The sequence below is a fragment of the Telopea speciosissima genome, chromosome 1, assembly GCF_018873765.1.
Source record: "Telopea speciosissima isolate NSW1024214 ecotype Mountain lineage chromosome 1, Tspe_v1, whole genome shotgun sequence".
Taxonomy (NCBI): domain Eukaryota; kingdom Viridiplantae; phylum Streptophyta; class Magnoliopsida; order Proteales; family Proteaceae; genus Telopea; species Telopea speciosissima.
This window is the reverse complement of record NC_057916.1, coordinates 63889013-63961101: the sequence shown is the minus strand read 5'-3', so window position 1 is coordinate 63961101 and position 72089 is coordinate 63889013. Positions and strand designations below refer to the sequence as shown.

Below are 72089 nucleotides of genomic sequence, written 5' to 3'. Positions count from 1 at the left end.
TATTGGACAGTAGAAGATCCTATAAGGCAGGCTAGGGGTGTCAATGGGCCGGTTCGGGCTTTTCGGTTTCGGTGTGACTTTTATAGAAACCGAAACCAAACCATTAAAAAATGTTCGGTTTCGGTGCGGTTTGGTTTCGTGGCGGTTTCGATTTATGATAACGGGTTGATATCGGTTTGGATTCGGTTTGGTATCGGTTTTATATAACTAGTAAGGTCCGGTTAGTGCTAATTTTTCCTCTCTTTCTCTTTTAAGTACATAAAATATTTCAAATACACTGCATCTGTGTATCCTATGTCCTATGGCCTATGGATACAATTGGTTGGGTTATCACTAACAAAGGATATGAGATAAAGTGAGAAACTATCACAACACATTTAGGGGGCAATGGGGCATTAGGCATTTATTGATTTACTTATTTATCGGGTTAGGTCGGTTCGGTTTGGGTTCGGACCTAACGGTTTGGGCTATCGGTGTACCGTCGGGCTAGCCCAAACCAAACCAAACCGTTTGCCTCTCTGGATCCACAAACCGAACCCGAACCATTAAAAGTTCGGTCCGATGTGGTCCGGGCTCGTTCGGGCCGGTTTCATCGGTTCGGGTTGGGTATTGACACCCCTACAGCAGGCAAAGAAATCCCTGAGTCGCAACATAGTACACATTGATTGATGATTCTAGTCAATCCGATCCCACCACGTATGAATTGAACCAGGGAAGCATCTCTTTCATAAGGGAGAAAAATATTGCAATCGCAGAGAAGTGAAGTCGGCTCAGGTTCTCGTACGCCTCTGAGCCGACCTATGTAGAAAGTGGATTTCTTCAAGTCGGCTCAGGGGCATACAAGATGGTGAACCAGCCTCTAGAGAGGACCCTTTAGGTAGTGTTTGGTTGAAGGTGTCGAACGAGTCGGATTCTTAAATTAGATCAGCTTCTTAAGAATCTGGTTCATGTGGATTTGGATTCGGATAAAAAAGCCTGTTTGGTTACCCTGGGTCTGTCAGGTGGAATCCAGTTGAAAAACTGTTTGGTTGCCTTGGGTCTGTCAGGTGGAATCCTTCTGAATTCATATGTAAGACTGTTTGATTACCTTGAGTCTGTCAGTTGGATTCTTCCTGAATCCATTTGAAAAATTGTTTGGTTACCCATGAATCCATTAGTTGGATTCTACCCTGCGTTGCTACTGTCTACACTGCTGTCAGTTGAAGATAATATCTTGTGTTAAGTGTTGCTTTCTTTCTAATCTTTCTTGCCCTGCGTGCTTCTCATGCAGCAGATGTATAAGTTCTCTTGCCTTAAATGTACAAATTTTTGTTATTGTCTCAACTGTACAAAAACCTGGTGTAACCCCTGTTGTCTATGTTATTAAGAATGCTCCTACACTCATTCCTATTTTACTTCTTGAAGTTAGAATTTTATTCAATGGGAGTACAGGAAGTGCTCTAGTAAATTAAATCCAAGGTGTAATTATTTAAATAAATTGTTACTTGTAGTAATAAACTATAAAATGTTTCTACTGAAATATCTTTTTTCCTTTTTTCTAGAGGAAAAAATTGAGATGTTATGCACCTCATGCTTTCAAAAAACACAAAGTAGGGAGAGGGGTAGAGATGACCCTTCTCTATATAAATAAATGTTGGGCATGTACCTATAAAATAGAGAGTAGAAATGACCCTTCTCTATATAATCTCTTCTTATTGTCCATTAAACTTGCATTATTAGGTTATGGTCCAGATTTAATAAAACATCAAATGGACCTAATACATTACTTGTTTCCCCTTTTGATCCAAGAGAGAACATCAAACCAATCAATATGCTCTTCACTGCATTAGCTGCTCCTTGTGCCATTTTGTTTTTCTTTCTATTCTTAGGAGTTTTCCAAGATTATGTATATTAAAATTTAACTTTTGTACTTCATATGGTTAGATTTATCGTAATTGATTTCATCATATTTTGTAATTTCTGTTTTGGTACTAGATGGATATTGACCCCGAGAACAAAGAGATGATATTAATCTGGGTACTTACTGCTGTTGTCATAGCAGTAGAAAAGTATAACAAATTATTTCTCACAAAATAAACTTATTGGCTTGAGAGTAGTCGTGGATGGATTGAGACAGAGAGAATAATTGATGCTTCCGACAAGACTTGTAGAGAATTAATAAGAATTAGTAGAAAGGCTTTTTATACCTTATGTCAAAGGCTACAAGATGGTGGCCTTCTGTTTCATATCATCTCAGTTCGAGTCGAAGAACAACTGGTCATATTTTATACACAATTGCCCATAATGGTAAGAACCGAGTTATGAAGCATGATTTTGGACACTCTGGTGAGACAGTAAGTTGAAACTTTAATACCTGCAATTCTTAATCTATACCCAGTGTTACTGACGCCTCCAAGTACCACAACCCATGAAAAAATATTGAACAATCGAAGAAGCTTCTACCCCTACTTCAAGAACTGCATTGGAGCCATAGATGGGTCATATGTCCCAGCTTGGGTTCCAGTTGTTGATCATTGCAGGTTTCGAGATAGAAAAGAAAATATATCTCAAAATATTCTAACTGCATGCGATCATGATAGAAGGTTTACATACATACTATTTGGTTGGGAAGGATCGACAACAGATTCTAGAATATTAGATGAAGCCATTCATAGACATGGTGAAACCAAGTTAGTGGTACCTATAGGTAAATTTTATCTAGTTGATGCTGGGTTTGCCAACAAAACAGGGCTCTTGAGATCGTATCATAATGTTAGGTGCCATTTGAAGGAGTGGAAGAATTCAAACTTGTCACCAATAAATAAACATGAATTGTTTAATCTGCGACATGCTAGGCTGCGAAACATTATTGAACGGGCATTTTCTAATTTGAAGTCAAGATTCAAGATATTGAAGGTTCAAACGGAATACCCATACAAGACTTAACAAAAAATTGTGCAAGCATGTGTTCTCATACATAACCATATCTTTACACAACACAGTGCTGATGAAGAAGAGGAGTGGTTAGCTGCAACTGAGACAGCTGCAGGGCCTAGTTCTAGTGTTCAACCCAACCAACATATTTGACACATCTGCTGAAGATGAAGTTGAGGATGATCACAGTGGTGACGAAGATGATGGTGAGACAGTTGTGCTGATCAATTCAGAGAAGAAATAGCTGACAACATGTGGGCTGACTGGATGACAGGCGATACGGATGATGAAGAAACTTCTGCTTCTGTTGATGATTAGTTTGACTGATATTGTAATGTATTGGATTATAAACTCAAGACATGTTTTTGTGTTGTACTGGTGTTTAAACTGCTGACATGTTTCTTTTATATTTGATTTATGAACTTATGTCATGTTTGTGTTAAGTTTTATGTTTATTATGTTTCATGATCTCAATGTTGAATGGATGATTGGATCTCAATAAGGAATGATTGTATTAACATAGTATGTCATGCAATTCTTATTTTTGTGTTTGAAGATTTTTTATTTTTGTATATTAATTTCATTACTAGTCATACTAAGAGTTGAGTTATTGCATTGAGAGTGTGAACAACAGGGCATAAAAAATGGCTACACAAGAGGGAACCCAGTATAGATCACAACCCATTGCAAATTGACTACTTGATGTATCTCATTATATGTTGAAATTATGTGTTGTACAACATAAAAGTGGAAAAGGTGGAGACAATGGGTTAAGAAAAAAGATATGACTCGACATATCTAAAAAGTTAAATGAGAAATATGAGATGACATATGATTGGGAACACTGCTGAAACTATGTCAAGATTTAGAAGACAAGATTTAAAGCTCTTAGTGATCTACAAAAAAATAGTGGCATGAGTTGGAATGCTCAAGAGAATAGGTTTGATGCAAACTAACATGTTTGGAATGAATTCAAGGTAATATTGGTGATCATTTTAAAGTTTATAAACTTATGTATATGGTAAGCTATAATAATAATATATTTGAATGTTTGACAGAAGAAGGAGCAACGATATTGGAAAGAGCATAGAGTTCTACCAATTAATGTAGAAGTAACTATTTGGCTGGGCAATGAAGTAGCCACAGGGTTGGAATCCTCACACCCTGCTGATGCAGCCCATGATGAAAATCTTGAGTTGCCTTTCCAAGAAATGGCATTTGATAATATTAACCTAGAGACTAAAGACATGGATCTTGAAGAAGGAGAAGGTAATTCCACTCTCAATCAGAGTACTAGCCGTTCAGAGAAAAAGACTTCTACATCTGGCCAAAGATAAAAAATCAAAGAAAAAGAAAACAGGTGTTGATAAGGTTGTCAGTCCATTAAAAGTGATAGTTAAGGCAATATATGTTATATCAAACAGGGAGAGTGATTTAGCAACCAAGTTACATGCAGTAATTGATGCCATTCTAGGGATTGACTTTCAGAAACAAATTGTTATAAAAGAATTTTTGCTAGACAAGAAGGATAAGGCTAATCTATTCTTGATTGCCCCTTTTGAAAAGAGGCTTCAAATGATTGAGTATTATCTTCGACTGCTGGAGGAAAACACTTTTATTTGATGCTTTAAGTGAAAGAGTAGTTTATGAAATGACTGTGTGTTTTTAAAATATTAAGTTTGACATTGACGTTTTAGCTGATTATCATTATATTTCTTTAGTAGTTTGCTTTAGATTGGGATCTTGGAACAATATTACTCTTACTACTGTTTGCTTCACCTTCAGAATAGCTCTATGTATTTATTTCATCTCTGTTTCTATCGTTGTTTTATGCTTGACATAGAGATGATAATTTTGATTATTTCCTTGGTGTTTCATTCACCTTTTTTTTTAATGGAATATTATTGGTTTAATGAATCTGGAATATATTTACCTGTAGATTTTATTCCTTGATGGTTAGTCACTTGCAGCTCACCTGATCTGCAATTTTTTGGTCTAATTTAAATCTGACAAATGCTCTATTTTTGTGCAGTTTTTGGCAGTATCAAGATTTTCTTCTGTTGAGGATCTGACCATCAGATCCTCCCAATATATTGAGGCATTATTGCCCTCCCTAATAAGGTCCTTCGACCTTTATTTGAGGCTGATCCAAGACTCTGATTATCTAGAGGTTTGAAAAATCTCCTCAAATATTAGATATGACTTCAGATTCTAGTTTTTTAGTTCTCACCTCTTAATTTGCCATTGGATCATTGTTTGTGGGATTTTCATATACTATTGGTTTGTAAATGACAGTAAGGTTGCTTGCTAATTTGGTGGATGTACTGTGAGTTGCATGGAGAGATGTTGGTATACTGTTGGTTCTCCCTTATTCTGTCCACGGTATCTACTCTCTACGTATGAAGATTTTCTGGTTCTCTCTTAATGTGGATGTTGTACTTTGTTTATATTATGTTGGATACTGGTTCTATTTTGTCTATTAGTGAGAGAATAGAGGTAAAGGTGTTGCATTGCTTGGAAACGTGGCTGTTTGCAATAATTTTTTCCTCGTTTATTTTGTGGAATTCAGCAACTGTGCTAATCTGGGTATGATTTGACCACTAAGCAATGCATGCAGTCATTGTATTCTTTGTTTTCTTTTTATCCTCCTCGTGAAGGTCGTTTGTATAACTGCATTTTTAGCACTTTCATAGGGTAAAAAGTAAGTCACCACTTACCACATCTGATGCTCTAATGGCGACCTTCAGCATGAAGTTCTTGCTTACCTTTATCGATTCTCTTGAGATTGAGATTCTACCCACCCTTTTGATATTTGCCGACCTATGCCTGGAATTCTTCGCTATCCTTCTCTTTGTGCTTACGAATTTGGACTAGAAGGCGTGTGAATCGGACAGATGCTCGGATGACGACTTCAAACTCCATGAGGAGGTAGAAAACCGTATTGCATAAACTTGGGAAACAAACTTTGTGGGTTTTGTCATTTAGGGGTTGTAAAAGCAAAGGACAGATGTAAAAAATGCAAAATTTTATTCTCTACTGAATACTGAGTTGAAAGCTGTAAAAATCAGATGTTAGCAACTACAATGTACCGTCTATGAATAGTTCCTCATACTTACCTTTTTTTGATAGGGATGATTTCAATTCTAGAAGACCGTGTTATGATCCCCGCATTTTATTTTTCTAATGACTACCATTTGCTATTTACTTATGTTCTTCAATTTTCAATGTACCTAGATAGACATTATTGGTAGATGCAAAATTTATCAAATTCGATATAATATATTTACATCAACTACGACAAATAATCTGAGAAGAAAATTCTTCAAATGCCCTGTTCACGTCTTTTTTATGTGGGTGGACCACTTAAGAATGTGTGACTGTGGATGACCTCTTTTCCAAGGATGCTCCAATTTAAGCAGAAGATCCTCCCCGAGCCCCAGCACCTCCGATAGGCACGATGGTTCTCCCAGTGGTCCTTCAAAGTCAAACACATTAAAGGTAAAGAAAATATTCTAGCTGATTTTCTATCAAGAACCAAGACCCTGCTTCATCATCATCTGTCCCCATTTTATGTATGCCCCTCTATCCTGGTGCATCTTCCTCTTCCTCCAGACTACCCATAGACCCTTTAACTTCCTTATTCCCAGCCCTTCCTCCACCACTTCTATATGATATTTCTCTTTGTACTTTGAAGAGTAATAGTATTCAGACTTACCAGTCTACTCTTGCAGCCATAATCCACAAAAATAGCCTCCAGTTTGACTGGGTTGTTTGTCATCCAGACTACCCGTTCCTTATCTCTTTTGGTATCGTGCAAGTTCCGTAGGTACACAAGAGGACTAGACATAGGGCGAGATTTTTGGTGTTGCCCCAATTCCACCGCAGTATGGCTATCATACCTTTATTGTTTTAAAATTATTATTATTGTAATAATTCATTTTTGTTCTTTTTTAATCAATTTTTTTTTTCATTTACTAGCAGGAAAAATATACTGGTTGTGGATTCTTTAAATTTATAGATGATGGAGAAACATTGTCATCAAACAACCAATCGGGGAATACTGACAAACATGAACTAACCATCTTATCAATTTCAAGTCAATCCAAAGAAAATCTGGAGAGAATCCTAACTAGTAAAATCAAAGATTCAAAACTACAAACAAGATTATGTGAGCAGCATACAAAGACGTTGGAGGAGATCCTTGATGCTGTAAAAACATTAGATCTTAACAAGTGACGTATTATGAGAAGATGAAAATAGAAGATGAATATGTATTTTTTTCCATATATATGTACTTAAATTTAATACAATGTATTCCATATTTGGATGTGACCTATTGCTATGCGTTTTGTGGTGTTGAAGTACCATATCACCGCTTACTACAAATTTTTATATTAGTCTGGGTACATGAAAAATTGGAAAAGACCATTTATTACAGTATCATATCACCACTTATAATTTTAATCCATTTTTTATCTTATTTTTAATAAAGTATAATTAAATGTATGCATATGTTGTATACCACAAAAAAAAAAATTACAGTTATTTAAAAATAACATATTTCAACTGGCAGCAGTATAGACAGTGGCAACACAGCAAGTTTACAGATGGTTAACAGGTACAACAACTGATGGGGGTGGGGGTGGGGGTGGGGGCACATTTTAAATTGGTAAAAAACCACATTAATCATGACTACTCAATTTCAAATATGCATGAATCAAGCACCTCAAAATCATCACAAAAGGTGGAGATTAGGACTCTCATTAGGTAGATAAAGATATTGTTTGGGTCCTGTACCTAAACAGGATAGTAGCAGGGACATTGCACCCAATGCTATGAAGTTGAAGAAACAAAATAATTTGTACAGAAGCCACAAAGACCATATATTCATTGCTGGTTTTGGTTCAACCCTCAACTTGGTTTATGCTCCAGCAAAACAAAACAAAGACAATTCTGTATTGTTTGTTCTTCAAGTAAAGACAATTCTTTCATCACACCAAACAAAACAAAGACAATTCTGTCATATCCCAACAATATATGTATTCTCTAAAATCCAAAAAATTTCCCCAAAACCAGATTTCAAGCCCTGCACTCATACAAATATGCTTTCCCCAATATTCAAGTTCTTGAACAAGCAACTTTGAAAGTTGTAAACACAACACCAGAGTTCTTTTTCAATTTGAAATCCTCCACAGTAAGTGGTATAGTAAACCCACATACTCAACATGCAACAAATGTCATATACAACAGATTTTATGCACAAGCACCATATAATGTAACAATATAGATACATCAGAAGATATTTTGGAAGGCTTAAATCGAATAAATTTTTTAGGGTAATGAAGTGAACAATCCTGGGAACTGGAAAGGCTTCGGGGCACAACAAAATTGTGATTGGATTATGAATTATCTGAATGGGTCAACTACTAATGGTTGCAATCAAAACCCCTAATTTGTCTGGGGAATCTTATCAGGAACCAAGCCTGCTTCTAATGATTATGAAAAGAAGCCAGATAAGTTGGGAAAAGAAGCCAGATTTCTGCCCAAACTGATTCGAAAAAAATTTAAAAAGTAGAAATTTCGTTAACAGCAGAAGTAATTTACAAGAATTTCATAGTAAAACACATAGTATAAGACTATAAGATCATGATTTCAACAGATATATGAACCAATCAAGCCAAAATTATAAGTCATTATAGAAAAACCCACTTACAGCATGACAATGGTGAGGATATCTTGTAAATGTTACTGTTAACATAGTCCAAAATCAGATGCTCTCCACCGGGTGAAACCAAATTAGCAATCTTATTAGAATCAGCCATCTCAGCCACAATCACAGATGAAGAAGACGAAGAAGAAGAAAAAAATACCTTGAAAGGTTTGCGTCTGAGAGGAACACGAGAGCTTGAGCCGGAGAAGCAGATTTTACCACCGTATGGAGGAACTCCGAAACTTGAGCTTGATTCTAAGAAAGATGACTCGTGTCACCACCGGAGAAGGAGCTTCTTTCAATGAAGTCACAGAGCAGTTGGAAAGGTGCGCCAAGAGCTTCTTCGGGTTTGCGTGAGAGAGGAACGAAAGAGAGTTAGGGTTAGGCTCGATTTTTATAATCCACAAGAATACACCTCTTAAATACCTAGGTCATGAAACCTGGACTCATTTTAGAATTCACCTCTAAGGGTGAATTCTTGTGGATTCTAAAATTACGCATAAAATTGGATTCTAGTGGATTCTTGGATTCCAATATGGAACCGTGTTCCGAGAAACCAAACACGCTTTAAAATATAGAACCCGGATTCCGTCGAACTCGACTCCTTAGAATCTGGATTCCGTCGAATCCGACTCCTTAGAATCCTTCAACCAAACACAACATTGTCTTATACCAGTATATATTTGTTGGGATATCCACGCATAAGGCAAAAAAAATAGTCTCACATTGGATATGAATGGGGATGTGGGTAGGTTAATAGGTACTTGGGCACCATCTCCTTAACGGCTAGCTTTTGAGGATAAGACCCAAGACCCTAACAAATGGTATCAGAGCTTGGTGGATATTTTTTTTGATTGAATAATGGTATCGAGTTTGAACAGAATGATTAATTTGAATGGAAAGAATTACCACATTTAGAAGGGTAAAATGAAAGACCTTTTATATGTGAAGTGTTGGCATCTACAAGTGTTTGGAAATACAAAGCCCGATAATATGACCGATGTCGCCTGGACATTTGAGCATAAAGTAGTGTGTGGGTTCATTCGACAATTTGTGGATGATAATGTTTTGAATCACATCAGTAAAAAAACACATGTCAGAAACCTTTGGAGCAAGCTTGAATCGTTGTATGCAAAAAAAATCGCCAACAACAAAATGTATTTAATAAAGCAGTTGATGGGTTTGAAATATAGGGATGGTCAATCTTTGTCTGATCACTTGAATGAGTTTCAAGGAGTGATAGATCAGTTTTCGGCCATGAACATTAATTTGAAGATAAGGTACAAGGACTTTGGTTGCTTGGTACCCTATCGGACTCTTGAGAGACTTTTCGGTTGTCGTTGAGTAACTCAGCTCCTGATGGTATTGTCACCATGGATTTTGCTAAGAGTGGTATTTTGAATGAGGAGATGAGAAAGAAATCTCAGGGTTTATCTTCAAACTTAGAAGTATCGATTACCAAACGCAAAGAAAGAAGTCAAAGTAGAGGCCCGAGAGATAGAAACAAGAGCCAAAGCAAGTCAAAGTCGTCCTACATTAAAATGTTGAGTGTCATGTGGTAAGATGGGACACATTAAGAAAAATTGTTTTCAGCTGAAAAGAGAGAAGAAAAATAGTAATGACAACAATTAGATGAAGGATCAGACAAATGATGATCGAGTTGCCACCGCCTCTGAGGAACTTGTCATTGTGTGTTATGATGATAATGTGAATTTTATATGCAATGAAACAAGTTGGGTTACTGATAGTGGAGCTTCCCTTCATATCACTTCAAAAAAAGAATTCTTCACCTCCTATGCACCAGGAGATTTTGGTACATTGAAGATGGGGAATGACGGTTTGACCAAAGTTGTAGGTGTGGGAGATGTATGCTTGGAGACCAACAATGACACACAACTGGTTCTTAGAGATGTTAGAGATGTACTAGATATTTGTTTGAATTTGATCTCGACTGGAAAAACTTGATGATGAAGGGTTTTGTAATACCTTTGGCAGTGGACAAAAACGAAAACAGAGAAAAAAAATCCAAAATTTTTGCAGGTTGAGGTGTTCTGCCCAGTTACGATCAAATCGACGATCTGAGGTCCTCCGTGGTCCGATTGAGCAGAAATTTGGACAGCAAGTTCGTGATTTCAGGCTCTTCATTCTGAACTATTAAGACCGTTGTTTGAGCTCTCCATGTTTGTAGATCTGGATCTGTTTCAGACCACATTTTTTGGTGAGATCTTCAGCATCTCTCTCTTGTTGTAGTAGATTTTGCTACTTTATCTTCACTTCTTCTTGTGGTTTCTATTGATGTTGGATGTGAGGTTGTTTCCCCTTTCAAAGTGTTGAGAATAGGTTTTGTACCTTAGTAGATTTAGGTTTTGTACCTAAAATTTTATAGTGAAGATTTGGATGGACTCCGAGATAGGTCTCGTGGTTTTTATCCTTCGTATTGGAGGAGTTTCTCACATAAAAATCTTGTGTGTAATTGTGGTTGTTGTGATTCTTTATATTTGTTATTTGGAATATTGTCACTGTTTGTGTTCGATCGATTCCTCACAGGTTCAATCAGAGAGGGAAGTGGGTTTCTTCCCAACAGAGTGGTATCAGAGCTGGAGCGTGAAAATTTCCATTTGGCCAAGGATTCTCGGGTTTGATCTCAGACTCCACGTCAGCTCCTGTGTGGAGGGGGAGATCGGGATCTCAGGCTCTACATTTGCCTTCTGCGTGGAGGGGGAGATTGTTGAGATATCCACGCATAAGGCAAAAAAAAAATAGTCCAACATCGGATATGAATAGGGATGTGGGTGGATTAATACGTATTTGGACACCCTCTTCTTAACGGTTAGATTTTGAGGATGAGACCTAAGTCCCTAACAATATTATAGGAGAGGGTAGTGGTGGTGGTGGTGATGATGGTGTAGTGGAGGCCGTGAAAGTGGCGGTGGTGGTAGCGATGGTGGCAATGGAGAGTGGAAATTCATATAAGTTGGAAGAATTTTTCTTTTTTATACATAGTTGTACACCCTAAAAGCCCAAAGTCTAGTGACTATTCTAAAAGAAACAATGGTAACAACACCCCACTCAACATCTAAATTTAAAGCACAAATGGATTGTGATTTAAGAGTTATGGAGGGAGAAGGGGGGGTGGGGGGGAAGACAAAGGACAAACATTAAAAAATGAGAAAAAGATTGTCACACTACCAGTGTACAGTTTCATTTTCACATGATTTTTTCTTTTTAATTTTTTCTCTCACTTACTCTGAAAATATGAGTCTCGTATGGATGATACCATTTTCAGAACACCCATTGGTGTGGCGTGCAAATTCCTCGCCACACTGGCAGCATGGAGAACCCTCTGCCTTAAAAAATAGATGTTTCATGGGGTTGAAGGGATTTCTAAATTGTTTAAAGAGGCTCTAATTGCAGACAATGATTAGTTGAGTAGACACTATATGAAAGTTATCACATCCAGGGCTCGGTCTGGCCCAGCCCGGCCCAGCCCAGCCCAGCCTGTCCCATATAGGGAAGACTTGGGCCCATTTAGTGGTCCAAAGAATGGGCCAAGCCAGGCTTGGGCTGGCTCTAGGCACTTATCTAGGAGTTTAGCTTGGCCCAGGCCCGGTAAACTGCCATCCCTATATTGAAGTGTTTTTCTGAAATATAAGAAACTTCTTCCATAGGAACTTAAAAGGGGCTTGGTGATGGGAAATAGTGAAAAAGTAAGTTCAGCTACTCAGCTTGATTTCTTTGTACATGGCATATAGATTTTACAACCATGCAACTTATTATATCAAATGACATTCTGATGAAAGAAGTTGTTCATGGTTTATTATAATATTTAGGGCAAGAGATCGCTGTTTGATCATGTATCCCTGCACCAGTGCGGGAGTCAATGAGAGCACGCATAAGGGGGCATCAACATAAATGAAAATTTTTCTTTCAAGAGGGGTTGGGCGGTAATTTTACATGCTCCTGTGTCTTGACATAAGAGCCACACTACCAAACAGCATTCATTTTGCCTAATATTTATTAATTACACTGATTTCTTTCCTCCCCACCCTGCCCCCCCCCCCTCCCCAAGTCACGTTTTATCTGATGCTCCTTCCATTCTATGGAATTTTAACTTCCTTACCCAGTCCCACCACGAGGTTTGGGGTTATAATGTTCGCAGCCTTACTCCTGCTTTCTTTAGCAAAGGCTGTTTCCAAGACTTCAAACCCACGACCAGTGCCAAGAAAATGTCCCTTCTATTGAAGACACTTTTTAACACCAGATTATAAATGAATTCCGGCTCAGATATGTTTTGGTAAGCCTCATCATCATTTGATTTCTGATCGAAGCTTACAAAATTGCTTCAAACCAAATCAAAACATAATAAGAGAAATGATCATTTAGATGCTTATAATTCCCTAATCCAACTACCACAATCAATTTGGAAACTTCCAGCAAATCTTTTTGAGGTTTCAAACTTTTACTCAAGTACACTAATTAGCTATCATATGTTGGAGATGCAACCTTAAAAATCAAGTATAATAGTATAAAAATGGAGGGAGATTCAATTATGACCATTCATCAAGCAGGACCTAATTGAAGAGTTCACTGAGCTTGTAGTACAGTGGTACAATTCCAAGTTTCCTGACTTCTTTAAACATTGAGGAGGAGGGAAGGAGGGGTACTTTCCTTCTTTTCCATTGCATCTAGGGCACAAACAGGCTTCAGCAATGTCATTGAAGGATGGATCAATCGTGACAGACACATGTATAGCAAGCAAACGCATCAGCATAAAGGGGACCATTTCATTCCACCAAGCCAAACAGCACAGTAAATACACACAATAAGAAATTAACAATGAGGGAAGAACAATGTGTGAGTTGCAGAAAATCATCAAAATTCAAACATTCAAATCAGATATCAACACATTTCTCTAAAGAATGTTGCAGATCCTCTGATTTCTCCTGTGTTTCTTGGCCTTTGGCGGCTGGAGAACAACCTTGATTGCAGCATCAAAGACAGCCTTCACATTCTGCATTTCAAACCAGAAGTTTCATGGTCCGATTTCCTCACTTAAATCCTTCAGAACTGAGTAATTCCACATTAAAGCAGGGAATATAGCAACCAAAGATACCCATCAGGTAGACTCTGAAGAAATTACACAATAAGCATAATCCAAGGGATGGGAAAGCCCATTTGATTGGTTCTGCCTAAGTGATAACCTGCTACTGATTCATTTTGATTGGAATCCATAACTATCTCATTTACAAACCCTTCAACAGCCCACATTGTTTCTAACTCTCAAAAAATTGTGACTGTAAGAATCATTGGATCAGATCAGGAATGCACCATTGCAAATGGCTTCTAAGTCAGCTCCCATCAAATGGCGATCCAAATCCCTTGCCATGCACTAGATGTTAATATGCAAGTGTATACAAGTTTTCCTGAGGTCTACCTAATGGGTACCTTCATTTCCCTGAGAAATAAATGTAACCTGCTGTGTCTTGGAGCTGCACTCCACATATGCCAACGCCCCTATTTGCTTCTTCAGCTCTTCACCCTGAAAAATCAGAAGATGAAGCATTGCTCAAATCTCATAAGGTGGAATGTGGATGATGCATTCAATTATGTCTCAATGCACCAAGCACAAATTACAGTTTGAAAAGTTTAAAAGAATCCAACAGTCTTTATATTGATTCTTGGGCAAGTCCACCTATGAAACCCACATTGTGGAGAGAAAAAGGGAAAAAAATTGTACTGCTCTATAACTCAAGGATTTTCCAGGATGAAGATGTAAGATATCATTCAAAATTCTTTGTGGATGATTTTGTTTAATTTGAATGCGTTTTAGTGCTTGACGGCCAAAATGCAGTGGCAAAATTTTAGCATGCATCAAAAGAAGATTCGATTGCAAGATGCAGCCCAATCCATTAAAAAGACATTGCTATAAGTGAATACCTACTTTTGGTAATCCCTCAAAAACCTAATTAAACTTGAACATCAATCAATTCCATCATTTGAACACCTTTAAATTGGGACATTGACTGAGGCTAACGCATAGAAGTTTATTCCAAAGTACACTTAGGAAGCTATTTCTATATGCATAACCAGGCTAAGTTAAGGCAAAATAAATAAATTCACTTCCTCTTCTCCATCTTTCAAGATTGATGTGGACCAAACCATAAACATTTAGACAAATACTATGCTGTTCTCAGGACTAAGGTGATCTCAGGTGTCTCCACTGGATTCTGAATTCTTGAGATGGGCACAGTTTTGAACTAAAAAATGGAACTGGTTACGAACAGTCCTCGTGACCGGCTTCACATGGCTCGGTCGTTTATATGCCACTTTATATGTTTCAAAATCCAGAGGTAGGCAACTTAAGTCAATCATTCATATGCTTGACCAACAAAATTCGTTCATATGCCACTTTAGATGTTTCAAAATCCAGAAGTAGGCAACTTAAGTCAATCTAAATGCATGTTTGTTTCCATCTGAGTCAAAACATGACGCTGGAATTGGAAGACATAAAGACATACCTGTGCGGTTGAAATAGTAGATGCTCCAGGATGGTCGATGTAGAATTGCTTATCTTCTCTCAAATCTGTTAGACCAAAGAGCGCAAACCATGACAATGAAAACCAAAAGCAAAGAAAAAGCTCATTCCACTCTTAACCTCTTATCAAAGTTTCATTAAACACCAAACAACTCCATCTTTTTAGTATTCCCAGAAAAAAAAAATTAAACAAAGAGATAAGTTGTTCATTCTCTACTTCAACATATGGTTAATATAAATAAGAAAGACTGAACACAGATCTTGTTCTGTATTACTGGAAACTAAACAAGAATTACAGAGAATCTAGAGTTAATATGACCGCAAATGCATTTCCCATTTCCCTGTAGCACATCAATAATATTTTCCAAACTATCACCCAAAAAAGAAGGATTATTTAATCAAAAGATAAGGGGAGACTTGAGGCATTGTCTATTTACAAAAATGATGAAATCCAGCACACATAAGGTATACATCACCTAGTTTGGTGCCCACAAGCACAATGGGCACTGATGGGGCATAATGTCTCAGCTCTGGGACCCACTTCTCACACAGAACATAAGACAGGAAGCCAAAAGGGACAGGGGAAATTATTAGAACAAATGAGCTGCCATTCATCAAAATAAATTTAAACATCAAAGTAGAAATGCTTTCCGGAAAAATAAAAATAAAAATGAGAGGGAAAAAAGCTTTTACTTTTTTGATTATGTTCTCAAAGCTAGGCCTGCTGATGAGAGAAAAAGCAAGGATGAAAACATCGGCTCCTCTATAGCTGAGAGGCCTCAATCTGTTGTAGTCTTCTTGCCCTGCAAATACACTTAAATATTTAAAACTTGGGGAGCACAAGAAAACGTGAGATTGTGGTGCTCCACTAGTCCACTTTCTAATGCTCATGGACATAGTAGAAATTACTTTTATAATAACATGAAATGGTAACATTTATCATAAAATACCATGAATAATCCCATAGCCCTATAATGTTTTAACCAGTTCAGGGTTTTACAACCATCTGAATCCAAAGAAAAACAAGAAGCTCTCGAACAGTCTTCCCTTCCAAAAAAGGAGAAAAGAATCCCAAGAGCAGAAAAAAAAAAATTCCAAAATGTTAACATAGAAAACTCCAAAGAAAGTCACTTTAAAACAAGGAAAGCTGACTCAAAATCATGAAAGTGCAGAATATAGAAATGCAATTTAGAATATCAAAAAATAAATAAATTTCCCAAAGTTAGGATCAACCATTTTCTTCCCCAAGAGAATTAGCTGGCTTTTGCTCCTTGGAAGAATTTTCTTTTTTTTTTTTTTTTTTTGGGGGGGAGGGGGGAGGTATGGGGTGGGGTGGGGAGAGGAAGGGGAAGGGGTTAGTGGTTGGTGTTCGAAAATTTGTTGAGTGGTAAGTTGTTAGAATGAAGAGGGATTTGTTTCCCAATTTACTGATAGAAGAAATCCCCACACGTAGCGATGCTTTTGTCTCTCTCTCTCTTTCCTCCCTCCCAAGTAAAAAAATCAAACCCTTTGGCCTTAATGAAGCAAATAACCCAACAGCAAGCCTCCAAATCGTTTCATAAAGGAACGATAGAAAAAAAAAACCTTGCAGATTCCATTCGAAATTTTGAAAGAAAACCAGCAAAAAATTCTACAAACTACCTTGTTTATTGAAAGAGGAAATGAAATTTCAGGTCAATTATTTCAGACGAGCCAGGAAGACACCCAAGATGATGAAAATGGGAAAATAAACTGCAATTGAAGGAACATTCAAATTTTGAAGGAGTAGAAAAATCTAGTGAGAAATTACCTGCAGTATCCCAGAGACCCAAATTCACAGATTGACCATCAACCGTTACATTTGCACTGAAATTATCAAAAACAGTTGGCACATAATCCTGCACAGAAAACAAAAATCAAATAAAACCCATAAGAAATCAAAAGCGCTTAACAAAAAATACAGACAAAAGAGCACACACAGCCGGAGAGGTGAGCGAGAGAGTACAGTTGGGAAGGTGTTGCTAGTGTAAGAGATTAGAAGACAAGTCTTCCCAACAGCACCATCTCCAACCGTAACACACTTGATGAACCTTGATGTGCTCATCTCATCATCCCAGGAAGCTCTGGAAGCCTAAATCATAATACAAGAAACTCAAATCGACCCAATTTCAGTAGCTTCACTACTGCCCTGCTTCGTTAGTTCTCAAGAGCGTGTACAAAACCCAGTTGGAGTCTCACTTAATAGCTTCTCGTACAAGGCATGGGCAAAGAGCAGAGAAAAAGGCGAGAGATTTTGGGGTTTGAGGGCGTTGGAGCGTTTTAAAGAAAGGAAGGTTTTGTGACAACTTTTTTTTTCTGAGCTGTCAGAGGTGTCCGCAAAGGGTGATTCCCAGAGACGTTGGAATGATTGCGTGTTCCCTTCTATCTATCTCCATTTTTTATTTCTCCTTTTCAAAAGGCCAAAGAAAATGGAGAGAAGGGTATTTTTAATCATTAAAAACTATGAATTGATTAATAGAAACCAAGGTGATCTGTTAACGGGAGGAAAGAGGAGTAAAATCCTCTCAAATTCCCCCATAGTGCATTTTGGGGTTGGAGATGTTGACACCCGGTAAGCTAGACATCCAATGGTTTGAACTGCATCGTTCTATTTTTTATTTTTTCTTTTAAATTTGATATCATTGGATGTCTTGCTAGGTGTCAACATCTTCTTTCCAAACTACACCACATTACATTTTTAAAGAGTTGAAGAAGATTTGTCCAGAGAAAGGCTATCCCATTAGTTTCCTCTATGGAAATGGTCTAAATAAGTTGTTTCTCCCATGAGTACTCGTGACTGATAATTGGGGTTTAAGTAGATGCTTAAAAATAAATTTGATTTTTTTTTTGATAGAAATGAGTAAATTGGATTGAGTTAAGAAGACTTTAGGGATCTAGATCATCTCCAGGCAGTAAGGAACGCCCAAGGTGCTACTAGTCGTTGGATTGTGTCACGCACATCCTTAGGCGTGCATCGAGATGTGTGCAACATAGCTCAACCGTTGGATGCCACATGACAACATCCTAGGCACATGCCTCCCTGGAGACGACCTACATTCAAACTTTAGAGAGAAGCTTTTCAAATTTCAATCTGACAACCCTATAACTTATTACCTTGATCTAAAAAAAGCTATGAAAATGTGGATCGGGGTAATTGTCCATGTCAATTTCGATCTGAATCTGTTGGAATCGGTCGAATCAATTATGATCCGGTCCAAATTGATTGATTTGATTGATCCAATTTCATCTTTTTGAAACATTGCCCGGATAGCTATTATGTCTTTATTATGTTCACCCCTTTTGTATTGAAAAGTACTTAGTTACTTAGGCAGACAAAGGTATTAAGGGTATTTATGTAAATAGATAAATAAGTTGCCCTACAAAACACCCATGGATACTTTGTTATCTATGGTCATGGATGACGCAGTGGTTGTTTAAATCATCATTTATAATTAATAAAACTCTCAATCCCCAAAGTGCAAGAACTCAGCTACAGCTACTCATTAGGTAGTCCACTTCATGCAAGGTCATCAATATAGTTGCAAATTTTTATTATTGGGAAAAATGTTGCCGTGCGACATATAAACTCACCGTTATACGCAACGGTTAAATCTCAACCGTTGAGATTTAATCATATAGTTGCAAATTTTTATTATTGGAAAAAAATGTTGCAGTGCGACCTATAAACTCACCGTTATATGCAACGGATAAATCTCAACCGTTGAGATTTAATCGTGAATCTTAATCGTTGAGAAAATTGAAATGTAGACCGGCTAAATTCAGTTCCCTTTACTGGATAGTAAAACAACAATTTGAAAAAAAATACCATTTACTGGAGAGAATCGACACTTTGAAAGAAAAAAAATTTGGAATCGAAGAACAAAGGTTGTGATATCTGGTTTTGGTCGTATAACAATGTTATTTTTTCGACGATCCTTCTTCCGTCTCTCACCGATAAAATCTCTGTATATGAAGGTTAGATGACATTCACCTTTCTTGGCGATCTTTCTTCATCTATTGAAGTGTTTGTTCATATATCCAATGTTTTTAGGTTTTGTTCTCCGTTTATGTCTCTCACTTTCTCATATCTTTTATGATTTATAAATCTCAAGTTGAACAATTCGATATGTTTAGGTGTTGATCAATTTATGAAATTTTCTATTGATATAAGAGGGAAGAGTAGTCTGGCATAGGGATTAATCAGCATTTCTTAACGATTTTGGCCTTTTCATTTTGCCGAAACCCTAGATTTGCATTCCCCCAAACCCTAAGCGCACATGCTTTGCCTGATCACTGCGATACTGTTCTTGATCTGATCTGATTGACACAGATGGATTTGGGTGGTGGTGGCTCCTTGATTTCCTACTGGTAGAACCACATCTAATACTTAATGTTAGCTCTACATCAGTCTCCTCTCTAGGTAGAATCTTGGATCATGTGAGTTGTTATGCTCATCTTATCTTTAGAAGGCCTTATGAAGCTAAGTGTTGCCTGGCCTTCAATAGCACTGGCAACATCAGTTGAGAAGTTTTCTTCAGCAGGTCTTTCAAGATCAAAGCCCCTAGGAATTCTTTGAGCATTGCCAGAAAAGCTACCACTAGGTTCTTGTGAACTTGGATCATCTCTCACACAATGTTGTCAGTTACAAAAGGTAAATGGTTATTTTGTGAGCTAGTCTAGTCCTTGGGCTTCAAAACCCAAATTGGTTATCCATCTCTGTGAAGTCAGGACCACCTTGGGTGGCTTGGTGATGCTGATTGACCAGTTGATGGAGCTTTGGCTCCTTATTTCTATGCTCAGTTATCAGCATCTTATGAACTTTGTATAGCCAATGGAGTTTCCTTACTTGCATTGTCAAGTTACTTAATTAGTAAAGTCATAAGGTGGCCACTGAAGAAGAGGAAATCACAGAACATGTAGATCATCAAGGGTCAAGAGATAGACCCATTGAGCTTCTTCCTTAAAAGTCCAGCCAAGGTAAATTAGAATTTCTATAGAAGAAAGAAAGGATGAAACCAAGACTGTTGGCTCACTAATTTAACAGCTGTTTTTGAGTTGCTAAGGACCTATTGGAATGTATCAGCTAGCCAATTAAGAAATACAAAAGAAAGAAAGGATGAAACCAAAAATGCTGGCTCACTAATTTAACAGTTGTTTTTTAGTTGCTAAGAAGGACCTATTGGAATGTATCAACTGGCCAATTAAGGAAATATAGTCTCACAAAAGATACAATTGTAAATCTATTTGGTTCATATAGGATATTTGAATTCTGTTATTGTATGGATTTCTTTGAATTAGGTTCATTAGTTTATTTAATGTTTTATTGGGTTTATTTAATGAGATTGTTTTAAGTTCCTATTGCATCTTCCTCCCTTACACAGTTCCCATCATCCATGGCCAATCCCCAAACGACCCAGAGCAATAAACACTATCAGTTTTTTCCTCATCAGTTCCCATGGATAATTCCACCCATTAAGGCATCATCCAAAGCAGGGGATGGTGACAGCTTATCGGATAATTTAGAAATATATACACCAATCAATTGGCAGAAAAATAACCATTCTTTAAACAGCTTGTGATTTTGATTAAAAAGTGAGTTGGGAAAGCATGGTACATAAATTGGAAAGCAAGTTCAAAACCTAGTTTCTAGAGTACTTCTCTTTATTGGAAAACAGATTCCCAGAAATCTAAAACAATCTGAAATCAACTGGTTGAACCCGGTTACAAGTAAAATTTTTGTTTTTGCCAATCCCCCCCCCCCCCAAAAAAAAGGTTTGAATTGTTTTCAAAAATGGATGAAACATCAAAATATTTCTCAGGGCTTTGGGTTTTCCAATCAAGTCTAGGTATTTTGAAAATTAAGGTTTAGTCTGCATTTTTCTCAAGATCAATCAACCCCTTTGCCTCAGTTGGTTTCTAGGTAAAACCATGTATAACTGAATTTTCCAAGTAAAATTTTATTTTTTATGCTGATTTACCTTCAAATTTTTTGTATTATGTGGTTTTTTACCTTGAAATAAATAGAGCATTAATGCCCATCAAGGCCAACTTTGATGTGGTTCATCATCGAAGTGCATGACCAGGTCTATCCATAGTCAAACTAAAAGAGTGACAACAATACATGGAAGCATTTTTAGTTTTGATTTTCATCTTAGTTTCAGAATATATTAGCCAGTTATAGACTTATAGTAAGTTAAGTGAGGGAACTATTTGGTATATTGATGATATCCATAGTATTTTGTCTAAAAAAACAAATAAGTATAATTCACATATTGCATGGAAATAAATTGTCACTATGAGTCACATCTGGTTTTTGCATTTATTTCTTGTATAATATTAATGGTATTGACAAGCTGGAAGTTTTATGGTAAGATTATGGCTTACAAATTCTAATTATGGGAGTAATGCATCTTATTTCTATTCTGCTTCTACTTAAGAGTTTTTTGTTTGGTAATGCTTAAGAAGTTGCTTTTGGAAAACTTCTTCATATGGACTGAGCTATGCTAACATTTCCTAGGTGGTATATTTGCTGATAGGAAGTTGTTTTGATGGAATAAATGTTAATTTTTCAGTAAAATGGTTGTTCTATGTCTCTTTTACATAGAGTGATGAATTTTATTTAAACTCATATCTCTGCATATGTAATGTCTCAATTTATGCTCAGCAAGGAATTAGAACTTTTATCCATTTTGTCGGTCTTTTGGAAATATTGGGAAGAAAACACAGAACAGGTAAAAAGGCTTTTCTATCTGCAACAGCTTGTGATTTTGATTAAAATTAAATATTTAAGCTCCTTGACTTTTCTTGAAATAATTCTACCTTTTTGTTTTAAAAAATTCACCAGATGACTTCTATTAAGAGTATGATTACCATTGCTAGTTGTGAATTATGTAGTCTGAGGTGTAAGAAAGATGTTTGTAAGTCAGAAAAAAAATAGAGGTAGAGAATGTCCATTCTTCTTGTGGGTAGATCAATTTAAATTATGTGAATGTGAAAATGGACAATGTAAGGTTAGAACTTAAAAAATCGAAAGAAGCAAAGGTCGGACGTTCTGGTGTTGCCCCAAATCAACTACGGTATAAATACTATACCAACTTATACATTTTTATGTTATTTATAACAAATAAAATTAGATTTAAGTTCTTTTGTTTTTTTCTAATATTTTTTAAATTGAATTACAGACTGTTGATAATGGGTGTGGAATGTTCGCTAGGATGGAAGATGAAACCTCCACCTCTGAAGCTCCTTCTACCCAACATAAATGTGGTTCAGTTGATTGCGCGGAGACCTCCATGTCTGAAGGTCCTTCGACTTCAAACGTGTTTATGAAACGATATTTTAAACCAGCGATTAAAAGCTCAAAAAATTAAACTAGAATATTAAAAGAAGTCTTTGATGCCTTCAGTGAGATTAACCTAAATAAAAAGAAAATTGAGTTAAACCACCTCCTTGATGAAGGTATTATATATTTATATTGCGTATATAAATAAGTACTCATATGTGATTCATGTTCTAATGGTACCATAGTTGGGTATGTACAAGCAGAGATAAGAGGTAAAATGGATGAGGAGAACGGTAGGAGGAAAGCATACATGGGTAGTAGAGAAGATTGGGAGATGTTGCTGCTATATTTGTCGAGAAGACGGAAATGGTGGCTTGGATTTGAGAAATAATGTTGTTATTTAGTTGTTGAGTCAAGTATTAACATTTTAATGGGTTGGGAACACAAAATGTTATATTATTACTAATTGTGTAATTCCCACGGACCTCCCCCGGCACTTGAATTTGGACTCCCGCACCCCCTGCTGTTAACGGTGTCAAACCTCTAACACCACTCTGTTATTATAATGATATTAAATGGTAACATAAGCAACTTAATAGACGAAACTACCCTTAAACAAAGTGTTTTAATAGATCACCAAAGCAGAAACCTGCAACTGTTCACGGTGACGACGGACGAGCTCATTCACCATCACCAAGCAGAAACCTACAACTGTGCACGCACAGAAACTTGCAACTGTGCATGCCGACGATGGACGAGCTCATTCACTAGATAAAGAATTTGTAAAAAAGAATAGAAATCAAAGCCCACCATATTCTCCGGTGAGTGAAATTAAACTTGTAACTGGACTGGATTCTTCTATTTGGGTCTCAGTGTTCGAAGAAAACTATTCTTTTTAACATGTAAAGCATTGTGTCCTTCCATTTGGGACTAGTTGATGGAAACAGAAGTTATAATTTAAATTCAAACCGGTAAAGTTCTTCGCATTGACTTACCAAGACCTGGAACAATTACGAGAACTCGAGCCAGAGGAAGGACATGCAGAGGAGAATGGATTGGTTGAAGAGCTGAAAGAATGTGAGCTTACGACGATGGAGGATAGTGAAGAAGGTGTGAAGCAAGTGGAGGAAGCATGAGAGGTAGAAGACGTAAGACCAGAAGAAGACACGGCCGCTAGGGCGAGTCCCAAGGGGAAGCAGAGGAGCCACTGGAAAGGGGTTTTAGAACTTCACCAGAACCAACGGGTGTTGCGTATCTCGGAGGCGATGGAGAGAAGGATCCTGACGAAGATGACAACGGAGAGAAGGGACATGGCGAGGGATTGCAGGGATGGGGCCAAGAGGCACCGGACGGTGGCTGCGGCGGAAGAGAGCCAAGAAGAGATGGAGGAAGATGGAGAGGGTGATGTAGGCGGCTATGGAGGAGAATAGGAAGGACCATGTGGAACCCCACAATTGGGAGTGACTCCATCGAAACCCCACGATCGACGGGTGGTTCGACAGCCAATAAGAGAGTGGTTTTCGTTGAATTGTGGTGGTTTGCATCTTCGAATTGGGAACGAATCGACCATATATGTTAAGGATTTGCAGAACTCTCAGGCGAAGAAATGCTTTGATTAGCTTTGATCCTTTGATTCTTGTTTTCCACAGAAGCAAACCAAGGTCTTTGTTTATTTGGAAAAGAAATGCTTTGATTAGCTTGAAACATTTTACCAGTTAGATTTTTGGATTTTTACTCTAGGGTTTCTTCACTCGAGCTCTCTCTGCTAACAAGTTCTTTTCGTTGGCAGAAGAGAATGTATTCTCTTTTATTTTATATACAAGGATAATATGGTCATTTTATTTTTTTATTTGACACCGTTAACAGCAGGGAGTGCGGGAGTCCAAATTCAAGCTCCAGGGGAGGTGCCGGGTATTTGGCCATTCTTTCGGGGAGATCCGTGGAAATTGCCCTTATTAATTTAAGGTATCTAGAACAGTGGGAAACTAATGTAATTTATTGGCAAGTACTGTGGATATGAAGTTTATGTTGGAGGTTGATCATGGGATCTAATGATATTAAATGATGTATAATTTAATTTAAACTAAATGATGTTGGATTTCATGTATTTATTTTTTGTATTCTTTTAAGATTAATCTTGTCTTATGTACAGGCATGTCTGCAATATTTTCTTGTTTGTACTGAAATGTTGTCCGTTTGGAATTGGATTGATGTTGGCTTTCAGGTCTATTTTTTAAGATTACTGTTGTCTTATGTACAGGTTTGTAATATTGTCTTGTTTGTACCGAAATGCTATCCATTTGGAAGTGGAATGTGTTAGAGAAATTCTTGGATTTTGTGAAACCCTAATCCATCTTCATACAGAGATCTAGAACACGATTGAAGAAAAAGAACAGAAAAACAATGTATACCTTACACCACGTATGTTGGAGAAGAACAATCCCCTTGGTGTCGCCATCCTTTATCGAAGAAACTTTGATCAGGATCTTCTCCAGTCTCCTTATCTCACACACCCCTCACATTTTTGGTGGGAAGAACAGAGAATAAGATCAAGTGACTGCAGAGACCCTAACCTTGTATTTATAATAAATACAAAACCCTAATCTAATCCACCCCCATAGTGGAAAAGACTAGTATACCCCATTAACCTTAAAATAGTCCCAAATCGGGTTTATGCCCATGGACCCACACCAATAGAATAGGGCATAATTAATTAAGCCCAACATGATATTGAAAATATCTTACAATCTCCCACTTGGGCTACATTAATTATACATACCTCCCTATTGGCTTGGCATGTGAGTCACATTGCAAACTGCTACTTTAAAACCTTAAAACAATCAACAAATAGACTCATGTCGAACAACAACAGAAAATACATTTCAATATACGACATACAACTTTCTGTCAGTCACAAACACAAGCTTACTTGCTACCCAGAATCGTAATGGAAAATTAACCGTGACAACTAACCTGTGATCACATGTTCCCTGTTGTCATGCCCTTCTAGGTCCTCCTTTACTTTAATATTAACCACCATCTCTTGACAATCCGCCATATACTTTGGTTAATACCTAACTTTGGCTAAATACCTCTTTTGATTATTACCACCATGAAACCTTGGTATTACCACGTTGAAACATTCACATATCAATAAACATATGCATACAACTGCTAAACCAAGCAAACCATGCATACTCATAAATATCCATTCTCAACAAACCTAGCATAAACAGGTATATTCAGAAATTCCATGCTTCACAAACCAAGCATGTACTATAACAGTTAAGCATAATAAACAAGCTCCCATTGAGCTTTCGTTAATTAAATAAGCAATAAGCTCCCACTGATTAACTAAAATAAGCAATAAACCACCAAGTAGATTGTACAAGATTTTTGAAATAACTGCCTTAATTTCTGTGTGACCCAATACCACCAAACCTTTAGTTTCACCACGAGTGTCTTTTGAACACAACTACCTTCTCTATGTTCCCATTTTCTTATCCTGATCTTATCTCTTAAAGTGTTCTAAACATATCAAGTTTGGACATTAACCCTAAATTCTCTTCTAGGTCCACAACTTATTTTTCCTTACAATTATTCCAATGCGAGTAAGAACAGTATAAAATATTTTTAAATATGACATCATGCATGGAAGAAGAAGCAATCAACAAGATATTAGACATGAATAAATAGGCTAGTCAATTACATAATTAGTGCACTTACCAATAAAATCGAATAAGAATTGCAACCTTTACTACACCCCTATCCTTTGGGCTAGGGATGCATTGGTTCTCTCATTCATCTGCATTTATCGCGAAAGGAACAACTCTAAAAAATTCCATCACCTTTGAGCAGAAGGGATCCCTGGATTACTATTCTTTCCAATATGTGTTTCCTTAACTTAGGTGACATCACCTTTAGGCAAATATCACCAATACTTTGGTGTGATATACCCATACCTAATGAAATACGCCAGCAATCAAAACTAGCAAACAAGAATTTTAACCGTACTATATTTTTCAACCTTTGGGGTGAAAAATGCACTAGTCTCTAGTGCAACTATTACGAGAAGGCAATGACGTTTGAAAATCTCCTCAACCTTTGGGTGATAAGAAACCCCTAGGCTATGCTTTTCCATTTCTTGTGCATAAAAACTTCTAAATTTTGACAATGTCACCTTTAGGTGATCATTATCTACTTTGCTGCTAATATAATTGTGCATCCTTGAATTACAAAAATATCATAATAAAAATCAGACATGCCACTTTGGTGGGCTCCGTCTAATCCCATCATAACACTTTGTAATTCTAACATCTGCAGCCAAATTGGGTATTCTAAAACCTATGCACAAAATCAACTTTAACATTAAAGTCACTTTGAAACATTTAAGTACCTCAAACCCCAAAACCGGGACACCCACCGCCTATCATTATTAAAAATAAAATTTGAGAAAATCGAGTCCATATAGACAAAACCATCAAAACAAATCCTTGAAGATATCAACAGTACCCAAACAAGGTACCCGAAACAAATCTTAGAAAATCGGAGCTCAATCCGATGCTCTACGCCCATTATACCATGCATTCAAGATTATTCAAAAATATAAAATTTGTCAAAACCATGGTCTCTAATTACCCAACATATGCCAAATTACATATCCAATCGAAGAGCACAAAAAATAAACACCCTAGAAAAAATCGCACCTCAAAATTCATCCAAACAAACCTACACGGGCCTTTGTAAGTTTTTGGTTCCAAAATACTAACCAAACCGGTCTGATTTGGTTCAGCCAAACCAGACCACCGGGTCATAAAATCAGGTTCTCGGGTCAATCAAACGGGTCAAAAAATGGATAATGGATCAAGACAGTTGGTCGGGTTGACTTTGACCTGGGTTGGGAATCTATGACCTGGTCTTGTTGACCGGGTCAGGGTATCTTTGACCCTGGTCGAGTCCCTCTCTGACTGGGTCAAACGTGACCCGCAAGTCATAGAAGTCGATGTCTCATGATGATGTCATCCCTATGATGTCATCATGACATCACAATTCCTTTTTCATTTTTTTTAAAAACTTTATTGGCGAGTGGATCTTACTCGCCACTTTGGTCGGTGCATCCGGCCGTCGGCAATGGTGATCCACTCACCGCCATGATCGTCTCTCCGAGACCTACACTCCGGTATAAAAATATTTAACTTCCTCCGATGAAAAATTCCGGTAGCGGCCAAAACAATTACGGGTTCACCCAGAAAAATCCAAAAAAATCGTTCTTCGTTGTTAAGATTCAATTCAAGTGCTCATACATACAAACAATCGATTCTAGGTCTATATGGATGGCTCAGATACCACTTGTTAGAAAAATCCTTGGGTTTTGTGAAACCCTAATCCATCTCTATACAGAGATCTAGAACACGATTGAATAAAAAGAATGGAAAAATAATGTGTACCTCACACTGCGTATGTTGGAGAAGAACAATCCCCTTGGTGTCGCCATCCTTCATCAAAGAAACTTTGATCAGGATATAATTAATTAAGCCCAACATGATATTGGAAATATCTTACAAAATGATGTTGGATTCGGGTCTGAATTTTGAGAGTTATGTTGTCTTATGTATAAGTCTGCAATTTTGATCAGTAAAGACTGATCGATAGTCTGCTTTTAAATGAAGTTCAGATATATTTAATATGAATGGCTATAACCGATTAAAATAAATTATAAAAGTGCATTCCTTCACATAATGAGTGTAGAACACCCCATTTGAGTCCCAAAGGTCACAAGAAGTCATTATCTACAGGTTGGAATATTGGATTGTAAGTACTGAACTATTGTCTGTTTTGAAATGAAATTCAGAACCATTTAATATAAATGGTTATCATCGATTACAAGAATTATAAAAATATATTCATTTTGGATGAGTTTAGAACACTCCAAATGAGTCCCAACGTACATGAAAAGTGAATATGCAAAGACAGATGCATTTAATGTGTTCATGAGTACCTAATTATTGTGAATCATATCACTGAGGATAATAGAATACGGACATTTTCATTATTATCTACCTATAATAATCTGTTTGTACCAATGTTGTGGAAATATATTGTTATATGACTGAACTTAATTCAAATATTAGTCTGGAGAGCCTGGATTTGGCCAAATAAGACTTAAGTGAATGCAAATTTTGGTCAGGAGACCTTGATTTTGGCCAATTCAAACAATGATGATCTTAGAACACGAATAGATCTTTGTAATTCAATCCAAAAGAAGAATGTTCCATTTCAAGTAATTTAAACCATCACATAAATAATTTGGCATATGTTAAATACATAAAGACAATTTAGTTATTTTATTGAGAAAACATCTAGTACACCCCCTAAGGTTTGTTCACCTATTTTGTAACCCCTCCATTATTAAAAACCTTACGTACGGACCCCTGGGATTGACGAAATACCCATTCTGTTAGGGTGAACCTGTTAAGTGATGATGCCAGCAGACCATAAATACTTAAAAGGCCAAAATACCCTTATGGTGATAGGAGTTTACCATAATACCCTTTTGGATAAATTAGAATCTATTGGAGGAAAAAAATAAAGTTTGAGAGTGTTTTACGGATGACGGTTGCAGAGAAGCTGGAAAAGAGGGCGGCGATGCCTTTAGTCTGGACGATCTTGACGCCAACGGCGATGAAGCCCATTCTTGGTGGTGAAGGTGGCGGTGGAACATTTATGATGCCTGGAGCGGCGGTTGTAAATGAGACGTTGAGGGTTTATTTTAAAAATGAAAATAAAAATTGAGAAGAAGAAGAAGAAGGGAAAATCAGTTTTGGTTCTTCTAGAGGTCAGCGGCCATGGCTAGTATAAGGGAGAAATGAGTGTTTTTGGTTTTTGGGTTCAGAAATGAAGATGGATTTTGGTGGTTTGGGTGGTGCTGGTGTCTCGGTGGAGGTGGGATAAGAAAAGAAAAGAAAAAAGAAAATGGATGGGAAGATAAATGGGTTTAGATGGTTTCGGCCAAGGTAGGGAAATGGGAGATGGAAAGAAGAAATGGAGCTCACAGTGGAGGAGAACCAGAAAAAAAAAAATATAAGGGAGAAGATAGAAGAAAAGGATGGTTTCGGTTGGAAAGGAAAAAAGGAAAATGAGATGGAATGGGTCGGTCAATAGGAGAGGGTTAGGGTGTTACCAAAGAGAAAAAAGAAGTTATAGCTCTTTTGCAAATCTTCCTAATAAGCAAAGAATACTCAAAGTTAAAAAGGTGGGTATTTCGTTGGCATCTATCGTTTCATTGTCATGCACTCGCCAGAACCAGAGAAGACTGGGCATTTATGCCGATTCGACTCGATTGTTGGAGTACGATTTTGGGAAACATTCGATATCTCACTAAGGATTATAACTCTGCAACCAGGTTTTGGTTATTGGAGCACAATTTTGCAGAATTACAGTTGATGGTTAAAACAAGGTTTGGTAATACCCCTCTGTAACCCATCTCTGGTTACTTCTCATCTTTGGGCTTCATCGATTTGATTGGGGGCTTGGGGATGTTGTTCTCATGGCATTGCGATGCGTGGGAGAAGGGGAGATAGGGCCATGCATCCCAGTGACAAACAATATGAACGCTTGCAGATTGGTCCAGAGTTTGGTGGTGGGACAGGACGAGGGATGGGGAGTGGGTATCGGAGATGAAGAAGAAGCGGACAGAGGGGAATAGGGAGGAGGGGAGAAAATTACCTTGTTTTGTAGGGCCATGTGTCCCAGTGACAAACAATATGGACGCTTGCAGATTGGTCCAGAGTTTGGTGGTGGGAGAGGGCGAGGGATGGGGAGTGGGTATCGGAGATGAAGAAGAAGGGGACAGAGGGGAATAGGGAGGAGGGGAGAAAATAACAAAATAAACCCTTGTTTTAAGTAATTTGTAAGTAATGTGGGAGGGTAAATAAGTCCGATTACAATATTTTATTGCAACCGTGTTGGTTACAAACAAATTATGGAAGAAGACGTACAAAGGCTATTTTGGTCTTTTACATTGTAAAACTAATACCTAACTAACACCATGAGGTTTATGGGTCTGTAAGTAAGGTTTTAAATAATGGGGGAGGGGCTACAAGATAGGTGAACAATCCTCAGGGGATGCACTAGATGTTTACTCTATTTTATTTAAATTTGAACCTATTATTAAGGTTTGATTCGTGTACAAAAGACCTAAATAGAACACAGACATCCAGAAGCTTCTCTCTATAAAAGAATTGACTCGTGTACAAACAATCATATCACCCTTACATTGATGAGTAATAATGATATTGATTAAATAGATTTGTTGTACATGAAAATTTTGTATAGACCTTTGTCCTCCAGTCAGGAAATTTCTTATACAATGGTCTCATGTGGTTGCAATTGTGATTCTCTAAACTGTGGTACCAACAAAGCTGATAGACAATCAAATGAATCAAGCTTTGATTTTTGCTCTCATTATTCTTGGGTCCAGATCAATAAAGTTTGCTTATGGGTGGATATTTTGCATAGCATGAAGCCATGTCCAAAATAGCCATATAAATGATTCCTTTGTCTTATCGGCTAGTAAATTATCCGAATATTAAACAACTTGCATTTTGTAATAGACTAGAGTAAATTATCCGAATATTAAAGAAATCATATTTTATACTGTACTAGTAAGTTACATGAAAATTATATAATATCAATCTTACTCAAGGTTTTAAGTATGTTAACGTACCCGTTGATATTAACCGATACGTATCTTATTTTTATGAAATATGTTGTATAGTGTCAATACGTGATTTGATATGGTTAATACTCTCCGATACAATACGATACGCCGCTTCAAATCACATTTCCGATATGATACCCTATACTGATACTTTAAACCTTACTTACTATGGCAACTTGAACATGAATAACCCGATTAGTCGTGTATATCTATTTACGATGAATGAAACTGTGCAAGGTACATCTAGATGCTAATCAAATTGAATTAAATTAGGCCACTTATTAGTGAATTTTCACATTATAATGAATTGTATTAATGACATTGCAAGTGGTTCAAAAGTATAAAAAATAAAAATAAAATTAGAGGTTATTATTATATTTTATTTAATAAAATTCTCAATTTTTATGGTTTTAAAAAATAAACCGTATGCTACTATGGGCCCCTAATTGTGAGTAAATAAAAAATAAAATCATATATTTTATATTAATCATACGGTTACGAATATCCACCTACTTTTTCAATCTAAAACAAAAAATAACCTCATTTGCTTACTATGTACCGTTAAGTATATGTTTTATTAGTCACATAAATTAATCATATGCTTAGGAATCAAATATGTATATTTGGTTTTATTTTATTTTATTTTTGTTAAGTAAAATTAGATTAGTTTATTTCTTTTATTTATTAAAGATTATACAACATAAATAACCCCATTTGGCTCACATATAATAACCATAGATTATACACTCACCCACAACACAACTATGGTTAGTTACTTGTAACCAACAACATCGACATATATATGAGTTATTCTGTATTACTTTATCAAAACCCTAAAAAGTAGATCAGAAGTCATAATAGGAGAGCTCATAGGAGGCGACACAACAAATGGAAGAAAGTTTTGTAAACGGAAAATCAGGATGTTCAAAGCGAATCAGGTTATTGATCCGTGCAAAGCCTATGTCAATCGAATGTTCAAATAGTGCTACGGTATTGATCGTTTGAGGAAGATGGTGACTTAGGGTATGTAATCTCATCACTGTGAAACAAAGAGGCAGACAGGCAGAGAGACAGAGAGAGTGAGAGATAAGAGAGACGGTGAGGGAGAGGGCGATGCTGAAGGCGAAGGTGAAGTCGATGGAGTGTATTTTCTTTTCGATATAAACTGACGGCTACCACAATAAAAAAAACCCTAACTCATGATTGATAGACATGACATCTTTCATTAATCAGGGTTTGTTTCCTGATGGAACAAAAGGGTATGGATAGAGGTTGAGGATGCACCTTCTTTGTGTGAATAGTATAGAGAGTATATGTTTGTGACGAAGGCAGGAACAAGGAAATCTCTCTTCTTCCTTCCCGCCATCGTCTTTCTCTTGTTTTATATTTCCCGACATCATCTTTCTCTTGTGATATATAACTCGATTTGCTTCATTGCTCTTTGTTTATATGCTTAAACAAACAAAAGGTAATCCCTTCTCAGAAACATAAAACTCTAGTTTTTTTTCATCGCATATTTCATTTCTTTTTCATGATTTCTCCCTACTTGTATGGCACATTGACTATTATTGATCAGTGGTTTCTTCTATTGATGTCCGTTGTTTGTTTAGGGTTTGAAGATGGAGTAGTCCGATATAACTAGGGTTTCCATTATCAAAATCCTAGTTTTGTTTTCATGGCATCTTTCACTTCTATTTCATTTTATTTATCTCTGTTGGTTTGAATCTGCTGTCCCTTGTGTTAAGACACAGACTATGTTATTGATCACTTTATTCTTCTAATGATGTAATTTGTTTGTTAGTTCGTGCAGTTGAAGCAAACCGATAGTAATTGGGGATTTTTTTTCCTATATATTTTTTTCTTACACTTACCAATTCTGTGTTGTTTGTTCATTTAAAACCCTAAAATTGTGCTTAACGGATTTTCTTTTTGTTTGCCTGTCATACTAACAGCTACTGGAATAGATCCCATTTTTTGTGTAAGAAACACCCAGTGGTCTTCAGTGCACAATGGTAAGAATAAGGTATCGAATGCTAAAAAGACAACAAAGGCGACCTCGACCTAGGGTTAATAGGAGGAGAGCTCCTAATCTTGTTCTTATTACAACTATTCAGAGATGGCGTCTTCACAAGCAGAGGGAGATGCATCTTAATGAATTGGCAGCTCCACCAGCTCCACCTGCTGGGGATTCCTATGATAATCAGATTATGGTAGAAGACATAGAAGACAATAGACCAGTTTGCATTGTGTTGTCTTCATATGATGAAGAAGAAGATGATGAACAAGAAACAACATGAAGATCTAGCTTCTTTTTTTTGCTCTTTTTGAATGAATCATTGTGGAGTATATGTTTAGGGTTTCCACCTTAATTTTTAAACAATTTTATTTTGGTACTTTTTGGTCAGCTTAAAGCATAATGATTAGAACTCATGGTAGTATATGTTTAGGATTTCCATTTTGTTTATTGTAAATAGTTTCTAGCTTCAGTGGGACAAGCCAAGTGGGCACATGAGTTAAAATCATTATGAATTGGGGATGAGGGTCATTATCTTTAGTGATTTATTCAGCACATATCTTTGGAATGTCACAAAGTAGATCTGTTTATGTATGACTGAATCTAATTTGTCAATGTGTATGTATAGTATTCCTTGGGAATATCATGTAATGAAGGGTGTATAAATGAAGTTGAAGTTTGTATTGTTATGGTATTCACAGTTTGCTTGTAAATGGGCACTGATTTTTTATTTTTTTTGTTCAATTTTCTTTGGTTTTTGGGATGGGACCTCTACTGTTGGTCCTGGATGTTACTAGGCCTATAATAATTTTCTTAAAATCATATAGCATAGGCCTTAGAACCCCATTGCTAGGCCAATTATTAGATCTGCTATTGAATGAACATATCCACACTGACATCATATAATAATTTAATTTCTGTGTAAATATGGAGTTTTCACTTAAAACATAATGATTAGAACTCATGGTTGTATATGTTTAGGGTTTCCACTTTGTTTATTGTAAATAGTTTCTGGCTTTTACCCAAAAAAAAAAAATAGTTTTTGACTTTAGTGGAACAAGTCAAGTGGGCACATAAGTTAAAATCATTATGAATTGGGGATGTAGGTCAAAATCTTCAGTTGTTTATTCAACAAGTATCTTGGGAATGTCACAAAGTAGATCTGTTTATATATGACTAAATCTAACTTGTCAACGTGTATGCACAGTATTCCTTGGGGATGTCATGTAATAAAGGGTGAATAAATGTAGTTGAAGTTTTTATTGTTATGGTATTCACAGTTTGCTTGTGAATGAGAACTGATTTTTATTTTATTTTTGGGTTGGGGCCTTTACTGTTGGTCCTAGATGTTACTAGGCCTATACTGATTTTCATAAAATCATATAGCATGAACCTTAGAACCCCATTGCTATGCCGATTATCAGATCTACTATTGAATGAACATATCCACATTGACATCGTATAATAATTAATTCCTAGGTAATTATGGAGTTCAATGAGAATGATAATTGAGGTGGGTAAAACACCCATTTAATACTCTCTATTGAAATGGCAATAGACATAAGAATGATGGAGAAGAGATAATCCGTTGGTACCATGATTTTCCAACCCATATTGTAACCTTTACCCATGGGTCTTAGAAATATATTAATTTATTGAGACAATACCATTGAGCTCTTGGTTCAGCTGAATATTACAAAGTACTATGATAATACATTTAGTGGGTATAGCTTATTCAAATCAATCATTCAAATTTCTTTATTGATTGACAAGAGACATAAATGAGGTGAGTAATACAACACCCATTACTCATGGGCTTTAGAATTCATGGCATATGGAGGCAATACCATTGAGTCATACCACCTGAATATTACTCGAATAGTTCATGCACCCATTTAGATTATTGAAGCAAATGAAGTAAAGTATAAAAAAGATCTACTGTCAAGATTTCCTTAAAAAAATTTAAAAGTTTAAATCTATAATACCCTGTGACAAGTCACACTCACTCTAAGAGCCGCTATCTTCCTTTATCCATTAACAATATTCTTCCAATATTCATGAGTCAATAGGCCTCAGACTAATTTAGATTTAAATTCCTAACTAAATCCATGGATAGCAGCATCTCAAAGCAATAACGAGGGAAATTCCACATAACAAATATTAGATTCACACTTCTTTAATTTTTTCGATCCTGTTTTTTTTTGGCATACAACATTTACAGTTATTTAAATCTTAAACCAAGAAAAAAAGTGTATTAAACAATCACCAATAGTTACACTGGCTCAAGGGAATAATGGTTTCCTTTGCAAAAGATGAATAAAAATAGAGTCTCAATGTCTTTGTCCAAGCATATTATCAAATTTTCAACACTTAAAGCAATCACTAACAGTTCCAAGAGTCACTTGGGTTCACTTGTGAGGAATTACAATTCAAAATAAAAAACGTGACATAATAACGATCTCTTGATATTCACTTGCACTTTCTCGTGTGAACAAAAAAACAGTCCCAGAAAAGAGAACTTACAAATTGACAAAGAACCAATCATGGACACACAAATGGTGCTTAAAATAAAAGTTATTTTAGCTAGAAATATATTAGGTCTAAAAAGATGAATAAAAAAACAGAGTCTCAATGTGTTAACATGTTCTACAAGCATTACTCAATGCCAATGTACCAATCCTTGTCCTTGTCATCTTCATCAAAATCTTCTTCCTATCCATTCTCTTCCACTGGTTCAAAATCACTAGCATCTTCATCAACTTAAACAGGAACAATAGATCTTACAAGATCATCTGTTCCTCCAATCCTCCTGTGTAATTAACATGAAAAAGTAACCATATTAAGAGGTGAAAAAAAAAATTAAACCAGCAAATTGTCCAATCCTTTTCATTTGGACATATACTAATATTTCTTCAAAGTCCACAAGGAGAAAGAACTTAGAAAACTAGCAGAAGGAAAGAGGATGAGCACCATCAGAACCTTCTCTGCCCATATATACTCCCTTCTCCAATGTTAAAGTATGAACCTTCTCTGTTTCTCTCCACTGGTATATACCCAACTATGTGATTCTCATTCATTAAATCATGGTCTAAATAATAAATCAGTTAAGAATTAACAGGATACACAAATATAATTTTCTTGACCGATGAGACAACAACATTAAATAATAAAAGTACTAAGAAGGTATAAAAAATACTGAGCTCTATGAGTCATTTTACTTAACCCTGGTTTGTGGATGAAAATAGACATGGAAAGGGGTACACATTTTACTAATTTTGACCAACAACAAGAATGTAGGAAATACAACAATTTTATACACAATTTTGGTCTCCGATGTGAAAATTCTCTACAAGGAATTTACAAAATAAACAAACAGAAGAAAATCCCCAAGTATCCAAATCAGTAGGGAATCTTGCTTTTATGAAAGGCATTTTATTTCGTAACATATTATGCAAATCTTTTTATTGCTAAAAATACTGTTTACCTTTGTACCAAGTCAATTGGTTGTTTCACAATTCATACGGTCAAATACATGATGTAATAGATTACCTGCCAAATAAGAATAACATTGAGCCACACCAATACAATTTACTAGTATTAGTGAACTCATCCAAGTGAAATGAATTTATTAGCAAAATACTTAAGAAAATTTGTTCAATATCGCACCATAATCTTCAACAAAATTGGTAGAATGACAAAAAAAATATCATCAAATAGTAGCAGATTCTGCATGACAATCAAAGGTTTAGTCAATCTAACCTATAAGGATGTATTATTTTAACAAAACAAATTCAAAGATTAAATCTAACATAAATATTTTATCATTCAAATCTATTTGAAAAGTTCGGTTGCTACCTTGTGTATTATCCCCCAAGTTCTCTATTTGCAAAGTTCAGTTGCCGCCTTGTGTATTATCCCCCAAGCTCTCTATTTGTGAAGCCAGGTTGCTGCTTTGTGCCTTATCCCCCAAAGTCTCTATTTGCAAAGCCAGGTTGCTGCCTTGTATATTATCCCCCAAAGTCCCACTATTAACTTAAAAATATGTTGTATAAAAAATAAATAAAGTTTAGATAATGCTATTGACTAAATAAATATCAAGTTCAAAGCAATATACATTTATCAAAACTGGAAAATCATTACCAGAAGACAATTTGCAATGTTGTACCCTGTACCACTACAACCAAAACAATGGTAACCCCTTTTGTTAATGACTATTTCAGTGCCAGACAGCAAACGTTGTAAATACGGTCTCCTCCTTGTTATCAAGGAACATAAGGGATCAGGTACGTTTCGTCCAACTGTAGCTAAAGGTCCCGGATTACAACTTAAAATAGATACAGTTGCTTGCAATCTCTAGACCTGCTCTAACCCTTTAGTCAATATCTTTAAAGCAACCTGAAACCTCTCTTAGAAAAGAGATCCTTCTCTTGCAAATTTATTGGCAAGGTCATGTAAAATCCACACTGATTGTTGTGACTGCCCTTGAGATGACCCTGTCACAGATACAGATGACGTATATCTTAAGTATATGTCTGCAGAGTATACCTTTCTTATTGAATAAGTTACATCCACAAATTATGATATCAACATTATCCAACACGTAATGCACATCAATCTATCGATCCCCATCCCTCTTAAAGACTTTGTACCGCTTTTCTATAATTTCATCATCACATTGATTCGCTTCTAAACCAAAACCTGCGTATCACTCTTCAGAGAACTTGAACAACTTTACCGTATAAACATTATCGGCTTAATGCTCGATTCTAAGAGTTGTAGCGCAAGTAGGAGCTGAGGTCAATGATACAAAATCTGCATTGTCATCTTTTCCTCTTCTTTTTTTAACAGCCTCTTCATATTGAGTAACAAATTCATTTAGAGGTATTGATGATGTGAAGAAGCCCTTAAAATACTTATTCATTGACTCTCCCCTCTATGTTGTGCTCATACCAGCAAAAAAAGTGTTATGATAGCAACAAGGCACCCAGTGTTCACTATCCTGAATTGCTTCTTTAGCCATTTGTGATCTTATAAATTAAATCTTTGTACCATGCTCTCCCAACTCTCTTCAAATTCAAGTGGTATATTTGAACCATAAATACAACTCCTATACACTGCCCTCAAGTCAGGAAATTTCTTGTACAGTGGTCTCATGTGTTGTTCCCTGTGTTTCTCCAAATACCATCCACATAGTCGATGGATAGTCAATAGAAACACATGCTTAATTGCTCTCATTATTCCTGGGTCTTGATCAGTAAAGATTATTTTTTGTTAGATATTTTGAATAGCTTGAAGTCGTGTCCTAAATAGCCATATAAATGATTTTTTTGTCTTATCAGCTATTAGGCCACAATAAAAAATCGTACACTGAATGTGGTGATTAACACTAATAAAAGGAGCAAATGAGAACTTATACTTATTTTTTTTTTTATATGTGGTGTCAAAGACAATAACATCACCAAAAATCTTGTATTGTTCCTGTGCTCTACTATCCACCCAAAAAATCACAGTAAATTGTTGCTCTTCATTGATACGGATATCATTAAAAAACCCTAGATCTGCTGCCCTTTTGCTGTCTAAATAGTTAATTGCTTGTTGACAATGTACCCCTATGCAATTCCTTCGATTTGCCCTTAGTAGATTTGTACAAAATTCATCATTTATACCAGCAAACTGCTCACCACTAGCAAAATCTTTTACAACTCTCATTATTTGTATTGGTGGTATCCCACACCTACGCAGTCGTTCTATAAGGTCAACTGTACTTCTATGCCTTGTCTGATGTGATCTAAGTCTAAAAGGCTCATTCTTGTCCACCAATATATGGTTGTGCATCTTTTCAAAATTATCCACCACCCACACTCTATTATTCCTCTTGATCTTCATTAAAGCCTTACAGTTAGTTTTCTTTGTCACACGAGATTGGTAATCCACCTTTATCTAACTTTGAGCGATCCACCCTGTATTTTCAAACTGAAAACCCCATCACCTTGGCATGATTGTTATAATGTTGATATACCTCATCCTCAGTCCAAAATACCATGCCTATAATAAGTTCCAAGTTATTTACATTGGTACTCATTACTTACATATTCTGATCCCCATTTAAGCTCAAATTCATAACTTCTTTCTCATCAATCTCATCAACTAAATCATTCTCACAACATGTGATGTAATCATCACTATCTTCACTATGAGAATTAATCCAGTCTTCATCATATGTATTACTACCATCATGACCCACTCCATTCAATGTATTGTCACTATCATTATCCATCTCATCATTTAAGACATCACTTGACCTAGTTTCATTTCTATTCGACACATAGTTTTCCCCATCAATAAATTCATTGTATGTATCCTCTAATTCATTCAAGTCCATTTCAAGTTTTTAACACAATCTTGTATAATCATGCAATGTGTAACCATATGTAGGAACATGAAGAAAACAAAACTAATTTAGGAAAAAATGTATTCTAATAATGAAGATAGTCTCCCATTTCAACCAAAAATGTTCTAATTTGTCACTTCTCATTTACTTTTTTGGTTTTCTTCTTTGCTTAGGAGATGGGGGGAAAAAGGGGAAATAGAAAAGGCAAAATGAGAGTTTTGTATAACAAACTTTGTACTTTGAGGCCATTATGATGTGTTACTGTCATGAAAATGTTGGTTTTTCTATAGCTGAATTATGTCTTGTTCAAGCGTGCAGAATATGTGTCACACCCCTATCCCGACAAGGGATAGAATACAATATCAGGGTATGATTGGGGTGACACGCGTCATCCCACCTCACCGCCAGGATCTCGATGCAGTGGCCAACTCACAGTCATAAACAAATATTAAAATACAATAATATCAGAGTACGAAAGACAAAGGAATATTACATTCCAAGACAGGTCAGAGTTTGCGAAAGCGTAAATGAAATGATTATAAGATGTTCATTGGCTAATGATAATAAGTAACATAGTTACAAAATTTCTATGACCATCAAGTAGCTACCAAAAAGGTAAAACATAAAAGTTTATACAAAGCACAATGCTCTAAAATAATAATAAAACGGAACGATCCCAAGTAATGCAGACAACCCGTAGGCACAATCATCATGGGCAACCATCGCCATGATCCTCGATCACGGTCTCGGCTCCACAAGAATCATCCGCATCCAAATCTAAAAAGAATGTGTACACGGGGTTAGCTCCACCGAGCTAGTGAGAGAGAAAAGGGGATGCACAATCACACAATCACAAATAGTCCATGGTGCATGCTATTATTAATTCATTTACCACCTAACACACAATGCTAAGTCAATGGGTATATGCTACTGCAATAACTCGGGAAGACATTGTGGATCCTTCCATTCTCACCACAATGCAACCTCAATTATTACTATGGAGCCCGCGCCGGTCGTAGTCATCACCACCCAGGGCGGACCCGATAACCATTACTACCCCTGGCCTGGCCTCTCTAACTCTCCACAGCAAGCAGTGCTCGGCTACCCAACACCTAAACCCCGTGGTAAGGGTCGTAGCATAGGGAATCGAGCCTAACCACGATATACTACATGAATCCTATCGTGTTGAGAGGTACATCCGGTTGTGTCAACGTCCCATTCCATCTAACACCCGGTACCAAGACAACACGGCGCATACAAGGCAAGAATGAGATGCAATATACAATTCCACGACACGGGGTTCCGGTGCCGATTTCCAGATCGTAACCCAACACAAATCCATATCATCCAAATCATCATCATCGAATAAGAATAAATGCAAATATGCAATCATGCTTGAATGATAATGTCACAATATAATTCATAAATGCATGAATAAGCAATAGTAAACAAGCTCAAACATCACCCAAACCCACTCACCAATTACTTCAAATAGAATTTGTATAAGCGCAACGATTCCCGCTCAAAATCACTCCATTGCACATATGTTGGCGCCTATAGAAGTGAATAAGAGTGTGAGAGAGTGTAGGGAGGCCTCATAGAGAAACCCCACGCTTACATAAGTTATAAGCCTTAAAACGCATCGGAGGCAACGTCGGACTCAAGAGGCTTGCCTCCGACCTTGCCTCCGACCTTCCTCGCAGCTCGGGACACATCGGAGGCAAACATCGGACTCACGCAGCCTTGTCTCCGATGCAACCCAAGTGTGATTTCAAGGTCTTTAAAAGCCCAGGGTCGTCCCATTTGGTTTTCTAAGCCTCAAGGGACAAGGGAGGGGTGTCTTGGAGTCTATTTGGGTCTTAGAAACACCCAACATTCAAAGATTTAAGGGGGTTTAAAGGATCAAAAGCTCAAAAATCCAGATTTGGGGTTTTCTTTGGTGGTTGAAGCTTTAGAATCAAATAGATTCAGCAAGAGGTCAAATAGAGGTCTTTATAGGATTGTAATGAAATGGGATAGCATCCTACAAGGGGAAACTACACATGGCTCGAGCTAACCCTTTGGGTTTCCAAAAAGAAATCCCCATCTTGGGGCTGCAACCAACGAACCACCCAAGCTCAAACGAGCAAGGGGGAAGAGAGAAAAATGGGGGAAAAGGGCACTTGGCTTACCTGGTTTGAGGTACACACGATGTACCCTCTTTAAAGCTCCAAACCCAGCAGCCATTTCCTTCTTCTTCTTCCCTTCCTTCTCCTTCTTCTCCTCCTTGCCGCCTCCTCTCTTCAAAGCTCTCCTCCTTTTCACGATTAGGTTAGGAAAGAAAAGAAAAAGAAAGACTAAGGAATAGTCTTACCCCTCTCTCTCATATAGAAAATCACTTTTATTGGCCTATTTGGATAAGGCCTCATAAGTGTAGGCTAGGGTCTGTTTGGATAGGGTCAAACAACCATTCATCCCTACACAAGCTTTAAAATCCCTAATTTGGGCCCCAAGGCCCACATAAGGTCAAGTTAATAAAAAGGGGTAAGGGTAGGGTCAAACATGACAGGCACCAATAGTAGCTTAGCCATAGGGTCTCACCCACAAGGGTCCTTGTCGCAGCATTGGATGCGGGTCGGAGGCAGCCGAAGAACCTTGCCTCCGATGCGAGTAGGAAGGTGGTTCCCACCATAAGAGGTCAGGCCTTTGGACCACACTTCGAGGGCTTTGAGAGGGCGGAAGCACACAACAAATTTTGGTCAACTACTTACCCCGACATGTCAAGGTGCAACCTCCGTGGTCCCGACTAGTTTCCACATGCAACCTCGTACTATGGTCAATATAGCGGGTTTGACCACCAAGAGAACAACTCATCGGCATACGTGGCGGTGATAACTACACGTCACGGGAAGTATTAATAATTAATTATACTCCCGGGTGCGGGTATAACATTCTCCCCACCTTACAAGAAATTTCGTCCCCAAAATTTGAGGCGGTTAGGGTCTCAAGTGAGAAGGGCTGTTGGATAACAACATCCCAAGTCACCCACATCTTAAACTAAGTCAAAGGTCGGATCAAGATGAGGCAAGCCTACATGTCATAGCAAGTCGGTTCCACCACTCTCTTTTTCTTACAGGTCACATTACCACAGGGTGTGGTTCACAATAACCCTAGGAAAACAGGGTTCCAACTACTAAGTTAAGTCTCAAGGAACAAAGGTTCCCTAGATCTTCCAGATCGGGTGATACCACTCTAGCCTTCGATTATCGGTCATTCTTGGGTTCAGGATTTAACCTGTCCATGACCCAACATAGGGTTTACATTCAAGGCTTTCACATCTGGTTGTCTCATTACCTAACCCAACTTTAGAATGATTTGGAATATTGATGGAATCTCCTATTGTTCACTCCCAAGACGGAGGGAACGCATTTGGTGATCCATTACCCCATTCATATCGTCGTTGGAGAAGGTCTTGTTACATCCTTCGCTTTCAGCTTTCACAACCTTTAAACCTACTACACGCTTATCCCACAGGGAAGAGTCCACATCAGTCCTCTTTCGAGAACCAATAACCCTTCAATAGTTTTGGTCCAAGTCAACTCTTCAAGCAAGTCTCAATAAATTAACCTACTCGGTCATTAAATTCATTATTCATTACCCTAAGGTTTGGTCAACCAAGGTCAGGGCTCCAACTAGTTTCACAGCAAGGTCGAGGTAAGTCATACTTGTAGTACCAGAGAATCACTCTAGTCACACAAGTCCAAGGTTCTAAGGGATATCTATATATATATATATATATATATATATATTTATCACACCAATATGTAGGCATAGATTCAATAATTACATTCAAATCCCTATGGACATATCCGTCATCTAGGTCAATCCACCGAGAACAAGAAGTTCTCGGACGGTTCGCTAAGTCCTTTCTTTGGAAAGTCGAATCACGGTGTAGGACTTTCTCTATGAGTCTAAACAAGGTTTGGATGGACCAAGTAAAGTCCAAATAGAGTCATCACTAGCTTGAGGTGTTATGAGTGACTTCCAAATACACGTGACCTTCATGGCTTACTCAAATAAACAGCCCAAACCAGCCTATTACTTTCCTTTCCTAGTACCTACCCACGGTTTAGATTCTACGCACCCCATTAAGGGTCTCTACCCACATAGATTTAGGTTTCCCTATCCATAAGGTTTGAGTCCTTACATTCATAGGGTCTAAGGATCTTCATCCTCAAGGGTAACTCTTCTCCTTTTAGGTAAGAGAGGAGTCACAACGGTTACCAATGCCTGCTAGTTCTTATTAGCTGGCCCATGGGTACAAGTCCTAACCTCTTTCAATTTTTGGTATTAACTAGACTCATGTGGTCCCCACAAATGGGTCACACAAAGGGGTGTCCAATCTAGGGTATAGGCACAAGATCATCACATATAGGTGTGGTCAAAAGGTCTCCAAAATAGGCTCAAAATCTTAAAAGAAAATCGGGTGGACTCACGAGCGACGTCGGCAGACTCGGTGCATTCGTGGCTCCTCCGTGAAAATAGGTAGAGCGGACTAATGGGCGGATGTGGAATGCAAATCCGCTCATTCGTCCGGTCTCGAAGTCTCAAAGGCAGAGAGAGTTGAAGTCAAACGGATCTACGAATGGATGCATGAGTGTGGATCTGTTCGTTAATCCGCACGCTTTAAAATGATAATTTCGAGTTTTGTGCGGAGCGATTCACGACAAGTGGATCCGTTCGTCGCTTGTTCGTAGAATTTTAACAAAACAGAGCCACGAGTTTTAAAACGCATTTTTTGGCTCCAAAGAAAAGGACATAACCGCAGGGAGAAAAATCTCTACAGGGACTTTCGTTCAAGCTCCCCTTAGGTGGTTTTCTTGTAATCTTAAGCCTCAAGGTTCAACTCTTACTTGTTCATGATATGACTTTCTTCTCATTCCTACTTTCTCTTTCTTGGATTTGGGATGAATCATCTCAAGTTGTGATCATGTCTTGATTTTACTTGTAATCCCATGGCCATGTACACCAAATTCATACCAAACCGATTGGCCGAAACTAGGGTTTTTAGGTGTAAATCAAGTCCTATTTGATCGATGACACTAAGTTGTTGGATCTTTGTTTGATTATTGCATCTTTTATAAATTTTCAAGTCTTTGCAAGCATTTTAGAGACTGTTGCTATGTTTGTCAAGTCTAGTTGAATTTTACTAGGATTATGTTCAGGTTTTGATTGTGGTAAAGCTATCAATTCACAATATTTTGGGAAAACTCTCCAAGTTCAAATCTAATTCTTTTACATGCCATAAAATCTCATAGAAAATTATCACATTGTCTTATCTTCAAACATATTTCCTTGTATACATGATTGTTGATAAAATCCTTAGAATCTTTCCTCTTCTCTTTTGCCATATTTGATTCGGTCTTACTAGATAGGGCTTAGCTTACATTCTCTGAGTTGTCACAAATCATATTTACTTGTTTCCCAAGATTCAAACTTTCAACCACAAAATCTGAAAATTTTCTTTGAAGTTCAAGGCATGCTCCATGATTGAATAAACCCATTTCTTGCTTGAACCCACTATTTTGTATAAAATATTACTTTTTAGGCATATTATGACCATGAATCTTCATTATTTATCATGTCATTCACATAATGGCCATGCCTTTCCTTTTTCTCCAACTTCTTAGATCACAATTTGATAAAAAAATCAGAAATTTCTAGCCTAAGAATCCTGCTGTAACTTAATTGCCTTGGGAAAAGAATCAAAGGCTAGGTTTTAAACCCCATAACCTTACATTGATCATCTACTTAGGCCTTAGCATTCAAGGTATTAATTTGCTATCTACTTGGCTTTTAGCTGCAGGTTAAAACAATCAAAGGCTCCAAGAACACAACGTGCATGCGTTGAACAAATTGCACCAACCGTCCTAGATCCACTATGGTTCCAAAAGATAGAGGACCAAGAGCTTTACCGAGACTACTTCCGCGAAATATAATGGAAGGGTGGGATGTAGTGTTGAATGATCTCAAGCTTACAAGGTGGGGCGAGATTTGAGGCATTGAGGTGGACCAACATTCACAACCTTCCCGAACCATACTACTTGAAACTCATTCGCCATTTCTAAACAAATCGACACACGAGAACCCGGCATACAAAATTATCGGGTTGTCTCATATGTCAAGGGGTTCCTATAGCCTTCATCTGCAGCACAGTTGATCGGCGTTATCAACATGTCCATTGGAGGAGCAAAGACCTATTGTTCACCTAGAAGGAATCCCTATACCTTCATCAGGTGGGAGGTATTGACATTCTGACGACCATAAGGCGGTTGAACCTACGAGTGGTGGATGGCTTCGATGAGGTCACGAAGCAACTCTTCGACCAGACTCGACGCCTAGAGGGTATCGAGAGAGGGGTAGATGACATAAACACCTTTCTTGGTCGCGATGGTGGCGGTGGTGCAAATGACTATCCCAACTTTCTCTCAACAAATTGAAGTTATCCCGGATCAGTTCTTCTAGTTCTTGTCTTAGGATGAACAACTCGGGAACTTTTAGAAATGGTAGACTTGTATATTTAATCGAGATAACCGAATCAAATGTTTCAATTGGAACAAATGGGGTCTTGCATTCTGAGTTGGGAAAGGCACAGATTATGCCTAAACAGAGAATCTGGAACAATTATGGTGTTTAGATTGGTATCTCTTGATTGAGCAGGATGGAGTCATATGTTTTTATTGGAATAGATGAAATCATGAATGTTGAAATAGGAAGGATATGATTGCCTCCCAAGAAAATTTGGAACAATTTGATATTTGTAATTAATCTTATATGTATCTCTATGTATTTACTTAATTCTTTCTTGTTTAATTCATTGTTGATAATTGTGGGTGATTATAATTGATTCATTATTATTTATGAATTTTAACATATAGTTGCCCATCTATGACCTACTTAAGACTCAACCAAGCAATTACATAGTTGTAGCTTAACAGCCTATGGTTCAAGTCCTAAGTTCCATGTTATCTATTATCTTCTAAGTCCTTGTTTCACTACAATCAGCTTCTCTATGTCGCACACAATCATTTATGTTCTTGAAGATTTTTAATTTAGAACCTAATTGTGGAGAGTAAATCAAGAGTCCGCAAGACGTGGTTGGTGCGAGCATCATGCTCGATACCATGTTGTCACACCCCTATCCCGACAAGGGATAGAATACAATATCGGGTATGATTGGGGTGACACGCGTCATCCCACCTCACCGCCAGGATCTCGATGCAATGGCCAACTCACATCATAAAACAAATATTAAAATACAATAATATCAGTACGAAAGACAAAGGAATATTACATTCCAAGACAGTCGAGTTTGCGAAAGCGTAAATGAAATGATTATAAGATGTTCATTGGCTAATGATAATAAGTAACATAGTTACAAAATTTCTATGACCATCAAGTAGCTACTAAAAAGGTAAAACATAAAAGTTTATACAAAGCACAATGCTCTAAAATAATAATAAAACGGAACGATCCCAAGTAACAGTACAACCCGTAGGCACAATCATCATGGGCAACCATCGCCATGATCCTCGATCCACGGTCTCTGGCTCCACAGAATCATCCGCATCCAAATCTAAAAAGAATGTGTACACGGGGTTAGCTCCACCGAGCTAGTGAGAGAGAAAAGGGGATGCACAATCACACAATCACAAATAGTCCATGGTGCATGCTATTATTAATTCATTTACCACCTAACACACAATGCTAAGTCAATGGGTATATGCTATCGCAATAACTCGGGAAGACATTGTGGATCCTTCCATTCTCACCACAATGCAACCTCAATTATTACTATGGAGCCCGCGCCGGTCGTAGTCATCACCACCCGAGGAGCGGACCGATAACCATTACTACCCCGGCCTCGGCGCCTAACTCTCCACAGCAAGAGGTGCTCGCTACCCAACACCTAAACCCCGTTGGTAAGGGTCGTAGCATAGGGAACGAGCCTAACCACGATATACTACATGAATCCTATCGTGTTGAGAGGTACATCCGGTGTGTCAACGTCCCATTCCATCTAACACCCGGTACCAAAGACAACACTACGCATACAGCAAGAATGAGATGCAATATACAATTCCACGTTCACGGGGTTCCGTGCAGCATTTCCCGATCGTAACCCAACACAAATCCATATCATCCAAATCATCATCATCGAATAAGAATAAATGCAAATATGCAATCATGCTTGAATGATAATGTCACAATATAATTCATAAATGCATGAATAAGCAATAGTAAACAAGCTCAAACAATCACCCAAACCCACTCACCAATTACTTCAAATAGAATTTGTATAAGCGCAATGATTCCCGCTCAAAATCACTCCATTGCACATATGTTGGCGCCTATAGAAGTGAATAAGAGTGTGAGAGAGTGTAGGGGAGGCCTCATAGAGAAACCCCACGCTTACATAAGTTATAAGCCTTAAAACGCATCGGAGGCAACGTCGGACTCAAGCAGGCTTGCCTCCGACCTTGCCTCCGACCTTCCCTGCAGGCTCAGGACACATCGGAGGCAAACATCGGACTCACGCAGTCTTGTCTCCGATGCAACCCAAGTGTGATTTCAAGGTCTTTAAAAGCCTGGGTCGTCCCATTTGGTTTTCTAAGCCTCAAGGGACAAGGGAGGGGTGTCTTGGAGTCTATTTGGGTCTTAGAAACACCCAACATTCAAAGATTTAAGGGGGTTTAAAGGATCAAAAGCTCAAAATCCAGATTTGGGGTTTTCTTTGGTGGTTGAAGCTTTAGAATCAAATAGATTCAGCAAGAGGTCAAATAGAGGTCTTTATAGGATTGTAATGAAATGGGATAGCATCCTACAAGGGGAAACTACACATGGCTCGAGCTAACCCTTTGGGTTTCCAAAAAGAAATCCCCATCTTGGGGCTGCAACCAACGAACCACCCAAGCTCAAACGAGCAAGGGGGAAGAGAGAAAAATGGGGGAAAAGGGCACTTGGCTTACCTGGTTTGAGGTACACACGATGTACCCTCTTTAAAGCTCCAAACCCAGCAGCCATTTCCTTCTTCTTCTTCCCTTCCTTCTCCTTCTTCTCCTCCTTGCCGCCTCCTCTCTTCAAAGCTCTCCTCCTTTTCACGATTAGGTTAGGAAAGAAAAGAAAAAGAAAGACTAAGGAATAGTCTTACCCCTCTCTCTCATATAGAAAATCACTTTTATTGGCCTATTTGGATAAGGCCTCATAAGTGTAGGCTAGGGTCTGTTTGGATAGGGTCAAACAACCATTCATCCCTACACAAGCTTTAAAATCCCTAATTTGGGCCCCAAGGCCCACATAAGGTCAAGTTAATAAAAAGGGGTAAGGGTAGGGTCAAACATGACAGGGCACCAATAGTAGCTTAGCCATAGGGTCTCACCCACAAGGGTCCTTGTCAGCAGATTGGATGCGGTCGGAGGCAGCCAGAACCTTGCCTCCGATGCGAGTAGGAAGGTGGTTCCCACCATAAGAGGTCGGGCCTTTGGACCACACTTCGAGGGCTTTGAGAGGCGTAAGCACACAACAAATTTTGGTCAACTACTTACCCCTGACATGTCAAGGTGCAACCTCCGTGGTCCCGACTAGTTTCCACATGCAACCTCGTACTATGGTCAATATAGCTGGGTTTGACCACCAGTGAGAACAACTCATCGGCATACGTGGCAGTGATAACTACACGTCACGGGGAAGTATTAATAATTAATTATACTCCCGGGGTGCGGGTATAACAATATGTTTCTTGGTTTAATCCCCCCCTTTTTTTCCCAACCCTTTTAAAGTGTTAATAACAGAAAGAAAAGAAACAAAAGACAAATGGTTTTTGTCTCTAAAAATTGAGGTTTTGTAAGATTCTACGATCTGTTACCATCAAGGAATCATTGGGTTTTCTGAGTATCTTTTTAGAAATTTCAAATTGAAATTCCTATTTTAGTAGATGTCCTTATTTCTAACTAAGCTCCAAATTGCTTTTTGTATTCTTTTGCACTGATACAGAGTGATTTCTTCTCGGAGGAAGGCATGCCTATAACCCCATTTCCTAACGGATGGAAATGAGAGAAAGGGTTGTACAATGTGGGCTTTACAAGGAAAGGCCTCTTAGGAACTACCTCAGACGCCAATAAAATAGCTAAAGAGATATAATTTCTATATGATTCAGAACTTAAATGGAAGAAAATAAAAGGGTAAATTACACATCACTCCTTGGTTTTCAAACGAAACTCAAATCACCCCCTGGTTTTTGAAAATACTCATCCGTCCCCTTTACAGTAATGGTGTTAGTCTACTGTTAGTTATTGGTGTGAAAGGAATATTTTACCCTTGTACTAAAACATTAGAATTAAATTTATAATACTACCCTTCAAAATCTATGTTTGGATGTCAAGGGTAGTTTAGGGATTTAAATTTATTTAACTGGTTGACATCATCACTTAACAGCATAAAACTAGAGTAGGGACTAATTTGTCATATTGGAGTCTAATACAGGGGGTGATTTGAGTATTTTAAAAACCAAGGGGTGATTTGAGTTTCGTTTGAAAACTAGGGGTGACATGTAATTTACCCTAAATAAAAATACCTGGAGTGGGAGGATTGGGATAAGAATAATGAGCAATCCGTAGGCTAGTTCTGGTGAGAGAAATCTCACTGCTAAACTCCACTATCAGCCTATCTTCTCTCTTCTATTAACCCAAAATGGGTAAAATTTAGCACCACACCTGCAAGATAAAGCGTTATACATGTAAACCCAAAAACCACAAAAAATAGATGGAAAGAGAGTGTAATATATATGTAGAGAGAGAAAGAGAACAACAAGTAGGGGATACCTGCTACTGAGATCTCTCCATCTCTGCCGACGTCGGTGAGAATCGACCAAATGGGGGAATGCCGGTGAGGACTTCAATCTCGTTTTAGGGTGTTTTGGAAGTTTTTTTTGGTAGAGGGGTGTTTTTGGAAGTCCAATTCGGTAAAGGGTAAGTCATAACCGGTAGCTTATGGGATGAGTGATCTTAACTGATAGTAGGAGGTCATACCCAGTTCCATTTAATTGTACAGTCAATACAATTAACGGCTAAGGTCTTGTTTAATAAAAATAAATGGCTGAGATTAAACCGTTGCGGTTAATGTTGCGTTTAAGGATTCTATCGGTAGCACTGCTACCAGTTACTCTTTATTATTTCATGGGGAAGGAGGGGGTGTGAGGCAGTACTTTCGAGTTTCGAACACTCCCAAACATATGTCTAGGTGTAGGAGCCACATGACCATATAATGTTCTTTTTCCCATTATTTATTTATTGTTTATCAAAAAAATTATTTATTTATTTATTATATTATTTGACTATATGAAAACAAAAACTATCTACAAGCAAAATGACTCTAAAAACATCTAATTCTATCCTAGAATCATGAAAAAAGAATGCAAATAATTTTTAGAAGAGTTGCATAAAAATAAAAGGGTCCTTCCAATCGTCACTATATTGTGTGAATACAGCTCGCTTCACTATCTTTTATTTACCCTCACACAAGTGTTTTTGCTAATTAAGAGAAAGAGATACATTTTGTAATATCATTACCACTACATTCATGTGGAGAAATAAAATCCAAAGGGTAAACGGGGGAAAAAAAGCTAACCACAGAACTTTGGAGTTGTACTGACAAGCTTCCTTTCTTTCTTTTTCTATAGAACCTTTGTATGGTCCCAAAATCAGAAATCTTCATGTAAACCCATGTGTTTTTTCAGTTCCAGTTTAAACTGAATACATTTATTTATATATAGCTACCAAAGCAACAGTTGCATGAAGAAAAACGGGGGAGATTCTGAAGAAACTTTGACTATGCTCTGGAAGAGAAGGGCCAAGGCATTGCAAACTTAGTTGGCTAGGGTTTTCTAGGGGGTAGCTGAATCTGAAGGAACTTTGACTATGCTCTGAAATGCATCGCCTCATACTCGCGTTGTCGGGGCTTCTGAAATTGATCTTGGCAAGCATCGTGTTGATCTCAATTGGATTATTCAACTTACATTGGAAGAGTTGGAGTAGGAGAAGAGCTCGATCAACGAGGTGGACAACAAGGCCAAATCAGTTTTTGAATAGCGCCTTCAAATGACATGTCCGATGTCCCCAAGATAGTACCAAGGAAGAAGGAGAAGCCTCTTGCAAGGATCTTTATCCTCTCAGGTTCCCTACCGGCTAAAGTTCATCCGGTTCCTCTCATAGGGGGGGGCAGAAGTGACATCCTTACCCCTGCCCAAACACATTGCCAGGGTGGGGTTTCCCCCTTTTATTAGAGGTACTAGGGAATTGTACCAGGCAAAGAATCGGAGAAGATAATTTTCCCTTTTGCGACCTCCTTGGGCATTGGGAGCATTCTATCAATTTGTCTGCACTTGTTACAAGATTCTGCAACTGCAATGAGTGATTTTCTTGTTTCACTCTTATATACTATTTCGTCGCAAGTTCTATCAGAATTGAATTTACAAGAGTTACCCTCCACTTTTGATTCACTAGGAACACTTGCGAGGGTAAATAAAAGAATAGTGAGATGAACACATTCACTCCTTTTCATAACGTGGAAGAAAACCTTTATTAACACAATGTTAACCTGCACAACCATTATTCAAGCAATATTCAAAATCTTTTTTAACTAAATTGAGTACTTTTTATTACCTAAATTGCATCAAAGGTTGTTATTACATGATTTTCCCAGACGTTAGTTGTTATACACTACCCTCGCAACTAAGTAGAGTTTTATTGTTTCCCAAAAGAATATATCAGAATGAAGTGCCTAAAATTTACTTGTTAAAATGTAAGGTTGTTCCTTATGAAAACAAAATGTGAGGCGATTGGTGCCCGTGGAGGTTGAGAATTAAAACTTTATGCATACTTCTGAAAGTTTCATATGCAATCATGTTTATTAAATCTCCTTGCTTTTCTTCTTTTGGCTGTGGGTGTGGGTGTAGCCGTGTAGGAAGACTTCATTGTAATTCAAGTCTGAAAACAAACCGATCAAAATTGACAGTAAAACTGATATTGAAAAACCGTAATAAACCGAAACTGTAATGGACTGAAACCGATCAAAAACCGACTCAACCAGACCAAAAACCTGACCGAACCGATCATTTGACAACCCTACGTAAAGGGTTCCAAAATTCCTTCCACCACCGTCTTCCTCCCGACTAGAGCCAAGGGCGGAAAATCCCTACCCTACCACTACCGTCTTCTTCCCTACTCGAGCCAGGGAGAGAGAGATTTTAAGCTGGTTTTGAATGTTCTTCAATGGTGAAAGGTCCTGCAACATCTCTGTTTCGAATTATTTCATCTGAAAACAACATCTCTAGGGTTAGGGTTTTGCTTTCCGGTCGGTTATTCCATTCTGGTGAGAAATGGAGACATTCAAATTACAGGAAGAGTTACGCTTTTACGTCTTTCATTTCGGAACACAGAGTTCCGAACGGTTTGATGAATCTAGAGTCTGTAATACTTGGGGATCTTGGTGTTGCTAAGGGGAAGCAATTCTCGACGTTTCCCGAAAATGTAAGTCGAGTTGATGAGGGTAGTTCCCTGGATTCAGAATTGATTGAACTTGAAAGTATTGAGGAGGACGATAGTTCTGGAAGTAGTGGTTGTGTTGGTTTTGAGCATGTAGGCTCTCGTGATCCCGTTGACATTTACAAGGAACTTCGATCGTCTGAGAAGAAGTCGAAGCTTAGGCGATCTAATTGGGATACCTTGGTTGAAATTTTTCGGTGTTTTTCGAAATCTGGTTGGGCATCCAACCAGGCTCTTGCTATCTACATTGGTGCCTCATTCTTTCCTACCGCGGCTAATACGTTTCGGTCTTTTTTCTTCAAGAAATGCCCTGAAGATGTTGCCAAGTACTTGGTATCACTGGGTCCATCTGAATCAGCTGAGAGGTTTCTTTTCCCAATTTTTGTTGAGTTTTGTTTGGAGGAATTCCCTGACGAAATCAAGCGTTTTAAGGGAATGATTGAATCTGCTGATCTCACCAAACCTTATACTTGGTTCCCTTTTGCACGGGCAATGAAACGCAAAATCGTGTATCACTGTGGTCCGACCAACAGTGGTAAAACCTATAATGCATTGCAGCGTTTTATGGAAGCAAAGAATGGTATTTACTGTAGTCCTCTGAGGCTTTTAGCCATGGAAGTCTTTGACAAGGTGAATGCTGTAGGGGTCTACTGTAGTCTCCAAACTGGACAAGAAAAGAAAAATGTCCCTTTTGCTAACCACACTGCATGTACTGTTGAGATGGTTTCCACAGAAGAATCATATGATGTGGCTGTTATTGATGAAATCCAAATGATGGGTGATCCTTGCAGAGGATATGCTTGGAGTCGTGCTTTGCTCGGACTAATGGCTGATGAGATACACTTGTGTGGGGATCCAAGTGTTCTTAAAATTGTAAGAAAGATATGCTTGGACACTGGGGATGAATTGGTTGAACATCATTATGAGAGGTTCAAGCCTCTTGTGGTTGAAGCAAAGACTCTCTTGGGAGATCTGCGAAATGTTCGACCTGGGGACTGTGTGGTTGCTTTCTCAAGGAGAGAGATATTTGAAGTCAAGATGGCAATTGAGAAGTTCACCAAACACCGTTGCTGTGTTATTTATGGTGCCTTGCCTCCAGAGACTAGACGGCAGCAAGCTAGCTTGTTTAATGATCAAGATAATGAGTATGATATTCTGGTTGCAAGTGATGCTGTGGGGATGGGTTTGAATCTAAACATTAGACGAGTTGTCTTTTATAGTCTTTCTAAGTATAATGGTGACAAGGTTGTTCCAGTGCCTGCAACGCAGGTGAAGCAGATTGCCGGAAGAGCTGGTCGGAGAGGCAGTATTTATCCTGATGGACTTACAACCACCTTGCATTTAGATGATTTAGACTACCTGATTGATTGCTTGAAGCAACCTTTTGACGAAGTTACAAAAGTTGGTCTCTTCCCTTTCTTTGAGCAAGTAGAGTTGTTTGCGGGACAATTTCTCAATGTTCCTTTCTGCCAACTTCTGGAAAAATTTGGTGAGAACTGCCGTCTTGATGGTTCTTACTTCTTGTGTAAACATGATCATATAAAGAAGGTTGCAAGGATGTTAGAGAAAGTGGGAGGATTATCTCTGCAAGACCGGTTTAACTTTTGTTTTGCCCCAGTCAATATTAGAGATCCAAAAGCTATGTACCATCTTCTGAGGTTTGCTTCATCATACAGCCAAAATGTCCCTGTTAGCATAGCAATGGGTATGCCCAAGGGCTCTGCTCGTAATGACGCAGAACTCCTTGATCTTGAGACTAAGCATCAAGTGTTGTCTATGTATTTATGGCTATCACACCATTTTAAGGAGGACACTTTCCCGTTTGTAAACAAAGCTACAGCAATGGCAACAGATATTGCAGACCTTCTTGGTCAGTCTCTCACCAAAGCTAACTGGAAACCTGAATCAAGGCACGCAGGGAAGTCGAAGCCTCAAGAGAAGGAAGGTGGCTATGAGAGACCAATGTCACTTATTAAAGTGTATCAGAAGTAAGTTTCCTCATTTATTGTCTACCATTGTCTTGTTCCTGAATTAATATAACCAAATGATCTCTCCAACTTTCCAATTTTCCATTTAGTTCTTTTGCCCTCTCTTAAGGCCTGTTTAAGATGTGTCAATTTCGTAGTTTCATTTTTCTTTTGATTTCAGGGCATATTCTGATCATACACCGATTTAAATCAAATTAACCTATCCATTTAATAGAATTGTGATTTGAAACATGATTGTATATCTTGTTTCTTCTTTGCTGCCTTATTTTTTAGTGATTCATGTGTATGCTGCCTCTCTGTTCTTGTTTTTAACCAGCAGAGTCTAACATGGCAATAACCCTTTTTGCCTTGCAGGAAAAAGGAAGAAAAATCTCCTCAGCAAGGTTCCCCAAGTAATGTCTCAACTTGATGCAAATACCAGGTACATGTATCAGAATACTCACATAATAGAAAAGGCTCCCGGTGCCACCCCTATTGCTCATCATAATACATTTCCGCCAGAGCCCTTTGCTTCGCTTCCATATTTTTATTTGGAAATTTGAGGGAGTGGGTAGGGGAGATAGGAGGCTTTGTTTATAGAAATTATTTGTTTTAGTTCGTCTTTTTCTTCTTTCCCTCTCTCTGAAGTTTGAACTCACCCGTTTGATCCATTTGCTTAGAAACATTCTCTGATAGACTGTTGCATTCGATTAGAAAGTTCTCTCCTGAATGTGTTTGGGTGGAAGATCCTCTCTTCACTTCTTTGTTTTTGGAGTGAAACACTAGAGAAATAATCCAACGCTTCTCAACTCACTTAAAACACCAATGGTCCAATCACCATTGAATCAAGTACCAATTAATATCTAGATGAGGTAGTCCCTATTGGCTAGAACACTTGCAGGCCCTCAGTGCAACGTTAAAGGTTGCTCCATTGTGGCCAAGTGGTCATGGGTTCGAGTCTGGAAACAACCTCTCTGCGAAAGCAGGGGTAAGTAGTGTAGTCCTAGATTGGTAGAAAACCAACTAGGAGCCAGTAAACCAGGACCTGTTATGAACAGGTAAATCAGCTAGCTCAAAAATAGGTTTTTTTGGTGAAATTTGGGGCTAGGGTTTGGATCGATTATTCCTAGTGTAGGGAGTGAAATTCGATTTAGGTATGGTGTGTTTCTGATGGTTGGATTGGTCTGTGAAGAATTTGGGTAATACGATGATCTCCATAAATAGGTGGGATGTTGTGGTTTGAATGTGGTAATGGGAAAACAGCTTGGTTTGAGTATTCCAATTGGCAGGAGAATACTCGATCCAATTATGTGAAGGTGCTGTTAGCTGAATGGTTTGTTAAGAATTTTGGGAGATGGGTGGGAAAATTAGGGTTTTGGGGTGGCTTGGAGGATTAGGAGAAGAACGGGTATTAATGGGATGATTCAAACTTACTGTTGTTGCAAGGGCAACTCAGTTTGTTAGAGGATCTTGAATAATTCTTGAGTCTTGATTTTGAAATTGAAGGAGATCTTCAAAGAACTTGAAGGAGAGCTTCAAAAGAACCACCCGGGCTTCACACCGCAAGGTGTCAATCGGATCAAACGCCGATTCCACCAGCCTTGATCAAGCACAAGACAAAAATCTTTAATGGAGAAGAAGAGCAGCAAAAGCTTTTTATTAATATCAAAATTCGTGTTCAATACTTGCCCCCCCTTACAACCTAATATAAAAGACGCAAACATTGTCTCCTACATTAAAAAAGAAAAGCCTAACCTAATCCCTAACCATTTAGGTAACTTAAATTGACTAGGAAACTGAAATAGACTCAAAACAGAGTCCTAATCCAGTCCAACTAAACACTTAAACGAAAACTACTAAAATCACTTAAATTGAACCATTGGTTGAACCGGTTCAATTTATAAACAAAAACACCAAAATAAAACTAAGTATGGAATTAAAACAACTAATCCCGTATGCAACCTAATTACCCATATTTTAGGCCTATAAGTTGTCTATTACATAGAAAACCCATGGGATCAAAGGCCCAACATGTACACAACCCAACCCTAGACTTATTCTTAATAAAACAAGCTTATTTTGGTGATGAATTTGCATCAGTAAGGCTGCGTAGATTATGACCCTCCCCAGACCCCTCAGTGGCGGGAGCCTAGGTATGCCTTTTTTTTTTCAAATTTAAATATCACAAGCGGATTAACCTAACCTGGTTTTTTTGTTTCTACTATTATATAAAAATTCCATCTAAGTGCTCTCCCTCCAAGATAATTGGGGATCTAAAGCAGATTAGTTATTTCCCTAAATATTCAAATATTAATCACTCACTAACTGTCCATGTTCTCTAGTACCCCAATTATGCAGCAACAAGTGTCCTGATGTGGTGGGATATCTTAAACCATCACCTTTCTTTTGAGCACCTTTTTGGCATGTTTGGTTAGTTTATCTTCATACTAACGTCATTCAATAGAGATGTAACACATAATAATATTATGGGAAAATTACGTCCCCCTCTCCTGTACTTTACCCCAATTATGAATTCCTCCCCTCTATTTTCAATTATTACACTCAGTACCCCTCAGGCTGACGGTGTTAGCCTGGTGTTAGTTATAGTTTGGAAAAGACTATTTTACCCTTAAACCTTTCCCTGCATCATCTTCCTCAATTTTCCTTCTCAATCCTTTCTCTGTAACCCCGCCCCCACCCCCTTTCCTGCAACTCCGCCCCAACCCTTGCTGTCTTGCAATGCTTTTCGGGGCAAACTACTTTTCAGTCAAGGAATCTCTACAAACCCTGGAATCGGCTTGCAAGGAGCTCAGATCTCGTGGGCTCTTTGTGAAACTTCTTGAAGCGATCCTCAAGGCAGGCAATCGTATGAATGCAGGAACTGCCAGAGGCGATGCACAAGCATTCAATCTCACTGCACTGCAAAAGCTCTCTGATGTCAAAAGCACCGATGGAATGACTATCCTTCTCCACTCTTCTTCTTCATGCAACTCTACCCCCCATCTCTACTGCCGGTCCCGCCTCCCATCGCCCTCTACAACTCCCTACACCCGCCACATATCTCTGTCCCTCCCTCTTCTTAGCCCTTAATAGAATATCAAAAGCCTTCTTCACCTCTTTGCTTCTCCGCTGTCCAGATTAAGGTGAACTCCTCTGCTGCTGCTGCAACCTGGGATTCAGATACAGATTCCTATTTGCCGTTTTTGCAGGGTGGAACCCCATTCTGCTGCCAATTGTAGATGAATTAATGGAGCTTGAAGCATTCGGAGACTGTTCTATGGTGGCTTTGACAGCAGGGTTGGAGAAGCTAGCCTCTCTGATGACTTAGCTCATACTTGGGTCATCAAGGATCGAAACAATGAGCTGTTCAAGCTCCATCTTTATGGCTGAAAGGGGTTGTTGCTGCTGCTCTGGGCAGCCTATACGTTGATGGGTTTGAGCTCGCTTGAGAGCAACCATGAGAGCATTGGAGATTGGGGGGGTCAATACCAGGGGGTAGGTTCTGGGCTGAAGGGAGACACTCGAGGGCGACATTGATGCAGAGCTCGAGTGCTCTGCATTGGAGTGGGTGAGATCGAATGCAGGCTTGTCGAAGGTACCCAGACGGAGAGGCCAAAAGGTTTGTAGCGACATGGAGTGGTGTGGTTTGGCCGTGATTCTGACGAGCTGCTTTGGCGATTGAGTGGTTCAGAACACTCGCCGCCTCTGGGGTTAATGTCTGATGGATTGTATTCAAACCAGCTCTCATGATGGTTTTCTGCTGCTTCAACTACTACGAATTTCTCAGAAACTAACAGAACAAGGCACATAGCAATATCTGAAACAAAATTAAAGAAACCCACCAAATGAGTTACAGGTTAAGGTAGAGTGAGATTACCGAAAGAGAGAGATATGGGATCTCTAGGGTTTTTGGGAATCGTAGAAACAGATGAAACAGAAAAATACTAAATCGAAAAGAATCATTTGAGAGAGAAAAAGAGTGTGCTTTGGAGAGTGCAAGTTTTGCAGGTCGTGGGTTAAGCTTTCATCGCCCGCGATTTGAAGTTAGGAGGAAGAAGAAGATGGGTAGTTGAAATTAGGGTAAAAGGTTAATATTACATGCACCAAGGGGTATTTTGGGGATTAAAGGTGTTACTCCTTACCCACATCACAACTTAATGTACGAACACTAACGGCTTGGGTTTGCTTGTAATAGATTATAAACTGTAGGGGAGGGGGATGTAATAATTGAAAATAGAGGGGATGAATTTATAATTGGGGCAAACAAAATAAAATTTTCCCTAATATTATTATAGAAAACAATAAATATTTATTATCTTAAATAAGGGTGATATTCAGAGCTGCAGTAGGCCAATAATTATAGAGGCATAAACTAATGAGTTATACTATGAAATTATGGGAGAGAATAATTGAAACTTGCATGAGACAAGAATCTACTATGACGGAGAACCAGGTTGGTTTTATGCCAAGAAGATCCACGACATAGCTATTTACTTGGGAAACTCATGGAAAGATTTAGAGATTGTAAGAAAGATCTCCATATGGTCTTTATCGACCTGGAAAAAATTTATGACGGAGTCCCTAGAGAGTTAATTTGGTAAGTACTTGAGAAGAGAAGTGTTTCAAGTAAATATGTGGACATAGTTAAAGATATGTTTAAGGTGTGGAGACTAGTGTAAGAATTGTAGGGGGTCAAGGCAGTGAATTTCTATTTAGAATGGGTTTACATCAAGGATCAAATTTAAGCCCTTATTTGTTTGCGCTTCTAATAGATGATTTAACCACAGATATTCAAGATCAAGTTCCTTGTTGTATGCTTTTGGCTAATGATATTATTTTGGTGGATGAGACAAGCAGGGATTAATGTGATGCAGGGCATCCGGCTGGTTCAATCCCAGCCCAGTTGCAAGCCCAACCCAATTGCAATCCAGCCCAGATCTAAGATCAGGCCCAGCTCAAGCCCACGGTCCAGCAGCAACCAAAGGTCCAGACCAGCAAGAATTCCAGCTCAAGTTCCCCATTGGGCCCAGCAAGAATTAAACCTCACTTTAGACCCAACCAACCCAAAGTATGGACTCCTTGGAGCTGTCAAGATGGCCCCACAAAGGCTGGCTTTAGTTTATGCCTTTTCATCTTCCTAGGCAACTTTTATTGTTTCTTGTCATGTTGGTCTTGTTTCTATTTTCTAAAGTCATTAGTGGTAGGTTGCTAAAGTCTTGGTTGTAACTTAGAGTCATTGGTGGTAGGTTACTAAAGTTTTGGTTGTAACCTAAAGTCATTGGTGGTAGGTTACTAAAGTCATGGCCATTAGTGGTAGTTTACTAAAGTCATGGTTGTAACCTAAAGTCATTGGTAGTAGATTACTAAAGTCATGTTTGTAAGTCATTGGTGGTTGTAATCTATAGGCATTTATGCCTCTATCCTCATACTATATAAAGAGACCATGGCTGCTCATGAAGGATGAATTACAACCAACAAATCTATCTCCTTGTGAGTTCTTTACTTTTAGCAAGTGGCCTTGGGTGGATCTCCCTTGGTGGTCTAGGTGGGACTCCTACGACTGGGACACTAGTGGGACTCTAGTTGTCTAATTTATCTTTTATTTATCATCTTTATCCTCAAGCATCCATCATCCATTACAGCAGATCATCTTCAAGTAAGTTATCAAGATATCTTATATTCTGTTCCAGCACCCTTCTTCCATTTGCACCCCTTTGCTGCCTTTAAACCGTATACATAACCCTCTTTCAATAACCCTTTAGCCGTGGCTTTTCTTTATCACCATTCAAACCAGTAGCCAACCATCTTAATCAAGCTTAACCTAATCAAACCCATTTCAGTTCAGACCCTATTCTCTACCAGTTTTTGATCTTGGCGTGCTAACCATTTCAGATCTACACCATAATGTCAAGCTTGAGTTATGGAGATCAACCTTGGAATCAAAAGGTTTAAAGATTAGAACAAAATGGAGTATATGGTATACAACTTTAGTTACACTAGGAGGATAATGAGGTGGTGAAAATCGATGAGAGGGAGATTCCGCAAAATGATTATTTTAGAAGATGATAAAGATGATGATGTTTCACATATAGTTAAAATAGGATGGATGAAGTGGGGAGGTGCATCTAGAGTGTTGTGTGATCGACGTACTCTTTTAAAACTTAAAGGAAATTTTATAGGATAGTCATACAACCAGCTATAATGTGTGGTGTGGAATGTTGGGTAGTTAAGAAGCATCATATAGATAAACTTAGTTAGCTGAGATGAGGATGTTGAGATGGATGTGTAGCAAAACTATGAAGGATAAAGTAAGGAATGATCAAACATATCTGATTTGGGAGTAGCTTTGATATGTGATTAGTTACGAGAAATTTGTTTGAGGTGGCATGACCATGTTCAACAGAGGCATTTAGATGCTTACAGAAGAGTGATTTGATTCAAATTGAAGGAGCTAAAAGAGCCAGTGGTGCAGACCTGAAATGGTTAGCACGCCAAGATAAAAAACTGGTAGAGAATAGGGTCTGAATTGAAATGGGTTTGATTGGGTTAAGGTTGATTAGGATGGTTGGCTACTGATTTGAATGATGATAAAGAAAAGCCACGGCTAGAGGGTTATAGAAAGAGGGTTATGTATAGGGTTTAAAGGTAGCAAAGGAGTGCAAATGGAAGAAGGGTGCAGGAACAAAATATAAGATATCTTGATAACTTACTTGAAGATGATCTGCTGTAATGGATGATGGATGCTTGAGGATAAAGATAATAAATAAAAGATAAATTAGACAACTAGAGTCCCACTAGTGTCCTAGTCGTAGGAGTCGGGAGATTTACCCAAGGCCACTTGCTAACAAGTAAAGAACTCACAAAGAGATAGATTTGTTGGTTGTAATTCATCCTTCCATGAGCAGCCATGGTTTCTTTATATAGTATGAGGATAGAGGCATAAATGTCTATAGGTTACAACCACCAATGACTTACAAACATGACTTTAGTAATCTACTCCTAATGACTTTAGGTTACAACCATGACTTTAGTAACCTACCACTAATGGCCATGACTTTAGTAACCTACCACCAATGACTTTAGGTTACAACCAATACTTTAGTAACCTACCATCAATGACTTTAAGTTACAACCAAGACTTTAGCAACCTACCACTAATGACTTTAAGTTACAAAAATGACTTTAGAAAATAGAAACATGACCAACATGACAAGAAACAATAAAAGTTGCCTAGGAAGATGAAAAGGCATAAACTAAAGCCAGCCTTTGTGGGGCCATCTTGACAGCTCCAAGGAGTCCATGTTTTGGGCTGGTTGGGTCCAAACTGAGGTTTAATTCTTGCTGGGCCCAATGGGGAACTTGGGCTGGAATTCTTACTGGTCTGGACCTTTGGTTGCTGCTGGATCGTGGGCTTGAACTGGGCCTGATCTTGGATCTGGGCTGGACTGCAATTGGGCTGGGCTTGCAACTGGGCTGGGCTTGCAATTGGGCTGGGATTGAACCAGCCGGATGCCCTGCACCAACCAGGGCCAGACCCAAAATGACACTGAGAGAATTGGTGAGGAAAGATATGTATAGCTTAGGCCTTATATCAAGTATGACCTTGAATAGAACTGATTGTAGGGTAAGGATCCATGTAGGAGAGCCCATTTTGTTGGGATAAGGCTGAGTTGTTTGTTTTTATCTCCAATGCATGCATGACTAACTAATGATGTGAGCTTATTCAAGACTATATTGTGCTCTTCGGATCATACTAACCAATGATCTGAACCAGTTGAGGGCCTATGGCCACTTAGTTTGTACCTACAATCTAAAAGGGTCATGCGGGTTGGACTTTAACTCATTAAGAAATACTAGTTTTTAGAAGAAATGGTCGATTTATTTAGATGAACAGATTTGTTTTTGGGTGCTGCAATGGTTGTGCTTTCGACATATATCTAATGAAGTTCTAGTTAAAATAACTGAAAACCTATTGTCTATCAATGTGTGTGCTTTGTCCAGCTTCCTTGGTTTCGTAAATTCTCCTCAAAGGTGGCCATATGGTTTTGCAGATAAACTTGGAAGGAGTGATTTGGAACTTTCACCCTGGGGACATGCTTCTGGAGTGGAACGAGTTGGAACCCCTGAATTCTTTGCCCGACATATTGATGCGGGAGGACCAGCAAGACTAACATAAGACCACAGTCCATGAGACACTAGCAGCTTACAGTCGAGTTTTATTGTTCTGTTGGCCATCTGTTGTTTTAACTTTCAACCTAACTTGTGATGTGGTGGCTCAATTGTATTTTTTCCTCAGTCAGTCTGCTCCTGAGGTTGTTCAGAGTGCAAGCCCCTTTTGTAAGTTCAGATGTTTTAATATTTCAGATATATTTGTTTATTTCTTTCAAATTTAGTGGAATTTGATCAAAGAATAGAATCAGTAGTTTGTGCTCAAATTTGCATGTGGGTGGGTTTTTTTTATTTGTGGAGGACAGGGGGGGGGGGTGTTGCTATGGATAAGGTCTGGCTGAACTGGATGATTTGTTCAGTTATGCACAGTTTTTTTGGGGTAAAAACTAGCACCCTTACATGAAGGTTTCAGATAAAGGGGCTAAATTAGAATTTTGTAAAATCACCAATATTTGGGTCCCAATAAGGCCACAGTCCATAAGACACTAGCAGCTTGCATCGAGTTTTATAGTTCTGTTGGCCATCTGTTGTTTTAACTTTCAACCTAACTTGTGATGTGCTGGCTCAATTGTATTTTTTCCTTCAGTCAGTCTGCTCTTGAGGTTGTTCATAGTGCAAGTCCTTTTTGTAAGTTCATATGTTTTAATATTTCAGATATATTTGCTTATTTCTTTCAAATTTAGTGGAATTTGATCAAAGAATAGAATCAGTAGTTTGTGCTCAAATTTGCATGTGGGTGGGGTTTTTTTTTTTTGTGGAGGAGGGGGGGGGGGGTTGCTATGGATAAGGTCTGGTTGAACTGGATGATTTGTTCAGTTATGCACATTTTTTTGGGGGTAAAAACTAGCGTCCTTACTTACATGTAGGTTTGAGATAAAGAGGCTAAATTAGAATTTTGTAAAATCACCAATATTTGGATCCCAATATGGTAACCCGAAAGTGGGCTCTACAGATCCTTTTTGATTCTAGCCGAAATCCATTGATTGGTCAAAGTCCTCTCCTTCCCGATCCATTTGGATATTACCAACTCCAGGGTATCCTAAATCCCTGTATTTTCATAACCCTCAGGCTCAGAATGGTGGATTCTAATCTTTCCCAAAAGCTAAGGATTTGAATCTGAGGACTAAAATATGATCACAATTTCGAGACAAGTCTTGATGATACTCTACAGTTGAGCTGTGGGATGCAGAGGTAATTATCCTTCTATCCAACTTGAAAAACTAGCTGCTATCTTTGATTCTGTTATTGGATTCCAAGGTATTAGTTCTCTCTCTAGTGTGTGCGCAGGCGTTAACAATTGGTTCTGTCTTGTTATTCCTTGATTTTGGTGGTAAACCTCTTTGATAGAGGCTGTTTAATGTAGTCCTAGATTGTTAGAGGACCAAGTCGACCAACTAGGAGCCAATCAACCCGGCTCTGTTATGAGCAGGTGAATCGGCTAGGTCAAAATAGGGTTTTTGGTGAAATTAGGGTTAGGGTTTAGTGTATGGGTTATGTCAAGTTGAGGTAGGGGAGTCTATCAGTGAAGGTCCTGAGATGTTTTGATGGATGGAAGTGTGTAAAGTTGAATGGGCAGCAACTTAGGTTTAGGGAAATTAGGGTTTAGGGTTTCGGGTTTTGGAAAAGAGGAAAAGAGGGAAACCTAGGATTTATAATGGGAGGATGGAGCTAGGGTTTGGATAGAGTGCTATAGGGGCAGAGATGGTAATTCAGTTCTGGTTTGGTGTGGTTTTGATGGGTGGATTGGTCTTATGCAGGTTTTAGGTTATGGGAAACTTGAAAATAACAAGGGGGAAAGCTAGGGTTGGGGTTGTAGAGGATTCGGAGGAGGTTGGGGATGGGGATGCTTCCAACTTACTTGTAGTTGCAGAATTATCCTGGCAGCAACTTGTTTGCTTGAAAACTTGAATAAAAATTGATTCTTGAACTGAAACTTGAAGTAGATCTTTAAAGGAACCACCCGGGCTTCACATCGCCAGGTGTCGATTGGATCAAACACCAATCCCACCAGCCTTGGTCAAACACAAGACAATCTTCAAGGAAGAAGACAAGTAGCAGCAGCTTATAAAGCAGAATTTGATTTTCAAAAGTGGAGAGTGTGTGCTCCACGATTTTTTATTGCTTATATAATGGCTCATGACCTACTCCTAACTAGCCTAGGAAAAGGAATGGCTCCCTGTTGTAGGACAACACATGAAGAAAAAGAGGCAAAACACTGTTCACGTGAACAGTGTCACAGCCCCCTATTTTGCCTTGGTGAGAATATTATTAGAAGATCCTTGATGGGGACCACATGAGAATCCAAGCTTTGACAAGAAAGAGGATCGGTTGCTAGAAGACTTGGAAGATCTGATTTTATTTTGTTACTATTCTCTTAGTAGTATTTAGTTACTAAATCTATTAGTTTCTATTTTAGTTATTCTTGCATGTGACTGAAGTCACTGAACTATAATGCCTAGTAGTTTCTAATTTTTAGTTACATTCTATTTTAGTTAGGATTTAGTAGTTTCTATTTTCCGAATTTTCTATTTTAGATTAGTTTCTATTTTAGAAGTTTCTATTTCTATTGTAAGCTTGCCTAAGTTATTAATCGGCCTCTTATTGTAATGAAGGAACACAATTTTGAGAATAGAAAATTGCTGGCCAAGCTCGCCATCGAATTATGGGAGAACCTCCTTGTTTCAACAGCTGGGATAGCTGTGGGTGGGAGACCTAGGCTGAGAGAGCCATTCCCCCTACCCTCTTTCTTCTCTTTATCTTCCTATTCTCCCTACCCTGTTCAATCCCCTTAATTGTTGCTGCCATTCGAAGTTATTGCAAGTGCTGTGAGGACCTCTTGAAGATTAGAATCAAGTAACAAACAAGGTTCAGATCTGTTGCTGTTGTGACCCATCGATTGAAGACCCCTGTGCTGCTCCTGCGAGTTGAAGTTTGCTGCAACATCTGAGTCTCATAATTCCACATCCATCCACCAGAACCTGTTGAGACTTTGAGTGCCAAATCTCAACACCAATCATGCCACTCGATCCCTGTTGCAGACCATTCTTTTGGCTGGATTATTCTGTAACACCAAACCTTCTAATTTCATTCCCATCCCATAACTCCACCTCTGTCCATCAGAATTGTTTCATATTTGCAGCAAAGCCTTCCATCATCAAGGCCTCCACTTGATCCTCGTTGGAGCTCAAACAAAGTGCTGGTTTGTGAGATAACTCTTAACTTTCTATTTTGGTGTTGCTGCCATATCTGATGCAGTTGGGCATTGGAAAATTAGGAATTAAATTTTTATTCTTTATTTCAGTTGTGGATACAAGTAGTGTTTGAGTTAAAGTTGTTTTAGTTTTACAGTCCAATTTGAGTTGCAATTTTGTTTCGGATTAAGTTAGAGTTTAGTTCTGATTTCAGATTTTTCAGATTCAAAGTCGGATTAGGATTTATTTTGCTTAATATTATAAAATAGCATGTAACCCACGATGGGATTCAGTTTTGGATAATGAAATTTTATTTGGTTTAGTTTGATGGCTGCCATGAGCTGTGCGTGCAACTCTTCCCATTTCTAATTCTTTCTTTTTCTTCTCATTCATCTTCTTCTTCTTCTTCCTCATCTTTTACCCAGCTGCTGTTTGCGTTACTGTACTGAGAAAGGAGTGATCTAACTCCTTGCGGTTCTCTAGTTTTGGCCTGAGATCCTAATTGAGGGCAGTACCCACATAGGCGAGATCCTAATCCAGGGATTTCATGACTCAAATCAGCCTTTGTTTGAAGATCAAGTCGAAGTAAGGACCTGCTTCCCTGTTTTACCGCCAGATCTGATTTCAGGTCTCTTCGGTTCCTCTGCTGCTACTTTATTTCCACTGGTTGCTGGTGTTATTGAGAGGCCTTGGGGTGTGGTTGCTATTCTCAAAATTTCAGAACGAAAGACCTCCAGTTGACCGAGAACTCACAAGAATCGTGAAGCCCTGCTCCGCCTGGTTCTGTTTCCCAAGGTTGAAGATGAGTCCCCTTCATTCACGATCTAATTAGGTTCCTCTATTATATTACCCTTTTATTTTATTTTAATTTCCCTTAATACCCCTCTTATCATAATCTCTTTTGCTCCTTATTTTGTTTTATTTCCAAGTTACTCCTTGTTCTATTACGTTGCATCTACACACTTTGTTTCCATTAATTACAGTTCTGCCCTTCCTCTTTTAATAACTTCTGATTAATTACAATTCTGCCATTAATCTTTATAAATCTTGATTTATTTACTAGTTTGCCATTCAACTTTGGATTTGAGTGTTTCTTTTTCTTGGGTGGGCCCTTAAGCAACCCAATAAGGGTTATATCGAACCCGGGTCTGCATTCATATCTCTCAACCTCACCATCAGAATTGAATGAAACTTTCAGCATAGCTTCTCCTCTATACAAACACCACTTGACCTGAGTTTGGTTCCATTCTATTTACTGGTTTGGTTTCTACACACTGATTCATACTTTCTATTTTTGTGATCTGGGCATCCTATTCTGTTCCTGTTTGGAGGCTTTGATGAATACCCTTGGACCTGCACTCGCCCTGCTATCAGCCCTATTGAGTGGCTGGATTTTGGACAACCACCTTAGCCTTACATGAGTTACATCTGAGTTTCGGCCCTTGCTTAAATCCTGCTGTTGGGGTTATTTTAGTTGACTTCTGTGAGTTATTGTGGGTTTATTTGGGGCTGGCTTAACCCTAACCTAGCTTTACATTACTCCCCCTAGCCGAGCTCTATTACAATGCTAACAAGTCATGCGACTTATTAATTAGTCACATGACAACTTAAAATAAAAAGATTCTCTTCTAAAGGAATATTCTAAAATCACTTAAAATTGACCAGTGGTTCAACCGGTTCAATTTAAAACATAAAATGAAACTAAGTATGGGAGTCTATTATACATAGACATCCCTACTAATTCTTGGACTAATTCTTGTTCTTCTTCTCCTTGCCTTGTGTCTATCTACTAACCCATCCATTTTTTGCTTGACTACAAACACCCATTTACAGCCAATTGGTCTCTTGCTTGGAGGAAGAACCACCAACTCCCATGTCTCATTTTTTGCTATGGCTTTCATTTCTTCCATCATGACTGCTTCCACTTTGTATCTGCAAAAGCCTCCTGCCACTTCTGTGGAATAGAAACAGAGGAAAGAGAAGACACAAAAGCACGATAGGAAGGAGAAAGAGAATAAAAGGAAACAACATGAGATGTGGGATGTTGGGTACATGCCCTAATGCCTTTACGAACAACAATAGGTAACTCAAGAGAAGAATTCTTACCAGATGTAGTAGTAGGCTCTGGATTGAAGGATGGTGACGGGAGGAGTAGAGGTGCTGTGGTGGTGGTAGTCTCAACTTGCTTTTTCTTCTTAGGAGTTCGGGTGTAGACTTCATCAACAGGGATCTGACTCACAGGCCTTCTAATAGATTGCTTCCCTTGAACAGGAATCAGACTAGAATTTGGGGCAAGCTCCACTGGAACACTTTCAGAAGGAAGATCATGTATAGGTAGTGCCGCAGGAACAGTTAGTATGACGGACACATCTTTATTCCCCATAGAATCAATCCCCCCTGAAGAGGTGGTAGGGAATAATAGGCTAGGGACTCATGGAAGACAATGGCCATAGTGACCAAGAGACGCCAAGTAGAAGGATGATAGCAGTATAACACTTGTATCCTTTCTGAGTAGCAGAGTAACCCAAAAAGATACACTGAACACCACGAGGGTCAAGCTTGCCATGAGGGTGATGATTATGAGCATAGCAAACGCAGCCAAAGATCTTCGGGGAAACAATAAAAGAGGACCACCTATGGAGAATATTTGTTGGAGCACGATCATCAAGGACATGAGTAGGTATGTGGTTTATTAGGTAGGCAGCGGTAAGAACAACATCACTCCAGTATTGAGAAGGAACATGCCATGTGAACATAAGGGCCCTAGCAACTTTTAGGAGGTGGCGAATTTTCCTTTCTCCCACACCATTCTGGGCAGGAGTATCCGCATAGTTGGTATGATGAAGTATCCCATTGTTAGCCAGATATGTTTCGAATTGACCCTCCATGTATTCTTTGCAATTGTCACTGCGTAGAATTTTCAGAGTGCCATTGAACTGGGTCTGAACCATGCGATGGAAGAGCTGAAAACAACAAAAAAACTCACTCTTATGCTGCATCATGTATACCCATGTAGTGTGAGTATGGCAATCAATAAAAGTAACAAACCATCTATGACTAGAAATGGACACTCGATGAGTAGGACCCCACACATCAATATGAACTAAAGCAAAAGGGGAAACACTTATTTTATTCAAACAGGAATAACTAGAACGAGTCTGTTTGACTAAAACACAAGCCTCTCAGAAAAACTCATCCTTATTACAATTTTTCACTAACTGAGGAAATAAAGATGCTAAAGTCCCAAGGGGAGGATGCCCTAGCCGACAATGCCATTGATAGAGGTCAGGAGAAGAAGCCGAGTGTAACTGATGAGTTGGAGAAGAAACTAGCTTGGGAGAAGTCGAACCCGTGTCAAGCAAGTAGAGACCACCATGTACCTTATCACCCTTTATTGTCGTCCCTGTCACCAGATGCTGTATGATACAGTGAGAGGGAAAGAAAGTTATTTTGCAATTCAAAACTAGAATAGAATCAGCAATTGAAAGCTCTATTCGTTATGGGTTAAGTAAATACCTAGTAGAGGTACAACTTCGGTAACCGAACCTGGCCTAAAGGCTACACCAGCCCCTGATTAACAACCTAAGAAGTTAGTTCAAATCCTTAGTAAAACTACTAATAGAAAGAAGATTAGTAGAGAAAGAGGGAAAATGCAATACAGAGGATAATGTAAGACTAGGAGAGCAATGCATAGAATCCTTTCCAGAGATAGAAGAAAGGGAAACATTAGTTACTTGAACAGTGTCTTTCCCGGAAGAGGGAGAATACTGATGAAAGAGTTGGGAAGAACCAGTCATGTGGTTAGTAGCACCGGAGTCTATAATCCAGGGACTATAGAATGCCGATGCACAATGACTACCGATTGGAATACCTGAAGCAAAGTGGGAACCAGAAGGGGCAGCAGGTGTAGTTATCATGGCAGGTGCAGCAGAAGAGGCCTTTAACATCTGACGGAAAGCTTGAAGTTCATCAAGAGTGAGACCAGTGTCTGTAAAAGGAGTTGCATCGGTCTCAGTGTGATTAGCCTTTGGTTTGGACTTTCCACGGCCACGTTTGGCCTCAAAATCAGTAAGTTTACAATGCAGTTTCCAATAGGTAGCCTTGGTGTGATACTGCTTATGACAGTGCTCACATTTAATAACCCCCTTAGAGGTATCACCAGTGTGAGAAGACCCACAGTTATGGGGGTAGAATCTGAACCAGTCTGTTATGCAGATCGATCAATTGTGAGAGGATGAAGCATGGCAGCCCGTCGGCTGTCTTCAGTATGAACCAAGGCATAAGACTGCTCCAGTGTAGGGAATGGTGATCTGCTAAGGACTTGAACATGAATCTGATCGTATTCAACATTCAAACCATCTAAGAAGTCATAATAATGTAGAAGGGGTTCAGCTAAGAACCACTCTACAGTAGGATCGATTATAGGTTGCAGCAGAACATCAAATTAGAAACAAAATGAGAATTAGAAAGTGGACAGAACCTCTATATTCAGTCGAGTGTTGGGGGGGGGGGGGGTTTGAAATTCAGGTTAAGTGTAGGTCTAGGTAGGCTGGATTAGTCCTCCAAATTGGGGCTAATTCTGATGGCCTGATGTCAAGATATGTGCAGGTTACAAAATTAGAAGCTTAAGCTTGAAAATAGAAGGAAGACTGTAGCAAACAAACCAACCACCAGAATGGTATCAAACTTGGATCGAAGGTGGATCTATGCAAGGACAGGTTGTGCTCCAAACAGCTCTCCAATCAGGCAGAGGGTTGCAGTCTTGCAGAGATCTAAGCCTCCAAAGTTGTAGCAGAATCTGGGCTGAAATCAGAGCCGCAGATGTTTTTCAGTCCTCCTCTTGGTTGTGTGCAGCAGCAGCAATCCTAGGAAGTGATTGGGGGTTGAATCTGGTCTTCAAAGGAGTCTTCACAGCAGTTTGTTGAAGTCAATAGAAAGCAGCAGCAGGGGAACTCGATTGGGGCAAGAGAGAATGATGCAGATTCATCACCAAAATAAGCTTGTTTTATTAAGAATAAGTCTAGGGTTGGGTTATATACGTGTTGGGCCTTTGATCCTACAGGTTTTCTATGTAATAGGCCACTTTTATGGGCCTAAAATATGGGTAATTAGGTTGCATACGGGATTAGTTGTTTTAGTTCCATAGTTTTATTTTGGTGATTTTGTTCAAAAATTGAACCGGTTCAACTAATGGTTCAATTTAAGTGATTTTAGTAGTTTTCTTTTTAGTATTTAAATTGGGTTGGATTACGACTCTATAAGTCCAGCCATGTTTTGAGTCTATTTCAGTTTCCTAGTCAATTTAAGTTACCTAATATGTTAAGGATTGAGTTAAGCCTTTCCTTTTTAATGTAGGAGTTTATTTTTGAGTCTTTTATATAAGGTTGTAAGGGGGCAAAGCATTGAACACGAATTTTGATATTAATGAAAGCTTTTTGCTGCTCTGCTTCTCCATTAAATATTTTTGTCTTGTGTTTGATCAAGGCTGGTGGGATTGGTGTTTGATCCAATCGACACCTTGCGGTGTGAAGCACGGGTGGATCGTTTGAAAGAATCGGTGTTTGATCCAATTGAGACCTTGCGGTGGGAGGCCCGGGTGG

At 38.4% G+C, this 72089-nt stretch overlaps 2 protein-coding genes and 1 pseudogene across 3 annotated transcripts; 1 reads left to right on the top strand and 2 right to left on the bottom strand.

Annotated features, from left to right (window-relative positions):
- Positions 1-13267: 13267 nt before the first annotated feature.
- LOC122649128 (rac-like GTP-binding protein RAC2) lies at positions 13268-17355 on the bottom strand. Of its 2 annotated transcripts, none has more exons than XM_043842499.1 (7): positions 17143-17355; positions 16948-17035; positions 15852-15961; positions 15635-15698; positions 15142-15206; positions 14058-14162; positions 13268-13634 (listed from the first exon to the last, which is right to left on the bottom strand). In XM_043842499.1, the coding sequence occupies exons 1-6, from the start codon at positions 17239-17241 to the stop codon at positions 14058-14060; spliced, it is 531 nt and encodes a 176-aa protein (XP_043698434.1). In that variant the 5' UTR covers positions 17242-17355; the 3' UTR covers positions 13268-13634. The 2 variants fall into 2 exon arrangements, with proteins under 2 accessions (XP_043698434.1, XP_043698433.1); XM_043842498.1 differs by having other exon boundaries at positions 14097-14162.
- A 5522-nt stretch (positions 17356-22877) lies between these two features.
- On the bottom strand, positions 22878-26925 carry LOC122652827 (annotated as a pseudogene).
- Positions 26926-43229: 16304 nt separating this feature from the next.
- Positions 43230-55675, top strand: LOC122648881 (DExH-box ATP-dependent RNA helicase DExH18, mitochondrial-like). The gene is made up of 4 exons (XM_043842174.1): positions 43230-43240; positions 50411-50430; positions 52852-55150; positions 55505-55675. Exons 3-4 carry the CDS (start codon positions 52890-52892, stop codon positions 55557-55559), a joined length of 2316 nt encoding a protein of 771 aa, XP_043698109.1. The 5' UTR covers positions 43230-43240; positions 50411-50430; positions 52852-52889; the 3' UTR covers positions 55560-55675.
- The last annotated feature ends 16414 nt before the right edge of the window (positions 55676-72089 follow it).

Excerpts from the sequence above, each read along its gene's own strand:
- LOC122649128 (XM_043842498.1), bottom strand. The coding sequence starts at position 17,241 with ATGAGCACATCAAGGTTCATCAAGTGTGTTACGGTTGGAGATGGTGCT. Across the intron at positions 15,207-15,634 it reads GCTTGTGGGCACCAAACTAG|ATTTGAGAGAAGATAAGCAA; the intron begins GTGATGTATACC and ends TTGGTCTAACAG. Across the intron at positions 13,635-14,096 it reads GCAGCTCCAAGACACAGCAG|AATGTGAAGGCTGTCTTTGA; the intron begins GTTACATTTATT and ends TTTGAAATGCAG.
- LOC122648881 (XM_043842174.1), top strand. The coding sequence starts at position 52,890 with ATGGTGAAAGGTCCTGCAACATCTCTGTTTCGAATTATTTCATCTGAA. Across the intron at positions 55,151-55,504 it reads CTTATTAAAGTGTATCAGAA|GAAAAAGGAAGAAAAATCTC; the intron begins GTAAGTTTCCTC and ends TTTGCCTTGCAG.